This window comes from Salminus brasiliensis, chromosome 4, assembly GCF_030463535.1.
Source record: "Salminus brasiliensis chromosome 4, fSalBra1.hap2, whole genome shotgun sequence".
NCBI classification, from domain to species: Eukaryota; Metazoa; Chordata; class Actinopteri; order Characiformes; family Bryconidae; genus Salminus; species Salminus brasiliensis.
In genome coordinates, this window is record NC_132881.1 from 24,215,616 (window position 1) to 24,287,704 (window position 72,089).

The window sequence follows — 72,089 nt, forward strand, 5'->3', positions numbered from 1 at the left end:
TTTTAACAGAGCCCTAAACGCAAGGTAAGATAGGTGGAGAGCCATGTGGTTAATCTTTTATTCAGGTTCAGATGGAAACAGAGTCCAGTTTCTACCTTTACGCACCATAAACCTTATGGCTCTAGCCTTTTCCCCCTGAGAGGAACTCTGAAAACACAGCTGTGGGTGAAGACGTGCAGTGAAGCCAGACTCACTTTCTTTACACAGTTTTGAAGCTCTGCTTGAAGCATAGAGCTCGCTCTGAATACAGAAGTCCACTTCTCTTTTTTATCACAGAGCAGAAAACGGCGACCTTCCCCCACAGATGTGTTGTATGTATTTCTGTGTCTGTCTCAATTATTAATTTACTCAGGAAAAAACTAGTTGGGTTTCTGAAAACATCTCTTCCTAAATAGTAAATAAAAAGAAAACAACTGATAAAATTGGATACATAATCAGACTGATATCACACTGATCAACAATATTTAAAATGTTTTGGATTTGCATTTTTTAAAACATAGAATTTTCTGGATTTACATGGATAATAGAAAAGGTTTAAATGGTGAACTTGCATTTGTCTTTGAAATAAGCCTACCAAAGGTGAAAAACCTGGATTCAGTTGTGAGAATAAACAAATAAATGTAATAAAAGTTAATAAAAAAAGAGCCAGAAAACCTCACAGATTAAATGTTCTGAGTCGTAACATTCAAAACGTTCTACAGCTGCAGGAACATATCATAAATATCATAAATCAGACAGTCTAACAGTACTGTATTGTCTATGACCTCTCACAAGTTTTTAAATAATGTATGTACATATGTAATACATTGTTCTAGATAAACTGCTATACAATACTACACAGTCCTCTTCGCTCTCTCTCTCTCTCTCTCTCTCTCTCTATATATATATATATATATATATATATATATATATAATGTATCCGATCTGTCTGTCTCTCTACCTGTCTAGCTGAGTAAAGGTCTGATTTCTCTACCAGTTAAGATGATATTTACACTAAAATACATTTTTAAAAAATTATAAAGGTGCCTCCATTGGTTCTTGCCACACTGAAGCCATAGAAGAACCACATTTGGTTCCACATAGAACCATGTTTGTAGAAATGTGTGAGTCCTTTAAATTGGTAAAGAACATTACATCAGGTGAAGGTTCTTTAGATCTGTACAAGGTAGACTGTCTTATTTATGATATTTATGATATGTTCCTGCAGCTGTAGAACGTTCTGAACGTTATGACTCAGAACATTTAACACTTTTTTTTTTTTTTTTCATTTTATTACATTTATTTGTTTATTCTCACAACTGAATCCAGGCTTTTCACCTTTGGTAGGCTTATTTCAAAAACAAATGCAAGTTCACCATTTAAACCTGTTTTATTATCCATGTAAATCCAGAAAATGCTATGTTTAAAAAACATTTTAAATATTTTTTTTCAGTCTGATTATGTTTTTTATCATATTTTTATTTTTGGGAAAGTTCTTTTAGCTGTTTTTTATAATGTTAGTTTTCGTCTAATTGGGTGTAAGTTGTGTAAGAAACGTTCTAATAATGTTGTGCCGCAAACCATTACTACGTCACACGTTTTCAGAGCGTTCCTGGAACCTTTCAAAAAACATTGCCAGCTGGAAAACACCACTGTTCTCCAGCAATATTGGGAAACACAGAAACATGTAGTTGCCGGAGTCTGTCCTCTTTTTTTGGTTAAATCTCTAAACTGTGCAGAGACAAATGAACTGAACAATATGCAAAACCTTTTCCTGACAAACTTGCTGACATGATCAACAGATACCATGTAGATTTCACTATAAATGAGCTTCTATCAGAGGGTAGGGCTTGAATACTACTTAAAAGAACACCAAAGTGTCTAAAGTTACTTCTTTTGTCTTCTAAATAATTGCCCAAAAGCAGGTAAAGTTGACAGGTCTTCAAGTGCAGTGTTTTTTTGTTTGTTTGTTTGTTTGTTTGTTTTTTTAAGAACGGAGGTTTAGTGCAGACAAATCTTGAGTATGTTCAAATAGATGAGTGGAAACACGTTAGTGAGTATTAAAATAATTGGAGAAATTGGCACATAACTGGGTTAATCAATCTAAAAAAAAAAGGTTGGCGTGACTGGGAGGCCTGATTATTAATCACCTATAATTAAATGCAAAACCACTGGACCGTTTATTTGCTTATTAATAAACATTAATAGTGATGATTTTACTTCTCTTAATAAACACCACTACCCCTTCCTAACAGCATGGTCCCAACAGCCCATGGCCTGGCTACCTTTCCACCACCTGTGATTGACAGGTCCTTTATCAGTGCCTCTGGGTGAAATGCATTTCTTACAGTAATGAACAGACCCCCCCTGTGAGTTTAATGAATGCGGCTACCTACAGAGTATAATTAACGCCTACGGAGAAGAGAACAGAAAGGGATTAACCCCCCCCCCCCCACACACACACACACACACACACACATACACCCCCACCCCCAACATCACGCCAAGGTGGTTCGCAGACCCACAATCCTTCACTCCTCCGACTGAATTCACATGGTAACGTGGGCCTACATGTCAATGGCGACCCGAGGTTTAAGAACACAGAGGTTTCCATCATTGTCCGAGGCAGACCCCTCCTCCTCCCACAGCTAATGAACTTCTTTAAGAGGGATTAGCGGCGGCGTGGTCCCCCGAGGCGAGCCGGCTGCTGACCAGCCCCCCGAGGAAATATGAAAGAGCCCCCCGAGCAGCCACGAGGAGGGCGACGCTTCCTCGCACCCCGAGCTCTCCGGCTTTCCCTCGGAGCTCAGCTCGGAGCTGATGAAAACAGAGGTGAGTGGGAGAGACGGAGAGCTGAGCTCTTTCTCTCGCGGCGCTGGAAGGGGGTGTTTGTGAAGACCCCCGTGCTCACACCTCACACATCAGTTAAACGAGCTTTTCTAGCGCTGCTGATAACACACTGTCTGCCCCCCCTCGGTCCCATTCTCATGCATATCACCCCATTACCTAAACTAACACCACCACCACCACCACCAGCAGCAGACCCTCACAAGAGCGAGCAGAGCTCAGAGAACACCTCCACAAATACAATTCAGTATATTTAAAATAACATAATACTAAATAAATAAAAAATAATAATATTAGTATTGCTATAAATATAATAATAATAATAATAATAATAGGATGTAAGCAATTTACTCATGCTGTCTATCTGTAAATCATCCTTATTTTTATTTATTTTATTAATTTGATCGCGATCCAGTGGTGGTGGATTAACTTCAGCACTCGTGGCTTGAGGGTTTTGCTGAATGGCTTTTCGTGCCCCGGTCTGAGCTCTATATGCTCCAATATACATCTCCACAAAAGTGTAATAACCCTATTGTGTAGCTTAAAAAAAGATGACCTCACACGAAGCCGAGAAGACGTGTGCCCTTTTACACGAGTTAATGTAATATAATATAATATAATATAATATAATATAATATATGTAAACAAACGACACTGATCTATAATATCGAAATCAAAGGTTAAAATAATCAAATGGACTAGTGGGGTATATAATATTATATAATATAATTATAGAATATAAGAATAGCAAATGAAACCCATCATATATGTCATTTCCCCTGAATTAGCAGCCAGTTGTGTGTCTTTGCTCTTTGCTGTACTGTATGGCCTACAGTAATGAGTGTAATGAGGGTGAATGGGAGAAGAGGGAGGAGAGGGAGGAGAGGGCCGTGGGCCCTGCAGGCTGCACTGCTGCTGTTCACCCCCTCACCCCCGCCCCCTCCGGAGCCTCATTAGTCCCTCTAACAGCACTAATGTCTCTCTCTGCTATTACCGCCACACTTCACCACACAACAACCGCATTCGTTTATAGTCAGTTTATTTCTTTATTCACAATCAGATGATTGCACTGCCATCTTCAGAGACCTTTCATCATCCGCGTCGTGCTCACTTTACATCAGACCAGGCTCAGCCAGAAGGACGACCCCAGGCGCAGTAATACGTTAGCTAGCACTGTAGGTGTGGGGCTGAAAAAGGACATGCACTAGCTAGAGCTACTCTGAAGAATTAGATTGTTTTATTTATTTATTTATTTTTTAAAATAGTTTTATTACCTATGAATGTGTCTTTTATTTATATATGTCTTACAGCAGACATATACCGTTTTTTGGTGATTTAATATTTAGAGGTTTATTTTGATGACTTTATTCCAGCCTCGTCCCGTCCGAGGTAAACCCAGCATGAGCCCGTAATGCCATTATTTCATTATTTCGCCCCTCTCCCCGTGTCTGTTTTTAATTTGGGCTTTACTTCTCCGACCCCAGAGACATAATTATACACATTTTTCCTTCCAAAAGAGCTCGAAAATCTCCAGCGCGAATCGGAACAGACTGAGCTATCCGTCCAGAAGAACAGCGGAAGGTTTGATCCGCGACCCAAAAGCGCGGCCGCTCCAGGCCGCTCCAGGCGGCTCCAGGCGGCTCCAGGCCGCTCCAGTCCGCTCCAGGCGGCTCCAGGCCGCTCCAGGCCGCTCCAGTCCGCTCCAGGCCGCTCCAGGCCGCTCCAGTCCGCTCCAGGCCGCTCCAGTCCGCTCCAGGCGGCTCCAGGCGGCTCCAGGCCGCTCCAGGCGGCTCCAGGCCGCTCCAGGCCGCTCCAGGCGGCTCCAGGCGGCTGAGCTAATTTACCGTTTGCAGAATCGATTACAGCTCGGTCTGTTATCACCTAGCCTTCATTTAACCGAGTCATTTCGACTGACAGAATCGTCAAACGCCTGATTAAACCGAGGTGAAAATCTGCAGCGGTCCAGTAATTGGGGAATATCCCGGCTTTCATCTCTTATTTCACTCAAATCACAAAAGCACTGCCAAGTAAATGGAGGCCAGATGACAACGGCGGTTGTTTACGTTCAGAATGAAGAGAAATCGGTATCTAATAAACACAACCACCACATTTGACTTTCTGTCAAGCCTCAATGTTTATAATATAAGACACGGACTCGCACAAGCCATCTTTACTATTTTTATTCTGCCTCCGAAATGTAACCTCGTTAGCAGCGAACATCTGTAACCGCGTTTGCGTTTGCGTTGTCTCGGCAACACCTCTCGGCGACAGGCACGCCGGGAACTGTAGTTCAGCGGGTTCCTTAAGCTCCTTCCAGTACTTCCAGCACAGGCCAGTCAACCGTCACTCATCCTGACGTCATATTCTTTTTTTCCCCCACCCGTATTCCGCATTGCTTGGCTAGTAACGGGCCAGCGCCTCTGTTTATTTTCCCACCCGTATTCCAACAAAGTCCCGCCCACTTCTATGCTGCGATTGGACGACAGGAGGACTTCTTCTGAATATGACCTACCAGCCAATCAGAGCGCACGGAGGTGAGACTATCCCGGCGTATTGTAGCGCAGTAGGGCGGGGCTTGAATGAATACGGGTGGGGAAAAAAACACACACACACACACACACACACACACAGCGGCGCGGAGCCGTTACGAGTCAAGTGTCACCCGCAATCAGCCCTTCAAATGGGGTGGATCTCGAAATCCTCAACAGCGGCGATGAAGACGCGAGCAGAACCGGCGCCGTTACATTAGACCTCGCGTGCTGGAGAGGGAAACAGAGACCGTTCCTTTTCCTGCGGATCACAGCCATCACAACCACGGAGATGAAGCGGCGGAAGGTCGTCGTAGCGGCCGGTTTCTGCCTCTCCTTCTTCCTCGGCACGCTGCTCAATCTGCTCTCCGTGCCAGCTTTCGAGCAGCAGCAGCAGCAGCAGCAGACGCTCGGACAACAACAACAACAGCAGCAGCAGCTGCAGCTCGAGGCAAGTCTCGAGCCCACCGCCGCCACGGCCACCAGCGGCCACGCGCTGCTCCGCTCCCTGCGGCAGCAGATTCGCGCGCGGCTGCGCGAGGCTCTCCGCTACGGGCCGTTCCCCGAGCGCGGCGCGCGACCGCTCGAGCGCAGGCGTCTGATGGACCTGCAGCGCGCACACGACGAGGAGCAGGAGCGCGGGGGCGCACAGCGGCTCGGCTGCAGCAGCGTGGACACCGCGAGCGACGTCCGCTTCGTGGGCTCCGGATACACCAAGGCCGTGTACCGCGCCGCGCTGAACGGCAGCTTCGCCGTGGCGCTCAAATCCGTGGACTTCGGCGGACACGACATGGAGGAGTGCGTGAGGAAGTACGGCTCCGCGGGGGACTGTTACAGACTCGCTTCCGTCAAACTGGTGAAGGAGATGGCGCTGATGGAGAGACTGCGACACCCCAACATCCTCAAGGTACAGAGCACACGGGCTCTATCCAGAAACCAGTCAGACACAGCAGTGCAGTAACAGTGATAACGCCTCTGAAATACAGGGGTTAATCGATCAACACGCCAGACATAGCACTGTAATAAGACTGTAATAACGGCTGTCAAAATCCCGGGCATTATCAATAAATCCATCAACCGTAGTGCTGTTATAACGCCTGTTAAAGACACGGCCTTTAATAACCGGCTAATAACGCTAAAGGAATAGTACACATATACCAGCGTGTTTTATATATATATATAAAATACATTTATATATATATATATATATATATATTAATAAAGATGAATTAAATGAGCATTTTGTTAATTTTAGTAGACATATGTAAGCTTATAAATATGTAACATCATTGTAATATTTACATTATTGCATTAATGTATTACATAATATTACATAGTATTATATATAATATATATAAATTGGAGAGATTTTATTTACTATATTAGAGAGCTATTACTCATATTTATATATTATATTAGAGCTCTATTAGTCCCTTTATTTATTCATTACTATTTATTGTATTAGAGCTATGTTAGTTTCTTTCAAAATTTTATTAGAGATGTGATTCCTTTTATTTATTTTATTACATAAAAATAGCCCATTTGATTATTATATTAAAGGGTTAATTGTATTTTGTTATATTAAAATACATGAATACTTTTCTTTTTCTTAATAATAAAAATCCGTTAATTGATATATATATATATATATATATATATATATATATATATATATATATATATATCTTTATTATATTAAAAATATGTTAGTTATGATTTTGTTCTTCAAAAGAGCAAAAAACTAATTAAATCATTAGAATAATAGATCTCATTAAAGCAGCAGCAGCAGTTGTATGGAAACACTTGGTTTTGACCACAGCTTCATAAATCACTGTTTTTTTTTTAGCTGATTGCCAACTCAGCATCTGTAGTGTGAATGTTTACGCACTGCGTGTCAGATTTAGCACCTTTATTTAGTCACTTCACTCCAGCAGGGCAGGTAAAAGTGTGTATTCAGCGCTCGCTGTAACCTACAGCCTCTGTGCTGCCTTAACACAGCCTTATGGCTCTGATCATGGAGGCAGAATGGATTCTGTAGGGTCTACATTTCAACACGCAGTTTGCTGCAGTTCATTTCTGTTTTATGGCCGTTGTTCGGATTTTAAGGTGATCAGCGGAACACACACACACACACACACACACACACACAGTTGGACCCTGTTCTGTGGAGAGTACGTCTTGTGAATTTGATCATTAGAAAAACTGTAATCAGCAGGGAGACGGTTTCTGAGCTTGTTTCATGGGTTGTGTTGCTCATCAGAGCATGAGCTGCGGAGAAATCATGTCAAGTGTCTTTCAGTGCTTTCTGAGTGTGTTCTTTGCCCCTGCGTTGTGCCATGTGGCTGCTGGGTAGACCTAAATACAGAAAGGGGATGTGGCATTTCCATGTAGAATCAGGGATACTGTGGTAAAATTGATGTGATGAATGTCCAGGGTGAATGGCAGTGTCACGCTTGCCCGAACTCTCAGAGCAGTAAAGCTGTCTGAAGGTGATCAGTGTCTTCTGACCAGAGGCATCAGCACTAATAGTCACAGACATAATACCAGCATTTACGGTGCTCCGTATTGAGGCCTACGTTAGTTTGACCTAAATTCTGTACATTTGTTGGGTCATGTGAATGCCCTGAGCTGGTCAGTAGGCTCCCAGTGATTTGTTGGAGAACTGATTTGCTTATTTTAGGGTTGAGATGTCAGCATTGAAGGAGGGAAATCCCAGTAATGATTACACGGATGATGATGGCCTATATTGTACAAGTTCTGCTAGTAGCGTTCTGATCCTGTATTGGGCCAGTAATGATCCCTTGAATGTAGCACTATAAACCTCCTCTAAAACGCAGACACAGGGCCCACATTCAGTACTGGAAAGAGGAGGTTTTAGAAAGCAGCTCTCATTATGAATCAGAATGGCTGCGTCAATTAAAGAATAAATCTTTTCCACCCGTTTTCACCAAGATTGACTGCTTACTAAACAAATGTTTCCATTTCATTAAAAGCCTTTTCGGAGAAGGAGGAGCTCGTTTCATCTGTACTGACAGAACCTTGACGTTAACTCTTTCCACATAAATATTACCCAAACCATCCCTTATGCTACGGCGGGCTCAACATGGTCCCCAATTAAAATCCGCCCACAAAAGAAACTCTAACCACAATGTTGTGAGGCACAGAAAACACCCAAACTCAACCCATTAAACACACACACACACAGGCACATCTTCATAAGAAGCACAAAGCTAAGTTGGACGTATGTGTCAAAATCCGCCCTTAAATAGAACAGTAGCAATTTTATTGCTTAAAAAAATGACAAAACGTGAGGCTGTATTAAAAACACATGCTGTGTTGTTGGCAGCCGGGCTTGAATGATTGTATTTTATGCACTAGTGTGGTGGAAGGAGAAAAGGGTTGGTGAGCAGTGGCTTTAATGACAGATCGGCCAGTGTGAAGGTTATTTTTGGTGTCTAAATAAAAGTCATTAGTCTGGTGGGTTTTCCTTAATTAGGTTTTAGAGTGAGATTCGTTTGGGAAGTTGATCCTATAAAATATAATAATGTCCCAATAACATTTGAATTATGATTATGTTACTACTTAGAGGACATTTAATTTGTGATGGTGTTAGAACTTGGCGGACATCTGAATTGTGCTCATCCTGCAGCCTAGTGGACATTCAAATTGGGGTGGTCTTTTAGCTTAGTGATGATTGTAATGATTGTAAGTTAGTGGACATTTGAATTGCGATTGTCTTTTAACCTAATGGACATTTGAATTGCGATTGTCTTTTAACCTAATGGACATTTGAATTGCGATTGTCTTTTAACATAATGGACATTTGAATTGAGATTGTCTCATAACCTAATGGACATTTGAATTGAGATTGTCTCATAACCTAATGGACATTTGAATTGAGATTGTCTCATAACCTAATGGACATTTGAATTGCGATTGTCTTTTAATGCAGTGGACATTTGAATTGAGATTGTCTCATAACTTAGTGGACATTTGAAGCCTAGTGGACATTGGACTTGTGATTGTCTTATAGCTTTGTGAGCTGTGCTTGAAATAGCTTATAGACCATTTCACTTGTGAATGTCTTATAACTTGGTGGACATTTGAGTTATGATTGTTATAACTTATTAAACATTTGAAGTTTGAATGTCTTCTAGCTTAGAGGGACGATTGGTGATTTTTTTTTTAGCTATAACACTTGAATTGTGATAGGGTTGTGTGTGAATATGTGGATTTAAATAATGCAAAGCTTCTGTCTTTAACATCCTAAGTTTTCATTGAGTTGATTTGTAGAACTTTCATGTCTATTAGCGTAACATTCAAATACCACCTTTGACCCAATGCAGCGTTTACTGAGTCTTACTATTAGTCCTAGTCTTTAGGCAGACTATCAGCTTGCATTAAATACTTTAAATCTTTGTGCTTCCAAGCCTGCTATATTGGTAAAAAGCATACCTTCTTGTCTTTCTTCCTCTTTTTTTTAGTTATCAGGGACAGTGGTCTACAGATTATAGTCTTAACAGTGTCTTGGAGCCTAAAGGTTTGATTTTAATCAGAAATGATGTCAAGGATACAACACGTTCGGCCAGAAGGGGAAATTTCTTCGACTGTCAGCCAAACTCCCCCGGGGTTTTTCTTTCCTAGAGCTGGATATTCAAATTGGATTTAGTTCAGTTAAGCCAACTTTAACTCTACTTTGACGTTTCCCACCTGATGCTTGCTTTTTCCATAATGTCTCTTTAGTTGGTCTCGTTGGAGCACAACTAAGGTTATGAATCAATTTTAGATAAACCACATGACTTTACTCTTTATTTATTGTATTAGCCTTACTTCTCGCCATGCACAAAAACACAGTTTACATTGTCTTACTTATATATATGGGAAACCATAATCCATCTCTCCCTCACACGCTCACAAATGGCCAGGAATATTAATCACTGCCGACTAGCAAACAGGGCTTTATGTAAAGTACCAAATTCTTTGTTTATTAGATTTAACTTCAGTAAGTGCTTGGGCTGATTCCAGCGCCACGTCTCATTCCGAAGGCGCCGCAGCCGAGTCCTTCCAAGCAGGCCAGCCACTGTGGCTGAACGAGCCAGCGATACAATCCAACTAATGCTCTCTTTATAAACCCACTGTAAAAAGGCAAGCAATTACACATATAGTGAGCCGTTTCTCATACTCGAAAAAAAAAAGCATTAGTTGCGCAGACCCAGTGCTTCCTGAGCTAAAGCTTAACCTAACCAGTCAGGCCCTAACCTAAGTGTTGTTTTTCATTTGCTTTGGCAAATGCCTCGTTAGACAAAAATGTGTGGCACTTGTTTTATAAGTCCTGTGGGGTCAGAGGTGAGAAGATGTGATACGTTGGCTTGATTAAAGCCAGGTCCGGGTTCATCAGGAGTGCACGTTAGCGGAGTTCCGCACTGCTGGGCCTGCTCTCTGCGTCTGACTCAAGGAGGACTCAGAGCTTCTGGTTAGCCTCACAAACACATATCCAGAAATAATGTGTGCTTTAAAGGGGGAGCAGTAGCCCGGAGGTTTCCGCCTGTGATGGAAAGGTACACCTGCCGTTGAAAGAGGTGTGTGTGTGTGTGTAATGCCTCAGAAAATTGTGGCATTGTGTTTTATATATTTATATATGGTGCGTCTCAACTCCGTCCTTTTCGATTTATTTAGAGAAAGCAGCTGCAGTTGGTTAACCCAGAAACTGATTCTTCTTCCCAATGTTCAATCTACCCTTCTCCATGTGTAATGCTGTTTCTCAGTGATCTCAGTTGCATTTATTGTATGTAGAGAAAATGTAGAGGATTTTTGTTGAATGTCGGTAGATATTATATTATATGTCCATGTGAGAAGAAATTAACTATGATTAAAATATTGTGCTACAGCAATTACAGACAGCAGTTAGAAAAAAATAGCCTTTTTTATGTATTCGATTTTTTCATTAAAGTGTTAGGAAATGAATATATAATAACATGTTACATCAGCAACTTAACAAAAATAATTGTGCTGATGTAACATATTTGATTCATTTGCCACCAATTTTTTTTGCATTAAAATCATGTAATTTCTAAATATACGTTTTTAAATGTAATAAATACAATAGATAACAAAATTTAAAAAAAAATTCTGTTAGCTCACGTTTAATTTTTTTTGTGGACTGTAAAGCTGTTGTAAAAATATATGGCTTACTATGAACAGCTTTTTCTATTTAAGCTGTAAAGTGAATGATTATGGATGGATTTTTAATGCATCCAACAATAGAGGCAGCATAGGGTTGGAAAACATGGTAATAATACACAGAAAGTATAAGTTCTATATCCTCACTGTCATGCAAATTTGTAGTATCTACATTGTTTCCACTATTGACATAATTTAAATCTGGCTCTTCTATAAATTGTGTCAATTTTGTAATGATGAACTGACCAATTGAAATGCTCCAAAATAACTTGGAATGCAATCTTTTCACATTGACTTCCATTGAAAGTTAAGAAGGGTTTTCCTTCTCCTGTAAAAGTTGCACTTTTGGAGATACAAGTTTTTTTGTGTGACAGCAAAAACATGCTAATCCATTTTACTTTGCCCAGTGTGGTCATACATCGATCCCAATGTATTGTTTTAAATAATTTAACGCAAGCTGCTGTATATGGGTCCACACTTCACTTAGTTTCACTGTTACTGAATAATTCATACTGGTTACTGAGTACAAAGCTTAAGATTCATCACTGGTTTGTAAGCTTGGGATTTAAGTTATTGTGTCACAGCTCCTTTTTTGTGATAAACTAGATCTGACTCACTGAATATGTGAATATTCAATCATGTAAATCACAGGACAAACAGAAATGTTCTAGACACTTCAGAAAAAGCAAATCTGGCGTTTATGCTGGGTGCTGGTTTTCTCCTTTTGTGCACCTACTTCCTGTGGAAGTGGGGGGTTAAAGTGTTAACCCGTGTTTAATTACAGCGAGCGCTCGGCCCCTCTCCCTGCTCCATCCCATCTCCAAGAAAGACCCTGGGGGCCCTCTGTGTTCAGGACATGTAGCTTTCACATTAACACTAGCAGGTTACTGATTACCCGTCTGTCAGTGTTTGTGTGTGTGTGTGTGTGTGTGTGTGTGTGTGTCTGTGTGTTCATCAAGGATCTGAGGAACTACCAAACGATTTGCTAATGTAAATATAATCCCAGGCCAGATCCCTCATCAGCACCCCCACCCCACATCCCGAGTCGTGCACAAGAAATGCCTCACACACCATCTGATACGCCTCATACCCACACAATACCCTAACAACTAAGACTGATGTCCATTTATCACTGGCTCTCCAACAGAGAACCTCCCCAGCACAAACACGCCAGGGTTCTTGCAGGGCTCTCCGGCAGCCCCCGGCGTTATCTGCCCCTCTGATCTGCTCCAATCCGTCTTGTTCACACTGGCGCTAACATGGCAGAGGGCAGGGGAGTCAGGCAGGTCCGCCTGAGGCACATTCGCCCCCCGACTAACCCCACTCTCCCCCGTTGCCTTCTCCTCTACGCTCTTAAAAACAAAGGTGCCATAAAGAGTTCTTTGGAGAGATGCAGTAGAAGAATTTCTTCCCTGAAGAGTAGAGATGTCACCATAGCTGTGTTTCCTGTTCTAGTACTGATAAAGATACTAAAATCTTGAGTATCAGCTGGGGCCGATCTGATTTAAAAAGCAGCTGTTTTATAAGAAGCACTTCAGTTAAAGAAGCATTATGTGGCATTTATACCTTACAATAACAGCTTCACAATCATTGTGATTCTCCCCTGACTGCAATAGTGAGCGTAATGCCTCTGTCATAGCTACATGCTCAGCATGGCAATAGCTACACTATGTAACACTACCTACGGTCATATTTGTGTAAAGTCCTGTCCTTGACTGTTCTGTATCTCTCAGTTTGTAAAAATGAACATGTCCTTAGTTTTTTAGTCGCGTCACAAAGTGAGACTGTAGGGGGAGCCCAGGAGCAAGAAATACCAGTTCTAGCATAATACAGCTTTAAGATGAGCATCTATTTCGTAGACTTTCATACTCAAGCTGCTGCTTATCGTAAAGTTCTAGTTTGTTGGAACTTTTAATGGGAAGTGGTATTGGATTTGTAAATGTAAATATTATGTAAATCTTAAATGCTATGTAAATATTATTATTATTGTTATCTAAAACTGGATTTTTAGTTTCTGTCTCATGTTAAAGTGCTTCAATCTAGGAATAAAAAAAATCGCTTAATAGCACCTAGGGGGCGCCAGAGAGCACTCAGCTAGGATCAGAGCTGCCTGCACATGCCTGGGTTGGGCAATCCGTACTTTTTACCTTACGAGACACAGTGCAGTATTTTCGAATGCCCCTGATCTAATCTGATCCGAGATCCTTAATGCTGAATATCGGGCGATACCATTCCAATCTGATCTTTGTGTTTCTGTAAATAATACAGACAAGCTGTTTTGGTAAGAGGACTTTTTAAATTAATACTGATGTAAAATCGCGCATACTTTTAGTAAAAAAGTTTGAATGTAATGTGACATTCTGGGTTGAATTATTTTGTTTGTTAGCTGACTATTAAAATCATAAAAAATTATCATATTAAAGTGTATAATACAGTCTGATGACCGTGCGGTACTCCAGCTGGTAAAACTAAGCATTTCAGCTGTATTTTTGTGCCTAACAAGCCATAATTAAAGAGTAAAGACATGGTTGGAGTGTATTTCTCTACATGGATATAAAATACTAGAATATTTCATTTAATTTTATTAAGTCCAACGAACACAAGTTGGTTTGGTGTCATGGCCAGTGATGCCAGGAAAGAGACAAATGTCTAAAAAAACAAAAGCAGATCAGACCCAGTCAAATCACTTATGTTACATATATTACATTAAGCTTTCACGGTGCCCTGTAAAACAGTTTCACACTGCAGTCTAGGAACTTTTTTGTTGCCTTCTGAGTATGTTTCTCACTGCGGCAGGCTGTGAATAATGTCTAGGGTGCCAATAGTTTAGAACAGTGCTAGAACAATGTGCTAGAACATCAGTTTAAGCCATACAGTCTATTTAAAATGCCTGAATTACCCCTTACCCAAATCTATCCTTGATTTCTACTCTCTAAAATGCAATCCAGGATTTCCTGCTGATCTGATACCTCAGTACTCAACAGAAGAGCCTTTCAGGGCATGGTTAGAAATCTTTATTTCTATCAGGGCACACACACATAAACACACCCATGATTTTTATATATATATAAAGAAACGTAATTCATTAAAAGTTTACAAGCTAATCAAGCTGAAAACCTGTGTTTATTTTTCTACACCCTTCCCACCTAACGTACTGGGCTGTTGGCTATCAGTGATGTGTAAGATTTCCCTAAATGATAAACAGAGGCTCGGTGAATCCGGGCCGTGGTGTGTTCCAGTGATTAAACCTGATGGAATTCCTGAGTGAAAGTGCTTACTCTGTGCTCATCAGGGGTGCGGTGTGTGAATGTCTCGGGACAGCGGGTCCAGGGCTGCGGGAGGAAATGAGGGGAGCTCTCCTAAAGACAGGCTTACAGTGCTGCTCACTCTCTTAACCGGCTTATCCTGTTGTGGTCCTGTAGGTAGGCTAACAAGCTGAGAAGAGCTGAGGAGAGTGCTAATGTCTATCTTACTGTCTCACGCTCATCTGCATACTCTTTTATTCGGAGACATTGTTTTTATATGCATGTCTATAGCGTTGCCCTTGGCCAAGACTTTTCCTTGAGTCTATGCGTTTAAGTCATTGTGCCTCGGTCGCTTCTGTTAAGAACCTGTTCTTAAGAAGATCTCACAGTTATTCTTAAGTGTTGCTGAAAGTAAAGCATAGGTCATGGACAAGCATGGCGTGTTTATACTAATATTGCGTCAGTTTGGAAGCCCTCAATAAGGTTTAATGCCGTTTTAATTGCTCCATTAAAAGACAGCGAGGCTCAACGATAGGATTGATTCTCAGTTTAGAGGGAGAAATGACTCAGAAGCCTCATTCTCTCCAAACTCTGATGGAAATAAGGCCCTGAGTTACCCCAGTTACACCCAGTTCACACTCAAACCTCATCCCTCCACTCAGAAAATCACCACCCATACAGGTCATGAAATCAGGATTGCACTCCTCTCACTGAGCCCCTCTTGTTCTAGCGGACAGTTGCTCGTTCAGTGACCCTGAGCCATGAACACTTGGCTGCCACTGCCCTGTCCTGTTACGTCCCTGGACAAATACCACCATCTCCATGGCCGTTTTGATGCACTGCCAGGGCACGCTCATTAAAAGTGCGTGCATGCGTGTGTGTGTGTGTGTGTGTGTGCGTTGACGTGGTCCGGCGCTGTGTGTATTTACCAATTAATAACGCCTCACACAGAAATGTTTTTGTGCAGACGCTGGAACGTTGCTGTATGAGCTGGATTGGGGCTGGGCAGTTAAGTAGAGGGCTGAAGGTACACGAAGAGTAGCAGTTGGAGTTCGTCTCCAGAGGTTTCTCTCATTTATCGGGGCGTAACATGCATGAAATGAGCTTCTCATGCATTATGTACTACAGTCTGTAGGTTTATCATTAGAGCTTTATACCAGGACTGGGCAGTAGGACAACACGATATTGCTAGTGTGATCATTTATGCGATTAGACCAAGAATAGACAGCATATAAACAACAGCAGCTGGTGTATAGTGAATAATTAATGAGCAAGTAGCTATTTGTCATATCTTCTCATCTCATATATGCTATATATCTTCTCCTATTAATTAATTCGTAATAATTGTCAACTTTTTTTCTTGCAAAAACTATTTGTATTCATAGTTATACAGTGTTTTATATGTACTGGTACTGGTACACATTTTGATGATATATTTTTGCCATATCGTCCACTCTTACCTCTAACATTTGAGCTATGGACAGAAACTCGTAATGTGCTGTTTACACACATATATGGCATGAACGCACTAGCCACACTAGCCCTTTTCGGCCATTGCAGTGTGAGATATGCAGGACTGGAAAGCTCACATACTCGATTCTGGCTTCACTGCGGAAAGTGTCGTAACTCTTCCCCGCTCTGTTACTGTACGCGTGGGATGCCGAGATGCCTGCCGTGATTCATGGCTTTTTCTTCACTTTTAATGAAGAGACATCTCAGTGCATTGCGAGCCTGAAACCTCCACTTGAAGGCAACAAAATCACACAAATCCAGAAATAAGTAGGTATTAAGGCTCTCTGTGAGAGCGGCTTTCAAAAATGAAAAGGAAAACACAGCGGAATCTGCTGTACATGCTCACTTCTCCCCCATATTTCTCTGAAATGAGTGAACTCCTGGAGGAGGATCCTGCTTTCTTGCTATACCTCCTGAAATGGACTGGGGGGGGGGGGGGGGGGGGGTGTGGTATTAATAAAAAAAAAACCAAGTCATATAGAAAATGCAGGATTAGGAAAAATAGGAAATACCCATTCAAATGTGCAGCCCATTCTGGCATGATCTCACGACAGCTACCAGATACATGGAACAGAATTTCACTGACCATGACAAAAAAAGAAACAGTTCATTTACACTCAGGTTAGGGATATAAACCTTTAGGAATCTTCGGAAACGCCCGACAGCTCTTCAGCAGCTCAGCCACTCTGAGTGAACCAGTAAGTTTACTTTTAATGATAACCTAGGCTGCAGAAATATACGTTCACTGCTTGTCTCTGTGTCCAGTTTCAGATGGGAAATGAAGCCAGCTTTCCAAACTCAGCACTCTGTATCATTACACATACATGCAGCTGATTTAGTAACTGTAGAAAAGCATATTTTAGTTAGCTGGAATAAAATCCTTGTACAATGACTTCCATTGAAATTATCCTTCTCCTGTAAAGTTAACATTTTGGAGATGTAAGGTTTTTGACTGATCGTGGCAGTATTATAGTTATCTAGTGTAACACAGTATCGCTATTGGGGAGCACTGATATTAGAAAGCTTATTGACTCCCTACGTTTGTTTTTTGTTTTTTTGTTTTTTTTTTCATTAAAATTTTTTGTTTGCATATTTTGTCATGGAATCAAATATTCAAACAACCAGTAAAAGCCAATCATAAATATTTATCACTACACAGAATAAAGAGCTTAGCAAGATTATGCTTCCCTATTTGCATGTGTTCTGCACTGTGGCAGGTTTAATTGTTTCATGATTTTATTTGTTCAGTTACTCAACCAATAAATGTTGTTCTTTTAAGCTTATTGTATCTTGTTTGGAATAAGATATTAAAAAGTTTAACCTATAAAAATGTGGAACATCATAAATGTCAGCATTTATAGCCATATGTCCAGGATTTAAGTCAGAGTTGGTAAAGGTACTCTGTATCGGCAAATACTTAAAAATCTGGTATTGGTATCAGAAAGGAAAAAGTAATATTGGTACATCCCTACTGGGTAGTTTGGTTAACTGTAGTTTTTATGCTTTTAGAAAAGTATATTCTAGGTAGTTTGGCTAATGCAGCCAAACATTAGTGTCAGTCTCCTTAAGCACAGCATGACTGAATTTTATGAAAGTCATTCTCAAAAATATATAAAACCACATTTAAAAAGCAGGCACCTCAAACTTGGGGAAAATTCGAATGTATTTTTAGCCAAGCTTACAACCTGACCATGTAGCTTCTTTACATATTACCTTAACCTTCTAACATATTTCTAACTGCTTAGAGTTCAAGCATGTATTCCACAAAGATCTAAATAAGAAATAACTGTATTTTAAACGTTATTTACTTTTTCAGGCTTGAGATTTCCTTTTAACTGTATCTTGAGCTGATTAGTCCCTGACAGTCCCTGTGTTTATTTCTGTTAGGAATTTCTGAAGGGAAAAATGTAAATCAATTTATCCCATCACATGAAACCAAGACGTAGCTTGATGATTTTTTGGCAGCAGTTCGGTTTAGAGGGGGATTAATGTGGAGGAGTTATTCTGTGTGTTACACGCTTGCGATGGTTCCTCTGCCGTGCTGAGGCTACAAAATAATACAAACTCTGCCTTAGAAAAATATTGTCCTACATTCTCCTCAAAGTGCAGCTAAACTAACGCCAGCACTTTTCGAACGGTGGTCACGGAAAGCTCTTGTGCTTCGGTCCACTGCTGCTATACTCGAGCAGGTCAAGCAGGACTGGCGAGATGCACAGACTGTGGTAGTAAACGACCCTGGACAGGACAGGCAGGCTGACCTTTAACCCAGGTCAGACAAATAGGCACCGTGTGGCTGAGCAGACAAGCAACACAGCTCTGTGCAGAGCACTGTTATCTTCCTCACAGAACACTCGCTGCAGCCGGGGAGTCTACCACACACACACACACACACATACACACACGCATACACATGTACAGTCGCAGTATTGCTTGCATGGTATGAAGGCGAACAAATAAACATGCACACACACGTATACACACTCGTGCACTCTGCTTAGATGAAGCATGCTGATAAAAGTCATTACTGCGTCTAATCTCAGATCGGGTCATTTTGGCAAACCCTGGGAAAACTCCCCCTTTGCATAGGGATGAACTGATATGGGAACTGTGGAAAAATGCAGATATCCAGTATTTGCATATCTGCGAATGCTGACACCTATAAATAAAATGTAAAAAAGGGAAAAAATACAGATGACCTAAACCCTCAGCTCTTCTGGAGTGCAGTAAATACATCAGCACCCAGGAACTTACAAGCGGCATCTGCTTGGAGCTAGAAGGTCAGACCCCTTTGATTAGTGGGGTTAGGACTAAGATATGTAACAGGGTTAAAGGTAGGAAACACTTCCGTCATGGACATGGAAGGTAGAGAGCAGGGGTTTTAGGAATGTTCCTCCTCTCACAATTTCATTATTTTATCACATATCTAATCTGCCACCCATAGACACTGTAGTAATGTTGTGAGGGTGTTTTTTTTTTCTCGGATGGTTCACTCAAACCGTCCAAAAGTGTGGAAAGTGTGTGTCAGTCAGTTGCAAGGGCACTCCGTCAACATCTGCCCAAAGTTCCTCTTAACCCACAAGGCTGGCACTATGGCTCTATAACAGTGCCATCTATAACTTTGTCCCCTTGCTAAAAATGTCCCAGACGCACCCAAACTGTGGCTGCAGTGCTTTTCCAATTTGTGTAAGTGTGTGCATGTGTGTGTGTGTGTGTGTGCAGGCTTTGCTAAGCAACGCTAAGAAGCATGGCTTTGGCATTGGTCATTTTTAGCATTTGGCTATTGTATCCGCTGTGAGTGATTGGCATTGTTATGAAGCGTGAGCCGGCGATCCCCGTTTGGAGAGGAGTTACTTCTGAAATAGATGTTTGCATTCTGTTTGCAGGTGTCAGCACGTTCACAGGTGGACGATCATGGATTAGCTAGCCTTGTGGAAGAGGATAGTTTTACATACGCGTTCTCTCCTAAAATAAAGGCCAACACATGCACGCAAGAACACACTCACACTCGCACACACTTCATTAAGCATTCTAATGTAATAGAGAAGCCTGTGCTCTAATAGGCTTTGCAGGGTTCGATTGCATGCAGCTCAGGTGAACTTCGGCTCACGAACAAAGTAAAAACATCAAATAAAAGCACGGAAGAAAAATGTGCCTGATCCGCTACCACACGAGGTCGGTTTTCCCCCCTCTCTTGTTGCCGCAGACTCCAGCGGTGGTATGGGCCCGTCACGCTGCCATAGGTTGTTTTCCTTTCAGATGAAATTTCATGCTGTTTAATTTTAACTAGCTTCTCGGACTCAAATTAGCTTATGAAAATGTTGCTGTAAGCAAAGCGCCAAACGCAGCAGCGAGAACGACTCGACAGCACGCAGGGGAAACGCAGGAGTCTTAGTGAATCTGCATCCGAGAGATTTTTCAGAAATCTGCCTGCTCCGTTCACGCATAGGCGTGCAGTCAAATTTCCTCATTGGAATTCCACACGGCAGCTCAGCGGCTCGGTCTGTGCGGCGTCTTACACAACGCAAAGCGTTAAAGTGCTGGACGGGCTCTGAGTCTAAAGCGCAGCGCAGGATTTACTCTTATCTTTAACCTGATCCTGCACTTTCCCTGCCGGCCCTCTGCAATGACAGACAGACACACAAATCTGCCCCATCTGAGTCAAAACAGTGAAATTCTACACAGTGCTGTTATCTGCCCAGTCAGGGCTTAGTGATTGACGGTCTAATGTCTCTCTCTCTCTCTCTCTCTCTCTCTCTCTCTCTTTCTCTCTTTTTGTTCCTTCAGCTGTACGGGTACTGCTACCAGGACAGCAACGACATAAAGGACACTGTGACGGCCATCACGGAGCTGGGCAGCCCTCTGGAGATGATCCAGTTGCTGCAGACACCCTGGGAGGAGAGATTCAGGGTGAGTCAGCGACGGCAGCCGCCATATCACACATTCCATCAACCGTCTGTCTGCTGCTGAAGGAAGAGTGGGAGGGGTTTCAGGGAACTGCTTATACTGTACATAAGAACAGTTAGGACGGGGCGTTCAGTCAGACGTGAACACATCCACTGAAAACAGATTCAACTCTAACTTCCTGAAAAGGAGCTGGTCAAGTTGACTGAATTAATGAACGATTTGAATCAGCCCTTAAAAAACTGCGTGCAACCACTGGAGTGAGGAACGACCTGGCATTTAACATTTATCAAAAAATCATCTACAGACTCTCATAATAGTCAGAAAGTAAAAAAATAATATCTTAACATGGCCTAGCCTGAAGCAACTTGAGTAAGAGTGTAACAGGTCATGGAAACTACATTACTGACTTCACTATAGAACTGCAATGTATATCTAATCTATGTATATCCAGCGTCTGTCAGTATACAAACTAAAGTTTCTCGCCATTGTTCTCCTTTTCTGATCCCTTTTTGATCAAAAAAATAAATAGCCAAAGTCGAAAATGAGAGGAGCAGCAACGCAGTTCAGGTTCTCAACCAACAGAAAAAAAAAATCAGTTGAATGAGTAAATGAATGGGAATGGCTAAAGTGGAACTGAGGAAAGGGTAAATAACCTTCTGTGTGCACTCTCTGCCCAACTGGCCGGTTTTGAAGGAAGTTGGTAAAGGGCTTGGGTAGGCTGGGCACCATCCAGCTCTCAGCACTCTCTCTGCATCCTGTTTCCCCTGAGGGCCGGCATAACTCGTGCCCAGCTGACCCAACTAATCTTTATCACCACTGCCACCCATGATAATTATTTCCTATTGCTTCCTGTGGCAGCAGCAGGTCTTCCTTAGGGAGAAAGAAATCAGTCCAGTGTACAAAATCACAGCACAGGCCCTTTATAACACTCACTCAGTACACTGAGCAAATGGTGCTTTGAATGTACGCACTGAAAACAGTGGAATTTACCAGATTTAACCCTTTCACAAGTACAGTTCCAGTTCAACTTGCTGTTTCTCGTTATTATTTATTTATTATTCTGGTTATTATGGTCCCAACCGTGGGATTTGGACATTCGGCTGATTGTTTGATGGGGATGTTGTTGTTGTTTTTTTAAAACTTTTTTCTATCAGTTCAGCTATTAATTCAGACGAATACAAGAATCAGTCACCACAATATTAAAATGTGCAGAAACAGTTGTAAAAGCAATCAGCACAGGATCAATGATCTGATGATGTCTGCGTGTACTTATAGACTGCTGATTTCCCACAGTGTTTTGTAGATGATGTCTGATGTAGAGCTGGAGCTGTGTAAAGAGATGTGCACATTCTAAAAGAACTCTCTCTGAGTGGACCGTCACAGACCTTCAGAGCTCAAGAAAGGGATAAATGTTGCAAGTGGTTGCAAATGAATAAAAGGTGTTGCGTCAACACATTTCCTTTCTATACGTTCACTAGCCAGAACTGTGTTGATGCACCACATTTAAATCATGTAGACTTTTTAGTGCATGACTCAAATGTGTCAAAGGGTTACATGCGAATTTATGATGTTATGCTAACAGAATTGTTGTCTTTTAGTCTTTAGACTTTCACAAGAATTGTGTAACACATTTTATTTATGTGCTACCATTTAACACATGGGACTCATGTCAGTAGAGTCTTTCAGTGTATGATCTGCATTGATTTAGAGTTTATACAGTTTTATGATAACTTAAAATCATTCATATAGATAAAGACCCATACACTGAATAATAATAATAATAATAATAATAATAGTAATACTAATACTACTAATAATAATAACACAATGACTGACCCAACCAACAAAACCTATTTTAGATGTTTTATTGTATTGTCATGTTTCCTGGCTCTCCCCCTATACCTGTCAACCCAATGAACTACGCTACCAAGAATTCCACTATTCACTCGCACAAATTTCCACTCGCACTTCCACAAACTGCCTGTCAACTAATCATGGACAGTTCTCATGTTCTAATTCAGCTCCCCTGTTATTTCCTTGCTTTCGTTTTTTTTTTTTACCTCTTTGCGATGTGTTGTAAATTTTTTCGTAGCATATCAAGTGTTTTTCTCCTGTTTTAGTCTGTAGTGTTTGACCCCGTATTGTTGTTTAGCCTTCATTTGCCCTTTTGTTCTATTTGCCGATTCTCTTTTGATTGTTTGGTTTTGGACTCTCCCATTTTTTTACTGCAATTGTGACACATCCATGTATCTGGTTCTGCTCTGCACGTCCAGTTTTCGCATCGTCCGTTCAACATTAAACACAACCTTCACATGTACATATATATATATATATATAGTCCAGGACATGTATATAGTCCTGTTTAAAAACAATCAAAAGTTATTACATTAAATACATATATTCACTTTAAGTACCCTGATACTGAATTGTACAAAACATGTGCACATATCCATTCATCTGTAGCTGCAGATACCCACACATGTACATAAGAGCTTTCCCTTAAATATATGCCACCACACATACTCACACATGCGTGAGCACACACACACACATACAGGCCAGCATTGGTGGAAGCACATTTCCGTGCTCTGCTGTGGAGCACGCCACACTCATCTATGTGTCATCACAGCAGTGTACAACTCAACAGAGCAATTCATAACTGAACTCAGCGTGGACTCGTCATCCCTTCAACACTCTGATTGCTTTTCAAGTTCGAGAATGGCTTTGCATTACCAATTCTAATTTCCCTCAAATGAGGGCCTGGACCAGGACCTGTAGAGCTGCTTTGCCGCATGCTTCAGTATTCTGGGAAGCGTATTTGCAGAGTGAACTCCAGTTCGATTTCCTGATACCTCAGAAAAAGTGAATTAATTTTGAGCATGGAATAATGAAGGCTTTTAGAAGGGGTGAATAGAAAATAATAAATTCTTCATCTAACTTCAGTGGCTGTGGAAAACAAACTTTTTTAGTAAATTACTTTTTTCTATTAAATTATTTTTTATATATAACATATAAACAATTGATCTTGGCTTTAAATTCCTTATTTAGTTCTTCTGTTTTTAACAGACTTCACTACGTGATCCGTCCTCCATCGGAGGGATTTCTTTGTCTGACTCCTTCGCTCAGATCTTTCACTTCTTACGTGCATCTTTGAACTAGCCTTGCTTCTGTGTCCTGTACATTTTCCCTCCCTTTTACTCTGTAAAGTTCCGTCCAGCCATGTGCCATGCTGAACAAAAGAGACACCCGCCGCAGTGAACGCCTTAGCAGCATTTGAATTGCATATGAGGCACTAATAGGCTCTGGGGAAGCCAGAGAAACTGCTGACTACCAAACGGCTCATTTAGATCCAGAGCCATTTCCTGTGCACGATGACGAAGGCTTTCATAGTCAGGCCTGCTTGACCGCGTCCACCTACACACCAGCAGCCAGAGACGCACACACGTACACGAGGGTTCATTACCAAATTAAGGCAGACAGTTGAAGATGTGGATATGCACTATGCGGTTACATTAACCGCCTGTAAACACCACGTAGCGTCACTGTTATATCAAAACCGTAGCCTCTAAAATGTGTATGATGAACGAACCAACACAAATGATCCAAAATGACAATTTGAAAATTAAAAGGTGAGTGAAATGGCTTTTAGAGGACCTGAACAGCATTAGATAAATCATTTTAGAAATGTTTAGAAAGATTTTACTATAAAATGGGAATTAATTATCGTGCATTATAATACGCAACTCTCTCAACCTCCACTAAGTTATTCTTTTGAAAACAGGATTGATTTACTATCAGTTAGCAATGTCAGAGGATTAAAACATATTTATTTGTGTCTCCAAAAACTTCATCTTATAATAAGATGAAGAAACAGTTCTGTATGGTTTTAGGAACGTCAAACGTCCATTTCTAACCTAACCCCTAGGTTTCAGTTGGGTTTTCTTTCTCTCCAGTTGTCCTATTCTTCTGCTTGATTACAAAATAACAATGCTTGAATAAAACATAACCAGACTCACACACGACACACACACAGTCCACCGGGCAGCCCGACCTTACCCAGTGGCTCCTAATCCGGAGTACATTAAAAACAGCTTTTGTGTGGTGTGAAAGGCAGGCGCGGTGTTCCCTCCTCCCTTTCCTTCCCACCGCTTTTGTTCGTCCTGCTTTTCAGCGCTCCACTGGCAGTGGGGATTTGGCTAGGGCCTGAGTGCCAGGTCTCTTCTTCGACACCAGCGGCCTTCTGCTATCCCCAGACTGACCTCTAACACCCTCATACACAATAAGAGCACTAATTCCCAAGGCACGCACACACACACACACATTGAAGTGGTGCTTTGAGAGATTAAGTGGTGATTGTAGTGCTAAGGCAGTTGCTCCCAGACACCCACAATGATGCACATGCACATTGAGTGGCATGGTCCTTTAGGGAAGACGCTGACTTAAAATCTCTAGGGTTTAGCTTGTCCTGAAGTAACGTTTCTGAATGCGATTCTGGATTAGCGGGCTTTTCCTGAATCACAAAAAATCACAATGCTGGATGCAGTGCAAAGTAATGTGTTATTAGTTATTAGAGTCACATTACAGGTTCTGATGTAGTAAGGGTTCTCCTTTGCGTGCTTTACTCTTATGCCGGCAAGAGAACAATATTAATTATCAAATTAATTATCAAACATATTTCTTCTGAATATACTGTATTACCTTTGTCTGTGCTAGTATATACAGGTAATTCACACATGTATGTGCATCAACTTAATGCATGATTCTAATTGTGAATATGAGCAGCGCAGCTGAAAAGTAGGAAGTGCTACAAACTTACCAAGAAATCATTATAAAGTAATAAGTAAATTATGAAATAATTTATAATGAAATAAAGTAATAATAATAATAATAATCCCATTACTGTTAGAGTAATACATACCTGGGTAATGCCTAAAGTAATCCCATTACTGTTAGAGTAATAAATATCTGGGTAATGCCTAAAGTAATCCCATTACAGTTAGAGTAATAAATACCTGGGTAATGCCTAAAGTAGTCCCATTACAGTTAGAGTAATAAATATCTGGGTAATGACTAAAGTAGTCCCATTACAGTTAGAGTAATAAATATCTGAGTAAGTAACTAAAGTAATCCATTACAATTAGAGTAATAAGTACATTTACTATGTAAAGTAATCCCATTACAATAACTAATAACTACATAATTATTAATTTATTTAACTTAGTAAAAATAGTAATTCCATTACAATTACAATAAGTAATCACTGAGAAATAAGTAAAGTAATACCATTACAATTAGAGTAATAAATAAACATCTCAGTAAAAAGTAAAGTAATCCCATTACAATAACTAATAAATAAATAATTAGTCATTCATAAATGACTGAGTAAAATTAGTAATGCCATTACAATTAGAATAGTAATTACTGAGTAATAAGTAAAGTAATACCATTACAATTAGAGTAATAAATAAATATCTCAGTAAAAAGTAAAGTATGCAATTAGTTTGATACATAAATATTTCAGTAGTAAGTAAAGCAATCCTATTACAATCAAAGTAATAAATAAATGTCTCAATAATAAGTAAGTATTACTGAGTAATAAGTAAAGTAAGTAATTTGTAATGGATTACTTCTTTTTTTTTCTGTGTAGATCTGTCTGAGTCTGGTGCGCTTGCTGCATTATCTGGCCCATTCGCCACTGGGCTCTCTCACCCTGCTGGACTTTAGGCCCAGGCAGTTTGTGCTGGTGGATGGTGAGCTAAAGGTGACAGATCTGGACGATGCCAGTGTGGAGGAGACGCCCTGCTCCTCCTCTGCAGACTGCCTGCTGGAGTTCCCCGCCCGCAACTTCACCCTTCAGTGCAGCAGTGGGCGCTGCCAGGGCATCAACGAGAAGAGGAACCTCTACAACGCCTACAGGTGAGCCTGGGTCATGAACTGCAGATTACAGCTGTGGTTAAAGGAAGAGTATGAGTTTATCCTTATCAGCCAAGACATGTTTAATATCTGTAGCATATAAGGAGCAGTTAACATTGCAAATCAGAATCATTACAGATCAAGCCTCAAATAGGCTTGCTTTCTAATACTGTATGGAATACAGTTATCAATACAAAAAGGACGTAGCTGCAAAATCAGCTTTCCCATGTTCCAAATTACATGACACTAGATGTCTTAGGGGAGTTAGCTTAGCTGGATCATGCCCAAAGTGTTCCAAGGCCTTTTTCTCTTGTATGCAGATTCTTCTTTACCTACCTGCTGCCTCACAGTGCCCCCCCAGCCCTGAGGCCTCTTCTCGAAAAGATCGTCAACTCCACAGGTCAGTGTGCTTTCTATCACACAGCACATGAGTAAAACACTTCCACATATTCTCCTCTTCTGTAGTTATGTAGTCTGTAGTGTGTAGTGCGTATATATATGAACAGACATTTTAACCAAGTATGTAGCACTATATGAGCTAACGAGAAGCATAGAGAGTGACTTTGACTGGAAAAAGTCTCAAAGACGATGAGGACTGAAAACACTGAGAGGATCCACAACTCCAGAAGAGACATCATCGTCCTGTGATTAACTCTAGAAAGTGGAATTAGGATGTAGTAGAAGAATTCTCAGACGGAGGAGAGATCTGTTCAATAAGCCAAAGGCTAATGTTAGATATCTGTTCAAGAATGAACTCAACAGAAATCGATCTAGAGGACTACCTGTTGTGTTAAATACACAGTATAGAGACTAGTAGGGTGTAGCTGTAGCAGCTCTGCTCGGATCATTTTGGCGCTTTACCTGACCCAACTAAGCAGTTGAGTCTGATTATGTGTTACAGCAGGGAAAAAACACCGAAATGAACAGAGCAAGATTGGAAAGCCCTTTTGTAAGGCATGTGTGTGAATGTCCAGGAACAAACAAGGAGTTTATGCAGGCACTGGCAGTGATGACGTTAAATACAAACTATGACAGGATTTGGCCTGATCTTTAAGCTTCCTCGCTTCCTTGCGGCCCCTTTTTACAGCTTTTTTTTCCGTGCTCTGGTATGTCATCCAACGCCCGTTTAGTCTTTTTTTTGTCAGTGCTATCTATCAGCTTCTTCATCAAGGTGATGGTATGTCATATAGCCTTTGAAATCTGCTCTTCTTGGGCAAAACAGGCCGTGAAGCCGCGGGTAGCATGGGTGGGCTTTGGTGCTGATGCTATCACTCTCTCTCGCTTCCTCGCTCTCTCTCTCCTCGTAAAAAGCCCTCTCTGGAACGTGGCTTAGCACGGTTTTGGCATGCACAGTTACGCTACATGTCATTTGCCATAAACTGACTGGGTCGGGGTTAGCAGGCTGAATGTTGACCATGAACTGTCTGAGCTCAGCATGTAAGCAATGCGTTATGTGAATATGTGTGTTTCAGGGGAGCTTCTCTGGGGCACTGAGGAGACTCTGGCTCACCTTGAGAAGGCGCTGGACATATACAGGAATGGACAGTACCTCATGAACGACACACAGACACACAAAACAGGTACACACACTGACACAGGTTTTTGTTTGTTTGTTTTTGTTTATTTTAACAAACAGAAGAAAGACGGGCAGGCGCGACCCTGTCGAAGGCAATGCAGGATGCAAATGTAATATAACAGCTAGGGCTGTAACAACACGGTCTGTTGTATTGCGTCATTTGAGGCAAGTCCCTTGATTCCATACACACTGGCACCAAACAATACATTCTACAGTCTGAAGCAAATTAAGGTGCTTGCGGTTACCACTTGAGCCCAGGCTGGCATGTCAGCTCACATTTAGCTCAAGACTAAGGCCTTAGCTCGCAGATAAAGGCTCTAATATTTAATGACTGTAATACTGAATGCTGCAATAAACTGCATTGTTAACGCTAATGAAAAAAACTACAGTAACGCTAGGGTCATTTTCACAGGACTTGTATAAGAATCTTACTGTAAATTCGGACAGTTTTATTGACGGTTGGATACAGGATACTGCACTAGTAAACACTTCATAAGCAAGAGAATGGTTGGTGTAGCGCAGTGAGAAATAACATTGCCCTTTATGCAGTAGACTAAGGACCTTTTCACACAGAGTCATGGTTTCTTTTGCATATGTGAACATGTCAAACCACCTCAGACCCCTCTAAACGACCCCAAAAACGAACTGAACTGAGACCACCTCTGAAGAAGGTCTCAGTTTGGTTCATTTAATGTTTGTTTTGATTCGAGCATTGTGAAAAGGAAACGGCCCATGTTTTTTTTGTTTCATGAATAAAGTCCAGAGCCTGGCCTTAACCAGCTACAATTCTCACCGATTAAAAACAGCTAGACAAAAATCTCTGCACAAGGACTCGTGTGTCAGGAAGTGTCTTTCTTTGAAGAACTAGATGAAATTTGGGGAATTTGGGAAGTGCATGTGCAAACCCCGCATAGGTCCTTGTGTTACATAGCTGGGTCTGAGTTCCAAATGAGTTGCGGCGGTCTGAGATCTTATCAGCGCTAAAGAGGAGCAGAAAAAGAACTCAGTCCTCTTTAAAGTTCACTTACAGTGTGAACACAAAAAGCACTAAGGTCATTGCTGGTTTCCTTTCAGGTTCACTCTAGCAGAACTGAGTTCTGGGTTCATCTAAAAAGTGCTATATGAGAAAACGCCCTAGGGTTCAATTCCCCAGACGGGCAAGCACACCACACTACACCAATTAGAGTTCTTGAACAAGACTCCTAACGCTACATTTACGACTCAACGATTCAAATGTAGAGTATTTGCTATTTCAGACTATTTCGTGCAAGCATTTGATAATGTAAGAGATGGAGAGAATTCAGAACTTTGGACCCCCCGATAAGAGGAGCTAAGACTAAGAGGTATGAGTGACAGAGTGGCAGAGGCCGCTGACACGGAAGGTAGAGACGGAATTGATAGGACATTCGATTGAAAGGAGAAGGGGCTTCAGGGATGTCCGTCCTCCCATAAATACAATTAAACACTAAAGCAAGTGATATCTGTTCAGTTTCAGTTATTCTGCTACGTGGTATAGCTAAAGTAAGAGTGTGTACAACAGTACACCTGGTTGGTGTGGCACAACAGATAAAAGCACTAGCTGCCTGTGAGCTATTCCACTATTACACCATGTGGTAGACCAGGGTTCGATTCCCAGTCTGGGTGTGCTACACCAATAAGAGTTCTTGGGCAAGACTCCTAACACTACGTTGGCCCACCTCTGTAATACAAGTATCCTTGTAAGTCGCTCTGGATAAGAGCGTCAGCTAAATGCCATAAATGTAAATGTACAGGGATTTTACATAGCAATATTGCAGTATTGGAAAAACACATGAACATGATGGTATAGGAACCTGACAGTACTAAACATGCCTGACACATATGCAGAGTACAGTGAATTAAAGCTAAGAGAGTCCTCCTGCGCTGACTTTTGCACAACCCCTTCTCTCTCTGTCTCTCTCTGATCTCTGGTTTAAGTCACTTTCCTATCCTCACATTATCTGATACCATTTTAAAGTCATTACATGCAGCAGACATTCCTCTGCTTTGACTGATGAGCCTTCAAAAGTGGTTATATAATCCACTCCTCTTTCAACCCTACCTTGCTTTTCCTCAGTTTCTGCTGCACTTTATCAGGATGTTTTTGTGTCCAGTATGCACTGAAAGAATGTGTATCCGCTTTGGACAGCAGTGATATGAGGCGTATCACTATCACATTGGGAGAGAAATACATACATATGGTCACTATCGCGCAAAGACCTAAAATCTCCAAAATAGCAGAAAAAACTGTCAATGAATGTAAAAAGATTATATATAATTATAATATATATATATATAATATATAATATATATTATATATGACCCCACACATGTTTGTATATGTAAAACAAGGCAAACACTGACAGACACTGAAAAAAATTTACTATAAATTTGCTGATTTATTTAGTTTTTAAGTGTTTTTTTGTGGAAGAATTGTGTTGATTTAACACATTTTGTTAATTTGTACCACTTTTAAACCATATACCACATTTAAATCCACATGTAAACCTAAGTAAAGCAGCATTTTATTCAGCGCACTCAGGACAAATGAAACGTGATTAAAAAGATTAGAGTTTATGTAACCGCTGGAAAAGGAGGCCAGAGTGAGTTTTGACTGGCAGTTCTTTTTAATTCTTTCCTTTCAGTGTCTCCAGAGGAACAAAGGGGAGCACAGCCGTCTCTCTTCTTCCGTCTTTCACTTGCTCATTTGCTTCTCTGTTTTGACCCTTTTCTGTTTGTTCACCCGCTCACTTTCACTTTTTCCTCTTCAGGCCACTCTGTCTGCTCTTGTTCTCCCTGTTTTGCCCTCACAATCTAGAGCCCTCGCTCAGCTCTTTCTCTCTCTGTCTCCTCTCCTCGCTCCATTGGCTGCGTAAAGCAGAACGCAGATGCTTGTTGACTGACGAGGGCGTTAAGAAAGAATTGGGAATCAGGCTTGTTAACTCTTTCGAGTCACACCCCTTTCTTCCTCACTCAAAATGGCCATTAACGTGAGTTTACGTGAGTGAGTAAAGCTTTGGTGTTTGGTAGACGTCTACTGTTTTTCAGCAATTAAAACCATTAGTCGAAAAGTCAAAGTTGTTGTGTTATTATCAGGCTTCAGGAGTTCAGGTTTATGCAGGAGTACAGGCTTTATGCAGACGTACGGACTATATGTAGGAGTATGGGCTTTATTTAGGAGTAAAGACTTTATGTGGGCATACAGGCCTTATGTATGAGGACAGGCTTTATGTAGACGTACAGGCTTAATCTAGGTGTATAGACTTTATACAGAAGGCATATAAAGGCTTTATGTAAGAGTACACACAGTACAGTACCAGTCAAACGTTTAGACACACCTGATTGAATGTAAATTTAATGTTAAAGGAGCCACATCCTGAATTTTTCCTTATTTCTTACTTATTTTCATTTTATATTTGAAAACGTTTTTTTTTTGTCTGAAAATCTGTCCATTCACACAAAGAAACGTAAACATGCCGGTGCCAGAAGCCCTAATGCCTTACAAGTTTAATTGGAAAATCCTCAGAAGCAAGTAACGGCCCAAACAGACCTAAATACAGTGCAAGGCTGAAGCACATTTTGTAACAACAAAGACTTTGGTGGCTCAGTGGTCAAAGCACTGGGTTATTGATGACAGGGTGTATTGATTGTGGGTTCGAAACCCTGATTCGCTAAGCTTGCCACTGTTCGGGTCCTTGAGTAAAACCCTTAACCCTCTGCCCCCTGGGAGGTGCGGCGATAGCTGCCCATAGTTTCGAACACCTGTGCTCACTGTCACTGTGTGTGTGTATTTGCTCACTAGTTAAAGGCGGAGGCCAAATTCCATCTGTGTCTGACACAAACGGTGAATATGGTTGTCTTTGTCTTTGTCAGTTCTCAGAAATCTCCACCCCGGAGAACGGTTTCAAAAACCTTCCTTCAGTTGCCTAAAAAGCTGTGTCCTTGTGGATATAATTCCATATGTGTTATTTATTTGTGTTCATTCCTTTCTAAAGTGTGGGGGGAAAAACAAGCAAAGCACATCTGTGAGCAGGTGTGTCTGAACCTTAGACGGATGCTGTATATGTAGGATTACTCAGCGCTCCGTCTCCGCTCCGTCTCCGCTGTTAAAGAGTCTTGTAAATCGGTCCGGCTCTCGTAAAATACAGCTCAGTATCAGCGCCCGGGCTTTTCACAGACCCGGACAGAGCAGCATGTCTCTTCTCTCTCTCTCCTCCCTGCCATCCCTTCTGCCTGTAACTCTGCCGTTTAGCGAAAGCGAGAGCTCCGTAAAGCATTCATTAGACCCATAAAGTAACTAATAGTCTGCATTATTTACTGCTGACTGGCTCTTCCCTGGTATTCAAGACCAAAAGAGGGGGCGTGTGTCCCGCCCTCTCGTCCATAACACCACCGAGACACACTCCACACACTAAATTCAGCACAGACAGACGGCCCTGAGACCCCCATTCAAAAGCCATCCCTCTCTTTAACAGGACGAGGAGAGCAGAGTAGTAAATCAGTCGGCCTCTCGCCACCCTTCATACCATGTCCCCTAGAGAGAGAGAGAGAGAGAGAGAGAGAGAGAGAGAGAGAGAGAGAGAGAGAGAGAGAGAGAGAGAGAGAGAGAGAGAGAGAGAGAGAGAGAGAGAGAGAGACTCAGTGATTCATGGTTGAGCAGTTGCGAGGTTTGCAGTAATAGGGGATGTGGATGCTTTGAAGAAGCCGTTCTCCTCTCATCAAGCCTCTTGTCACAGTGTTGTGAAGCTGAACTTATAGACTAGACTTGGGCGGCACTTCATTGCACACACCCGAGTTACGTCCAGCCCGCATGCACACACATTTTGAGTGCACAGCCTCAAAGCAGAATCAGTCAAACCTATTTTTGTTAGCCACAGAGGCTTGGAATGAAAATGTTATGACCCATTATTCAGTAACTACAAGTTATTCAGTATGCAGTAAATGACTCAGTGCCTGCTATAAATCTAATATGTAGCTAATGTTGTTTGACGGCAAGGAATCAAAGTATGGGTCCACAAACAGGCCTTTAGAGTTTAACCGGTTAATCCATACATGGCATTTTCACATAAACAGTTGTGTGTTCTCAAAGTCTTTGGGTTTTCTGAGCACAAATCTAAAACATTCAAATCAATTAATCAGTTTTAATTAAAATGGGAGTTTTTCTCACTAGTGTACCAGTGTATTATCAACCAGTCTTTTGGCCACAAGGAGATCTACTGTAAAAATGATTTGTTTTCTTAAAATTTAACAGGCTGCTCAACAGGTCATAGTCCTGTTAACTTACTATTCAAAGTTCAGGGAACTCTACATTTGAAGGCACCTAGGTTACTCACGTTAAGGTAAAACATCACATTCTTTTTTATTTTGAACTGATTTTTTAACAAGACAACAGGAATTTCAGATTTGATTGGGTGTAAAAGTGTGAAACGTACAAAATCAAACAAAACCAATTGGCTTAGGTTGATATTCACCCATAACTGTAAAACAAACAATTCATAATTACTTGATTATATGAATTATAATTACCTTTTAGTAATTGTAATCACCAATTGTGTAAATATTTTCATTTTAAATGTCGTTACTGAACATTTACATCACACACACACATATACACACACACTGCTACATCACTACATAGTGCATTTATGTAATTGCATCATCACACCATCACACTTACAACCATTGCTTTCAAATTTCATTGATTTATCTACATTCTTCATTTACATATACAATATCAAAAACTGTCAAAAATAGGACAAAGAACAGAGCGTTTTCCCACTGAAACATATACAGCTTACATTTCTGGCATTTGTTTCATTGGGCAACACACATTACAGAAAATATATTTCACCCCACTGTAAACGTATCGGTCACATGAAACGACTTATGGCTGTTTGCACTGTTGTAGAATAGCACCGAGGATGTGTTCTGTATAATGAGTCCTTAATGTCTTGCATGGATGAGATCAGATCTGAGATCAGAAGAGCTCTAAAATCCACAGCAGCTCTCTGATTGAACCCACAGTTTGTGCTCTTAATGAGAAAACTGAAGAAATTCTTCTGCATCTATAGGATAGGTATGGAATGCTTTACCAGGAGAAATACAGGGATGGGTAACATATGAGTTTTAAGCAAGGAACTGATAGGGTTTGTCTGTAAAACTCCATGGTTTCAAATTGCGTACATCTGATCTCATTTTTGTCATATTGCTTTACTGACTGTTGGAATGTAGATTGAAGTTTTTTTCAGTGCATTGTGTATTTCTTGGGGTTTAATGACATTTTAACATTAGGTCGGTTCTGAATCCCTCAGCGTAAATAAGATAGTTGTCCTAGTTCTATTCCCCGTCACCATGAGAAGAAACAGACAGCCTCCTCTATTATTTCAGGAAAAAAACAATGATTTAATACAGCGTCCAGCCATTAAGAGTTGGCCCGCGAGGCCAGTTTGATGTGAGTTTTGGCCGAGTTACAGAGGCCTGTTTCTCCGCCATCCATCCTCGTTTGATTCACTCTCTCGGTTTATGTTTCCGAATACACTGAATATTTTCCTCTGGTCAAGAACAGAACAGCAAATGATTATACTTAAGACCACTGGCTAAGCTTTCTTCACTTTATTGCTTTGACAAATGTGACCGCTCGCCCATAGTGTATTCATCATTGGCTGCAGCCTGGAGATAAATTCTCCACGTCTCTTGGACGTGAGAGATGAGACTACAGCACGATTGGGTTCAGATAAATAATTTATTATTTATTTACGTTGTAAAAGCAACCAGTGGAATCATGGTTCTGAAAGAGACATACACACATTTTTTTATTCATCCACGATTACCTTAAAATTAAAAACCACAGATCTTATCGTTAGGTGAAACATTAAAAAACTCTGGCTGTCCCCGGAATACTGGCAATGTGGGCGTGTGCTTTCACTGTATACAGTCATGTGAAAAAGTTAGGACACCGTATGAACATTTTCTTTTGTCTTATATATTTAAATTAACATTTAAAGAAGTTACATACTCAGTAACTACAGGGACGTCTGTACAAACTTGTGGAGCTACTTTATGGTAATAGAAGTTTGTATAAACACTTCTAGCACCCCAGCGGTCCATAGGCTGTTTATAGGGGTTAAGCAATATTAAGAGATGGAGGTAATACTGAAGAAATGCCTTTTAAAAATCATGTGTAAAAAATATAATTAAAAGAAATGCTGTTTTGTGAGGAAAACGTTAGGACAACCTATGCCCCAATAGCTCATATTTCCTCCCCTGGCTGAAATAACTTTTTCTATACAACGTTTCCTATAATGATCTACCAGTCTCTGACATCAACTGATGTAGATCCCATGGTTGTTGGAGACGTCTTTACACTTTTTGTGCTCTGCCCTTGGGTTGAACTTGCTAGGACGTTCTGACTCTTTGGATCTCACCATGGTCATTCCACTTACTTTACCAATCAAGAGTATGACTTGTTGTACTGAATTGTTCGTCACATTACAGCACTGAATGTTCAGTGTTGGGTAGATGGGCAGAGAAAGCAGGCAGATGGAGGGAGTGTTAAGGACATTGAGAGGGTGGTTGTTAGTTTAGTTTTCTTTAGTCTCCTTGTCCTCCCATCTCTTTGTCTGTCCCTCTTTCTCCTCCTCTCTGTTTCTCTTTATCTTCTTCTCTTCTGTTCTCGAGCTGTGGTTGCCTGGTGACGCATTGTGGCTGGGGTCACGACGAGCGCCGTTTACAATGTCTGTATGAGTGTGTGTAAGTGGACACAAGTCCAGCACAGACCAACAGCAGTCTATAGACACTCCTTCTGTGCTCACACAATGAGAGAGTTCAACCTGTGCGTTAGCAAGCAATCATTGATGCACACACACACACACACACACACATACACAAAAACATACTATGCAAAATACTAATCCTACTAATTATTAAATGTAGCTACTTTAAGGTGCACCCATCGTTGACATGGGTGCTCTGTTGCTCACACACAGCTTATATAATCCTCATAGGGACGCTTTGCTAATCGAATAAACTGTCTGGGCAGACTGAGATCCAGAGCCCAATCCCCTGCGTTTACTATAGGGACCCTATGTATACTATAACTATACTATATATACTTATACACTGCTCTGAGCTTTATCCAGTACCTTTGAGATGAGTTGAAGTGGAGTTTGTGATGCAGAACTGATCTTCCAGCATCCGTCTCAGGTCACTTCATGTGACTGGGATTTGGATTTTAATAAGACTTAAATCCCATTGCTGTCTGGGATGGAATATGTAAATTTGCTCATTGCGCTGTAATTGTTACTGGTGTTTTTGTTGTACTGTAAATAAAGTCCATGTTTCCATTCTTCTCATATGCTGTTTCTTCTCTTGCAGAATATAAACGGGTGGTGGAAGCCTCTATAACTGGAGACAACTACCGCTGCTGGCCATCGTACCAGCACGACGGGTGCATGCTGGCTGTGTATGACGTCCGCGAGGCCATCGGGGTGTGCGAGAGCCACGCCCAATGCAGAGCTTTTGTCCTGACAAATCAGAGCACCTGGACAGGTAAGGAGCTCAAGTGGAGTGTAAGCGCTCATTTCTCTTCAGGACAGGTCTGCAGCTGGGACTGTAAGCCACGTGAGTTTTGTGGCAAATGCTGTGTTCAGCGTATTCAGCGAGGACTAGAGTAGTCGTGTACAGGAACGCAAGTGTATCAGTGAAGGCCGCGTGCTGACAGACAGCCTCCTGATCAAACAGCGCTGTGGCTGCCGTTGCCGCCTCCTCTCCTCAGTCATCTTTCATCACTTGCTCCCTCCCTCCGCTGCGCTCCTCCTCTCCTCCCCCTCTCAGCAGCACACAGCCACTTCATTAAAGCGGGGCCTGAAAGCAGCACATCAGCACAGCGATCGCTAATCTTTATTGAAACAGCCTTGAGCAGACTGGTCCTGCATTCCTCCTCTCCCCTCCCCCTCTTTCCATCCCTCTGACTCTTTTCCTCTACCTCTTCTTTTTCTCTTCTTCTGACAGACTCATCCTGTACATTTTCCCATCTGTCTTTCCAAGCATGCATGAACGTTTCTTTATTAACCCCTTCAACTAGCATGTTCCATTTTATTAAGCCTGATCTAGTTCTATTACTTAAAAGCCATTGCACCAATCCTGCTTTTTTTTTTTAAACCAAGGAGCAGTTTGAGACTGTGTTATAAACACAGGTTAACATTTGGTGGTTGGCGAGGGGAATGGATAACAATGCTGCTTTTCCCTGTAGCAGCTAGGGTTTGGTTCCCTGGGTCATGCCAATAAGAGTGCAAGATTCCTAATGCATGAATAAAATGCAGGTCACTTTGAAAAAGAGCATCTGCCAAATGCTATAATTAATAACCTGAGTGTATCCTAAATCTAACTTCAATACTAGAGATGGAAAAATTGATTTATGTGTCTGCATTGGCTGACATTTCTCTAATGAGCCGATCAGATCATATTCGCAATCAAGATTACAGCAGCTCTGCGTGAGACTTTTCAGTGACAGGGCGCTACAGTTCCTTGTTAAACCGCTAGATGAAACCATGGAGCCGGCGCACAACTGCAGAACCCCATTAAAGCCAACCTTGCACTCCGCTCCATGTGGTGGCTCCACTCTGTGATGTGTAAAACGAACGTGCTTCATGGAGGAAGCAGAGTGAAAATCTGGTTAAAACATCACTAACCAGATACACCCATCCTGAGAGTACATCACTTAGCCAAGTACAGCGAGTATCTGAACACAGCAGAGCTAACAAACACTGTCAACCACACAAAACCGCAACCAGCACAGACCACATTTAACCACCACCACCACCAAAAGCACAGCAGCAACAGTCGGAAAGCTAAGCTAATTTTCTGTTGACAGAGTAACTCTCATAGTTTCTCTAGTGCAGTGGTTTACCGGCCAAGCACGTCACAGTCCTTGGGAAAGACTACTAAGTGCATGCTTTTTCTAATTCATGTTTGCTTAATAATAACCAATAGATCTAGATCAGAAGACTGAGTAATCCAGTCCAGAGGGTAAGGTGTTAACACGCTCCTCTTAGCTTTCCCGTCTTCCCCCTTTTGCTCAACACTTGCGCTTATATCTCACTCCCACACTGCGTTCATTCTCCTTTCTCTGATGTCTCATTTGTACGGAATGTTCCCGGGCAGTGAGCGCTCCTCTCTGACAGTCTGCCTCTTGTTCTGCTCCTTCTTTGCAGGACACCAGCTTGTGCTCTTCAAGACGGGCTCAACCAGCTTGTCGTCGGCTAAAGGCAAGCTAGCCTACATCAGACTGGGCAGCTGAGACTGAGTGAGAGAGAGAGAAAGAAAGAGAGCATGTGGTGCCACACCACTGTCTCTCTAAATCCATCCTTTGCCAGAGGATGCAGGAGTTGAAGGTGCGGTCAAGTCATTGTCGTGATCCTCCATCCGTCCGTCAGTCAATCAGTTTCTCTGAATGATTCGCTGAAGGGGAAGGTGATCACACTGAGCTTCACCAGAGTGCAATATCAGTTTCAACGGTCTGCAGCTTGGCTTCCTGATCTGAGCTTCTGAACGGGGAGGTGGACGTGTTAGGCTTGCTGAATGCTCGAGCTGGACTCCTGCCTGTTTTTGCGTGTGCAGGTACTGTGTAGAGCTGCACAATAGAATGGTTGTTATTTAATTTACTTCTGTAAGTCTGCAAAATCTCACAAAATATTTGTTGTATGGACTTTGAGACACCAAAATTACACCATTCTGAGGATGTGCGGATGAATCCTGAATCATTTTTTGAGCAGGCATCAGCTAATTCCCATCCGATTCCGGGTATCATTGTGCATATATAGAAAAACTGTGTAAACTTGACTCCTTTAAGGATACACTATGTTTTTAAGATGTTTCAAGGGTGATGTGTAGAAGTACAGTCTCAGTAGGGTATTTCTGTCCATGTTGTGCAGCCCTAATAATGCACCTTCAGCAGACGGTCCGCATTTAACCACAGTCAGCAACCATCCAAGTCTTCTCCTTTCTCCCTCCCTATTTCCCTATTGCACCCCCACCCCCCACCCCGCCCATTCTACTCTCTTAGGTCATCAGCACTTTTTTCCACGTCTAACAGGGTCTTTATTCTCGTGCTGGGCTTTAAAAAAGCTTCCACTTTGATTCCAAATCGTTGAAAGGGTTTGTTTGTTTGTGCAGAACAAAGTTATGGTACAATTTAGGGACCTGATTAAGGACTTAAGAACAGAGCAGCGGCAACTATGAAAGTTGAGTGAAGAGACAAAGCTGAAATGCATTTTGCTGAAAATGCCACTTTTTTTTTGGACCAAATGTAACAAACAGTGTAAAATGTGGCCTGAGCCCGTTACGCTGAGTGGAGATCCAAGCTCTCTCCTGCAGTGTCCCTGACCCCTTGTAACACGGTGAACAAGGTGAATTTCTCTGTTTATGAATTTCCCAAGGAAATGTGAAGCTTTTACTTGACAGGTGAAGGATTAAATGATTGTCTGCTTTCAGGGAAAGCAATGAAATGAAACCGAAGTGGAAATGTACGTGGGTTTTGGGTTTTATGATGATATAGTGTGTGTATATAATGGCAATGCTGGTAAAAAGCAATATTTTTGTATGAAAATATAAAAGTTTTATGACTTTAACATGTTGTCTGTCATTTCTTTCATAACCAATTGTTTAACTCCTTATACCCTGTATGTAAGCCCAAAGTTCTTCACTTTCGCAGTTCTGTCATAATTAACAGTAATAATCATCAGTTTCATTGGCCCTAGAATTTAATCCAGTGGGACTCCACAAGCTATGCTTAACCAAATGCTTACCACATCACTCACTACAGTTTCAGCATTAGGATAATAACTGAATCATAGATCTATGGTTCCCCTAAACCCTAAAGAACTTTCCATTCCAAGTTTTTTCAAGAAGCAAAAGTGTTGTTTTTTTTTCGACAACTCTCCAAAGAGTATGTTTACATACAAGCCGCATGACTTATGTCACTTAAGTGACTGCTGATTCTTATATGTAAGTGTTGATTTTTAAACAGCCCTTCACTAAAGAAATCTGGGCAAGGAAAATTGTGTGTAAGAGAGTGAGAGTAGAACAAACACAATTTTACAATCATGGAAGTATTTGGACTGTGAAGCAGCGGGGCTGGAGGATTGGCACAAGCCTTCACTGCATCTGGCCTGGCACTGGGTCACTGCCTAAAACAGCCTCATAAAGCTGTGGGCCAGCAGCGAGCCGATCCAGGCCGGACCAGCGCCAGGTGGGGGACGGCGGCAGCAGCAGCATCAGCACCCAGAAAAAATACACAGGAGAGCAGGTAAGCATGTGCGTAGATGTGAATGTCACATGTTTGGCTGGCCAATGTGTGTGTGTCTGTGTGTGCAGGTACACTACAGTTCAAAAGCTAGTTTTTACAGCTTTCCTATGAACTGATATAATATATATATATATATATATATATATATATATATATATATATAATGTTAATTACATGTAGACATGAAGTTTCATGAATCTAATTACCCTACCAATTTGCATTTTTACTGCATTTTTAAACCCAAATATTTAACTAATTCTGGAGATCCTACTGGCTCAAAGTCAAACTGACACTTTCTGATCAGTTCAGAGATTTTTATTTTTAAGTTTAACCCCTCAAAGAAGCTTTAGTCAAGCTTAAAAAAAATAAGTACCTTTATCGATTAACAGGCGGTAACCACAACCATGAAAGATCTGCCTTTAAACCTCTAAAACCTCTTTTTTAGAGAGAATTGAAATCCTACCAACTCCTATATCGAAGGGCCATGTTGGTGTTTGCATTTTACCCTGATTTGTGATGTGCGATGTTGCCCACTACAACATTTAGCTTCTGGATAGTGAAATTCTAAACCTATGAATACTTTTTATTATTTACATAGTATAGTTTTTACTTAGTCTAGTAAATACCTTTATAGAAATACTAATTCAGCTCATAATAATGAGCTGCTGTGAGAGTAGGCGAGGGAATTCGCTGTTCGAATTTACTGCAGTTCGGTCACTGCGTGTTTTCAGTGCATTGCACAGATTTACAGCATTCAACTTGGCAAATATTAACAACTATCTCAGTTTTGGAACAAAAGTACTTCCAGTGTTCACTCTTGCTTTAGCTTGTTTCCGTTTCTAATCGTGAAGTTTTTGGACTGCAAAACTAAAAATTGTAATTATTAATTATGTTCTACATATTTCACAGTTTTGAATTAGTATAAAAAAGGGGGAGAAAATTAACTAATGCTGATGATAATACATAAGTATTTCATGTTTCAAACATGCTGATTACATCTTTTAACATGTTAATAACCATTATAATAAGTCTATATTCTATAATGTCATCTTCCATCGTAGTGTAAGTATATGTTATACTGATTAGCAGTTATCGTTCATAAAAAGGCAAAAATGATTAACTGAATTGCAGACTTTTGAACAACTCTTGTGTGTGTGTGTGTGTGTGTGTGTGTGTGTGTGTGTGTGTGTGTGTGTGTGTGCGTCAGAGAAAACAAGGGTAAGTGAGGCCCTGCCTCCTCCTGTCTGCCTGTTTTAGACTAACATTAAGTAGCATGGCCTCTGACCCCACAGCCTTGTGACCCTCAAGAGAAGGAAGGCTGTTAAACCATGAGGTTTTGTGTGTGTGTGTGTGTGTGTGTGTGTGTGTGTGTGTGTGTGTATGTGTGTGAGTGCTTGTTTTCTGTTGGATGACCTGACATCACTCATTCAGCAGAATAAAAGGTGATAAGAGCTGGCTCTAAAATGTGATTGGCAGAACAGGCCATTGTGCTCTCTCTCTCTCCATGGCATAGTCTTTCACTTTTTGTCGCTCAGCAGCCTTAGCCTACTGTTCAGGAACAACATACTTGGTGTTCTTATTGCTTCATTAATACTAATGTTAAATTAGTAATCATATTAAAACTTACATATTAATGCTACTAATAAATCATTTTTATTATTATATGAAAGAGCATGCCTGACATTACCATATTAAACAATGTGGGTGTTTCATCATTTTGTATTTTGCTGTGTTTTTTTATTAGTGCAATAAGCATTCACTTGAGGCTCTGCTTTACGTTCAGGTGTGCTTTAACCGTGGAAAAACCACTACACCCCTCATAGCTTTTTGCTATAGAGCCAGTGCAGCAGAAGGGCCTTTCGCACCCAGCATCCCAGGAGGAGACTGAAGCCTTCAGCAGCAGTTCAGCCTATTTACAGAGCAAAAAAGAGGAGAAAGCTCAGTCTATAGTGAGAAGCTTTCACTCAAAAGGCAGAGAGAGAGAGAGAGAGAGAGAGAGAGAGACTTTCAGTCCATGAGATCCAGCTGAGCTACACGAGGCGACTCCACAAACAGGTAAAGCTTCTCTACATGCTGGGCCCTAGCAAAGGCCTTTGTCCTGCCTGTACTAACAGCTGTGCTCCATATGCTCCCTTTCTATTTCTCCCTTTCACACACATACACACACACACGCGCACACACATACAGAGAGAGAGAGACCAAGGCACACTATTGTGTGTATGTGTAGTAGCGCATGTGTAAGTCTGAGTCTGAGTCTGAATGAAAGATTTATGAGAGAGAGCAAGAGAGAGAGAATGTGCACGCGAGAGGGCGCGAGAGCGAGAGAGAGCGGGAGAGAGAGAGAAGGCAGCATCTGTGTTTTATTGTCCTGAGGGATTAGGTCTTTTTCCTGAGGTGCAGCCCCAGGCAGGGGGAGAGAGCGAACGAGAGGGAGAGAAAAGAGAGAGAGAGAAAGCGAGCGCGAGCGAGAGTGAGAGAGGAAGAGGAAGAAAGGCAGAGGGGGTTGTGGGCCAGCCATAAGGGGATCTAATGAGAGACAGACACACTCCTAAACACTCACCTCGGCCCACTAATGAATCCCCCTCACAGCCCCGCCCACTATCCACCTGCTCACCTCTGCCCTGCGCTCTGCTCAGACACTCAGGGAGCAGCAGAGGGAATACAGCATTCAGTGACTGATGTTTACATGTCTGCAGTCAGACCAACACAGCTGACTGTCTCCTGGTGTAAGGATGCCGATACACACACACACACACACACACACACTGAAAGATTGCCTCTAGGCACTTAAGTACATGATACTTATGTGAAACTCAAGCCTAACAATCACACTAGTTTACACAGGCACACAGTAAAAGACCAACAGTGACAAACATACAGTATATTATTATTAGTAGTAGTAGTAATGGTAGTATTATTATTATATACAAAAAATATGATTTAGCCCGATACCACTGAGATTATTTATTATATATATTTATTGTATATTTATTGTATATCGTTGATGTCCACTGAAAAACTTGTATCTCCAAAATGGGGATTCTAAAAGGAAGTCAAAGTAAAATAAGAGTTTAGTCCAAGTAATTTAGAGCATTGCTATTGGTCTATTCATCCAGAACTATGTACACAGTGTACAGAGACGCTACTGGGTTCCTATGCAATTGTCTGCAGAAGGAGAGCTAATACTCGGCATGTGATGAAGCAAATGGAGATCCATGCTAGGCTAAAAGCTAACATTAGCTAATGTTATCTTTTTCCACTTCTTCTCTCCATAGGGCGAGAATAGGAAATAGGGCGAGGCTAACTGCTAACTAGCAGCTATTTCGTCTGCTTGCTGACAGCACACTGAGAGGACACAACAAGAGGACAGCATCACAATCCGGTGAGATTCTAATAAGTTACATTACAATAAGTGTTACATTACATTACATTTACATTTATGGCATTTAGCAGACGCTCTTATCCAGAGCGACTTACAAGGTGACTCGTATTACAGAGGTGGGCCAATGTAGTGTTAGGAGTCTTGCCCAAGGAATCTTATTGGTGTAGCGCAGCATAGTCACCCAGACCGGGAATCGAACCCCAGTCTCCAACATGATGTGGTAGCTCACTGGCAGGTAGTGGTGTTATCTGTTGCGCCACACCAACACCAACTGTTACTGTTGCAATGTTAAAACTATGCTATAGTGCCGATAAATAAAAACAGGGCATTTTTTCCTATGTAAAAGCAAAATCACTGTTTCATTCTGAAGCAAAATAACAGGCTTGTAAATGGGCTTTAATTAGTGTTTTTAATGTAACCAAAGTCAATCATTAAGTCTATAAGGCCTTCAAGGAGCACATACCCCCCTTCTGCTTTTGCAGGGTTTTATTCAAATAATTTTTTGAGTTGAATAAAATGAATGAAATTGCTTTTAACCACATGAACTACATTCCATATACAGTGTAGAGATTTACACACACACACAAGCACATTAACATCGCAACACTCTTGTGCCAGTCTCTGCTGGCTTTCAACAGCAGCTCCACACAGGCCTCGCTTATCTCCACCATTAGAACACAGTCTGACTGCTTGACCATGTTGGCACCTCCAGCTGCATTCCAGCCAGTCCTCTTCTCCAGTGAGCGCAGGGCATGTGAGAGCAATCCACTGCTGCACTGGTGTAAGTTACAACTGCGGACATCTGTGTTTGTGGACAGCGTGCATTAACGTACGTTAGCTATGGTGTTTCCAGCCAATTTGAACAAGTGACCAATCCATGCTGCAATCATAAATGCATTCTTTTGTAGCTACCGTTGTGGGACTGGGACAAGCTTTTCAGAAAACTGTCTAAAATGTTGTTAACCTTTTCGCAAGTGAGTTCTGGCTACCTGTAATGGTACGCCCAGAGTGAGTTCTGCAGTGCAGTTGAGGTAGAATGGAAAATGCCTGCATTTTAGGGATGCGCTGTGTGTTGTGGGAAGACTGATTTCATGAATCAGTAGAATTAAAGCTGGTTGTTGCAGCATGTTCGAAGCTTAATATTCAGATCCCACGGGTCGGACCATACTTGTAAAAGGGTTCATTTACATTTACATTTAAGGCATTTAGCAAACGCTCTTATCTAGAGCGACTTACAAAAGTGCTTTGCTATTTACTACACCTGAATCAGCCCCTCAATCAACTAATGAGCACCAAGCTTCTATGTTAACCCTAAGACAAGAGTATTAGCAGAATCTAGTTAAAAGTATATTTAAAAATCAGCCTACCTTACAAGCTAAAGATGACCCCAAGTAAAAAAGCAAGCAAAAATCTATTACACATATAACTTAGTCAGTTTGCACTGTAGTCAATATAGATATATAAAAAAGCATTAGAATGTAATCTGCTTGGGATTTTCAGAGGTTTTAGTTTTGTATGATATTTATTTTTTGTTCATTTATGAGGTCACTGTTACAAAAGATTGAAAATGTGGAAAATCTTGGTACAACAACATATTCTGGCTAGTTCAGTTAGTACATTGTGTAAAGACTCTGGACCCTATCTTACACCCTGCGCGAGGCGTGTCGCGATGCTCATTCCTATCTTACATCCCACCAACAGTCTATTTTCACGGCTTCTGCCTGCGCTGTTTAAATAGCAACTGTGCTTGTGAATATATCTATGCCCATGGGCGTTGTGGTCTCAAAATGAGGTGTGTTCAGTTTTCAATTTCTGGTGTATCGTTGTCTTGGCAACGGAAAACACAGGTGCGCCACTGACTGAAAACAACCTAAGCAGACATCAGTAGTCAGATGTTCATTGCTATCTTGGCAGTGAATTGTCAACACAGACGTGTGCCCAACGCGAGTACACCGCCGCTTTGCGCCATGGCAATCCGCCAAAGTCAGACCACACCTGGCTCTTAAAGGGAATGGCAAGTGACATGCTGATTGGTTTATTGCACGTTACGGCCAAAACATACCCATGAATAATTAAGAAACTAAGGACATGCCTTTTGCGTGTTTTGAGTGAAGCAAGGCACACTTTTCCCGCCGTTGCGAAAGCAAAGACACACTGACACGCCCTAAATCAAGCTGTGCACTAAAATAGGGCCCTCTAAATATACACTTAAAGCAGCAGTATGCAGGAATTGCTATTTCTTGCTCTTGGGCTCCACCTACAGTCACCCTTTAAAGAAGGACACACTGTAAACATGCATTTCTGAGCAAGCTGAGAGATACACAACCACCACCACTACAAGTGAAAGAAGCATGTGCACTAATACAGTATAGCCTGAGTATGACTCACCTTTATCCAGCATTATGCTGCTTTTACAAGCGTTGTCCTGCCGGCTTCTCCAAGGTTACACAGTGCAGTAACTGGCGTGCTGAGCCAAGAGTATTAAAGATAGAGGTGCTATTCTCTCTCATACTGGTCAGTGGAGCATCAATGTTGTTGGCCCTGTTATTTTTTACGTAGAAATGATACATATTGTTGTTTTGTTGTTGCTATGTTTGTATGCGCTTGTGTTGACAACCACAATTCCTTATTATATTGAATGGAATTTTTGCCAAGGCTTTGTAAAATCTGCCGAGTCTGGCAACAGTTCCTACAATAAGAATGCATTGTGGGAACAGCATGGCGAGATCAATTGTCAGTGATGTCAGTACTTCAAGATACAAGCAGGTCAGACTGATGGGATTAGGAATTTGAATGGAATTCTGTCCTAATAGGCAACACAGCACTGGACAGCGAAGGGGGGGAGTGGGTGGTGTTGGGGGGCAAAAGAGAGCGAGAGACAAAGCGCTGTTCAGGCAGACTGAGCTCCTGTTGGCTGAAGACAGATACAGAAGATTGCAAAATGAGGCCTCACCAGATGGGAACAGCTCCAGAGTTACACACACACACACTCACTAAAAGGGAAAGTGTTGGAGGGTAAAAGTCTTTGCCCTTTGATCCTGTAATGTCCGTGCCCAGAAGGCGCCAGGCTGAAAAGGCAACAGGAGTGTGTAGCAGCGCGAGTGTGAAGCTGAGAAGAATGGTGGCTCTGATCCATCTCGCTCCTTCTCTCTCTTTCTCTTTCACTCCTTCTCTCTCTCTCTTTCTCTCTCTCTCACGCACACACACACTCACACACTGAGGTTGTTCAGAGGTCAGCTGGCTTGCTACCAGGTCCTCGTGACTCTTTCTCTCCAGAGAAGAGCGAGAGAAGGAGACAGGCCGAATAAAAGAGAGGGAGAGAGGGGGACGGAGAGGCAGACAGGGAGGCAGACAGACGGACGCTGCGTGAACTTCATTGTAAATTTCTAAATGAGCTTCTTGAATACTTCCTTGAAACTGCTGATTATGAATAGGGTCACTGCAGTAATCGGGTCTTTCGCGGTGCAGTTCTTCTGTTAATTCGGCCCCCGCTCTGTTTAGTGGAGCATGAAAGCAGATTACGCTTCCTCTGGAACTGGTTTTGTTCAAGGTCTGGTAATCAGATTGTTTGTAAACATGCACATTTACAAACATGCTGATTTCCAGGTGGATGATTCACATCCAGTGAGCAGCGGAAGTCATTCATTGTAAGTAGCAGTAAATACAGGCACAGCAGACTGAACCGAGTCATTGGGGGTAATGGGCTTGTTTATGTTCATAGCATTTGGCAGATGCTCTCATCCAAAAGCTACTTACAGTTACTGAGGTAGGTGAACGTATAGATAGGAGCCTTGGCCGAGGAACACTGATCAAGAAGATTGCTAACAGTCTGCAAGCTGCTGTATCTTCTGCTTGCAGCTTGAAGCCTCTCTCTCTCTCTCTCTCTCTCTCTCTCTCTCTCTCTCTCTAATGTGGTGTGCTTTCCTAATTGATTAATTCAATACCAGTCAGTCACATGAGGGGTAGATGAAAAATGTCCATTTGGCTAAATCCCACATATTTATGCCATGAAATAATGATGCTGTCACGGTTTGTCACAAGACAGAGGCGGACATACTCGCAGGATGATATTTTAATGCTAGACAAGAAAACAGAAACCAAACAAGCAAAGCTTACCAAATAAACACCAAAATCCCATCTACAAACTGTGAACTGGCATGAACACAAACGCAGGCCCAGGAACATTTGCGCACACACCAGACAAGGGAAGACTGAAACAAAGGGGTACTTATACAGATGCTAACAAGGGAACCACGAGGAACACCTGGGACTAACAAGGGGTGTGGCTAAAGAGGAGACACTGGTGGAAGCACTAATAGACAGGCGTGGCTAGGGTAGACAAGACACAAACAGAGCCAAGTGCTTGGGAGCACATGGCAACACAAAACAAAGGCAGAAGTACATATAACTACTAGCCCATTAACCACCAGCAAGGTGTTAGGACTGGTAAGATATGTAAAACCTGCTCATACTAATAGTGATTAATTGTCTATTTTTGCCAATTATGCCTATTTTTGCCAGAGATCAGCCTCCATCCTCCTCCTCTGATAAGCTGCTAGTCTTTTATTGGCCTTCTAGATGTCATTTCAGCTTCCACTGTTCCTCTGAGCTACCATTTCTCAATAAGGGCCTTCCCTTGCCTTGTGGGCATTGATTACTTTCAGACAGTTGATTTGAGGAGCCAGTGGTTGCTGAGTGTAAGCACAAGAAATGAAAGGGAATGCAGAATGTGCTTCAGTACATATAAGATTTATATTTATATTTGTGTTGTTACAATACAACTTAACAGCAAACTGGTTGGAGTCTCTTTTGAGCAAGCCAACAGTGCTCAACAGTCAACAGTGATGAGAACTACCTCAGAGCAAGAGAAAGAACCTTGAGAGAAACCAAGACTGAAAAGGAAGTCTATCTTAAAGTCAACCCATTCAAGACAATGTCAACAGCAACAAGGAGAACTCCCTCAGAGCAAGAACCATGAGAAGGTCCAAGGCTCAAAAGGGCAGCCCATCCTAAAGTCAGCCCAATCAAGCCAACGTCAACAGTGACATGGAGAACTGCCTAAGAGCAGGAGGAAGAATCATAAGAGGAACCAAGACTCCAAATAGGAATCCACTGTAAAGTCAACCCACTCAAGCCAGAGTCAACAGCAACAAGGAGAACTCCCTCAGAGCAAGAACCCTGAGAAGGTCCAAGGTATTTAGCCAGTCACCAATTGTGCAAGTTCTTCCACTTAAAAAAATGAGAGAGGCCTGTAATTGACATCATAGGTAGACCTCAACTATGAGAGACAAAATGAGAAAAAAAAAAACGCATCAAAGAAAATCACATTGTCTGATTTTTAAAAAATTTATTTGCAAATAATGGTGGTAAATAAGTATTTGGTCACCTACAAACAAGCAAGATTTCTGGCTGTCACAGACCTGTAACTTCTTCTTTAAGAGGCTTCTCTGTCCTCCACTCATTACCTGTATTAATGACACCTGTTTGAACTCGTTAACAGTATAAAAGACACCTGCCCCCAACCTCAAACAGTCACACTCCAAACTCCACTATGGTGAAGACCAAAGAGCTGTCGAAGGACACCAGAAACAAAACTGTAGACCTGCACCAGGCTGGAAAGACTGAATCTGCAATAGGCAAGCAGCTTGGTGTGAAAACATCTACTGAGGGAGCAATAATCAGAAAATGGAAGACCTATAAGACCACTGCTAATCTCCCTCGATCAGGGGCTCCACATAAGATCTCAGCCCGTGGGGTCAAAATGATCACAAGAACGGTGAGCAAAAATCCCAGAACCACACGGGGGGACCTAGTGAATGACCTGCAGAAAGCTGGGACCAGTGTTACAAAGGCTACAGTCAGTACGCACTATGCCACCAGGGACTCAGATCTTGCAGTGCCAGACGTGTTCCCCTGCTTAAGCCAGTACATATCCGGGCGCGTCTGAAGTTTGCTAGAGAGCGTTTGAATGTTCTGGAAGAGTATTGGGAGAATGTCTTATGGTCAGATGAAAACAAAGTAGAACTGTTTGGTACAAACACAACTCGTTGTGTTTGGAGGAGAGTGAATGCTGAGTTGCATCCAAAGAACACCATACCAACTGTGAAGCATGGGGGTGGCAACATCATGCTTTGGGGCTGTTTCTCTGCAAAGGGACTAGGACGACTGGTCCGTGTACATGAAAGAATGAATGGGGCCATGTATTGTGTGATTTTGAGTGCAAACCTCCTTCCATCAGCAAGGGCATTAAAGATGAAACGTGGCTGGGTCTTTCAGCATGACCATGATCCCAAGCACACTGCCAGGGCAACAAAGGAGTGGCTTCGTAAGAAGCATTTCAAGGTCCTGGAGTGGCCTAGCCAGTCTCCAGATCTCAACCCCATAGAAAACCTTTGGAGGGAGTTGAAAGTCTGTGTTGCTCGTCGACAGCCCCAAAACATCACTGCTCTAGAGGAGATCTGCATGGAGGAATGGGCCAAAATACCAGCAACGGTGTGTGCCAACCTTGCGAAGACCTACAGAAAACATTTGACCTCTGTCATTGCCAACAAAGGATATATAACAAAGTATTGAGATGAACTTTTGTTATTGACCAAATACTTATTTTCCACCATTATTTGCAAATAAATTATTTAAAAAACAAACAATGTGATTTTCTGATTTTTTTTTCTCATTTTGTCTCTCATAGTTGAGGTCTACCTATGATGTCAATTATAGGCCTCTCATTTTTTTAAGTGGGAGAACATTGGTGACTGACTAAATACTTTTTTTCCCCACTGTATTTGGAATGATCGTGGCTCAGTAGTTAGAGCAATGGCTAACTAAGCTGTCACTGTTGGGCCATTGAGCAAGACCCTTAACCCTCCCTGCTGCCCGCTACTCAGGGCAGATGTGTGCACTTTCTTACTGTGTGTGTTCTGGCTACTGTGTATGTGTGTGTTCACTGCCCGGATGGGCTAAAGGCAGAGGTCAAATTCCATCTGTCTAAAACGCAAATGGTGGTTGTCTTTGTCTTTGGATACTTAGAATTACAGTCAATCAGACCAGCAGTCAGTAACAGAGCACCTAATATGATTGAAAAAAGTGATTAGCACGTGTTTACCCAAAAGACTGTACAACACTCAATTGGCACGGCAGCAGAAGACAGTGGGCTGAGGGAGGAATGTACCTCTACAAAAGAAGCCACCATTGCGCAGAGCAAAGCCACGGTCGTCCGTAACAAAGGGCAGCTTGTTTGTGGAACGCCAGCACGGATGTGTGGCAGGCAATGCCCAAAACAACCTGAAAAGACCTTTTCTTTCCTTTCTCTGTTTCATCTCTGTCTGCCTGTTCCTTTTTTCCACGCAGAGGAGGAATGCTTTAGTGCTGCATGCAGATGGAAAGCCCCAGCTCCTATCTGATGCTGAGGAAGGCACTGACTGGGACATGGGTGAGTGCATCTTCACAAGAACCAATCCGAGCGGGCCGGGGGCAGGAGGGGCAAGCACTATACCCAGCGCCGGTGGCCATGCCACCCAGAGAGAGGTTAACTGAGGCAAGGCGGCTGTGCTGTGTCAGTGCCATTATGGGAAGTGTGTGTGTGTGTGTTTTGGATGCTTGTGAAATGGTATGACGTTGGGGTTGAAAAAGGAGCTGGTCTGGAGTTCTGAAAATCTGGTTCCAGTGCAAATATTATCTTGGTAACAATGCTGACCCTCGATAGCTTTGCTGCAGTCTGTTTCACACACCTTTTTATATTCTGTCAATGGGTGCAGTCATATATATGGCCATAGATATACTGTCTTGGCCTAATGACACACTTTGGCTATGTCCCAACACACCAATACTATAAGGTATAGACCATATACCAGTCGCAATAGTGCAGGTTTGGCGGGTTAGTATTCCGAATGTTAATTTACTAACCCATTTTCTATTAACAGGAAGTGATGAAGCGTTGCAGTGCAATCATATGCCATCGCTGCAAGTTCTCCAGCCGCCGTACCAGCTGCACTTGTGTTGTTATCCACCGCTTTCCGACAACTCCAGTTCCAGACGTGAGTAGCTCCTCCCTTCCATCATAACCAAATGACTGTATCTTGGATATTTGGGTACACTCAACTTTGACACTTTTATCTATACTACATACTCAAAAACTAGCTAGTATTAGTAATTAGTACAATAATTACTCATTTTTAATAATTACGCAATTGGGACACATATAGATAGATACTCGCAAGCAGCGCTGATTTATATATATTTTTTGGACTTGTATGTTTTGCCTTAGATTCAGAACTACTGCCTGTTTCTGTGACTACGAGTTTGCCTTGACCATTTGGATGTGTTCCTTTCCTCTGCTTATTATATTCCGGAAGTGATCCTTGCCTGTTTTATGACTACGAATCTGGACTACGATAACTTAATTTCCACTGTGCAAGTGTTGGATTCTGACGACACATTACAAACGTCATCTAAGCACCTCAAATACAGACATCCAGATCTGTAGAGAGAATTCAGAGTGAGCGAGTTGCGCCAAAACCTTCAGTCTAGCACAAATACCTGTTTATTTTTTTGAGTTTGCTTTCTTTTCTTGCTGAGTTTGAGCTACTCTTCGGTCGACACTGGCACCGGGAAAATCCAGAAGTATCTAGAGGAGTCTGGAGGTGAAGCATTGCAGGACTCATGCATTTTCTCCTGAAGTGGTCATTGTGTTTTACCGTATCACAGCTTTACATGTTGAAAGGCTTTGCTAGTGGGCTGGGTGTTTGTAAATTGTGGGGGTGTAAATATAATAAGACTGTTATGTAATAGTTTTAGGGTTTCAAAGTTTACTCGTTTTAAAGTTGTGTTTTACGTGGTATTTGCTTTTGAACGAAAAGACAACAGTGTTTAAGGTTCATGGTATTTCACTCCCATGTACCCATGAACTATGCCCGGATAAATCACACTGTATTCTGATGGTAATTTCTTATCACATTAGCTAGTGAAACTCAGAAATAGGCTCAAACCTGTGAGTGCATCAACCTCTGTGTTTTTTCTAAAGGTTGTATGCCAGGACTTGCTGGACTTGATACTAGGAACCTGGTCAGTGGACTTGTTTGGTGTTAATGTCCAGGCAGGGCACCACTGCTGATATGCTGCGCTATAATAGGTTGAGTGAGTGTACAGGACACAATATTGCTTGTTTGAAAGACTTGATGGCTACATGCCACTGTTTTTGTAATATCCATGTGTTGTCTGGTTATTTATTACACCTAGGCTGTTTGCATTATTTTTTTCCCATATTTCAGACAGCTGGGCAATTCAGTAGAAATGCTATGCCACCGTGAAGTTGTACTTTGTTTTGGCACAATATTGTTTTGCTTTAAATAACAGTTACGTCTTTTTTATTATTTAAAGATAATATAACATTCATTGAAGATTGTTTGTGTGGGCAGTGCTGCACAATGAAGACCCTCTTGACTCATGTGGGGTTTAATTTACCTTTTCTTATCAGCTTACATGCAGTTGTCTCCAAGAATTCTTGGGGTCTTCCATGTCACATCCTGATCTCAGTAGTTCCCCAAAACTGTTCCACTGAATTACTTACTAAAATGCCATCCAATAGAAACCACAAGCTGAAAACACTTGGCGTTTGGTCTTCTTACAGCATTCCACTGCCTTGTGGGCACCAATACTTTTGTTTTCAGATCTTCTGACAGTTGTGTAAGGATGGGCTCATTGCTCGTTGCTGAGTGTTAGCACAAGGTATGAAGAGTCACATTATTTATGGGAAATTTGGGAATTTGAGACAGCAGTCTGAGACAGCATAGATTTTCTGATTAGGGGCTTAACAAAAAAAAAAACACTAGCAAGTTCCAGGTTGTTTCCTGCTAATTAAACTGGACCCTGAAATGGAAAAATAAATAAAATAAAAAAATAAAAAATATTATTCATATCTGTATTAGTATTTGTTAGAAATGATTTGTTAATGTAGTTATATTCAGTCAAATCTCTAGTTCTGATATAGTAGATTACTCCTACTATCTCTGGTTTTCCTACAAAGCTTTTCCTACAAAGTTGCCTTTCTTTATCCAGAAAAACCAAGAAAACAAACACCACAGCAGCTACAGTCCAGAACGCAGTCATCAGTCACAGACACAGCTTTGGAATGTTTAGGAGCTTAGACTTTCTCCTTTTCTCCTTCACTCTCTATGGAAGGAGGAACCCTTACGAAGCCTCACAAAAAAATGACATTTAATCTACTCAGGACATGCAGCTCTTCAGAGATTACTGCTGTGAGCTGCTGGATATAACTGGAGAATTGCCTTTGGTCTTCAACACTGTAGTACTATGGCCTGAAATGACCTGTGTGTGTGTTGTGTTGTAAAGGAGATTCATGCACACAGCTTATCTGAGCTCCTATCATTGCAGGTACCAACATGTGCTACATGTGTTCGTCTTGTTGTTCTGAGACAACCAGAGAACGTCCTTGAATCTTCGTTGACAGCACTCACTGATAACCCTGCTTTTGTTAAGTTCACCTAGACATCACTCTCTCTCTATTCCTCTCTTTCTCTCGCTCTTTCTCTCTCTCCCTCCCTCCCTCCCTCCCCTGTCCACGCGACCTCCTGACTTTCTTATCTCCTCATCTTTATCAGGGGAATGTGAGCCGGATGGATAGGGCAGTCAGAGGTCAGAGGTTGTGAAGCTGTACGACTGTCTGCTCTGGTCTAATTGACCCCTCTCGGACCTGCTCTTATCAGTCTTAAGAGTGAGAGCGCTGACTCACAGCGAGGTCACTTCCTTCTCAAGGAGCCAATGCTTAGAACAACATTACACTGACAGGAACTCATTTGCATGCTTAAATGGTTCTCTGCCTGGTTAAATGGCTCTTCATATACAAAGACAACCTCTACACAGTGTGTATGTGTTTGTACATAAACATGTACAAACATGTTATATGTATGTATGTATGTATGTATGTGTGTATATATATATATATATATATATATATATATATACACATAAAACGTAAAGTTTCTATTTCTTGCGGCCCATGTGTGACAGTCCACACTATGAGGTCAGGTACTGATGTTTGATGACTAGTTCTGGATCACAAATGCCACTCCAAGGGCTGAGCACAGCGCCATCACTCCAGAAAACCCCATTAGTCGAAACTTGTCTTGGGCATGGTGACCTTAGGCTCATGTGCAGCTGCCCCAAACCATCCCATTCTGTTGGCAATTCTTTTCTATGGAGATTATACAAGCTGTATGTGCGTGCAGTCGTACACCTGTGTCAACAGGGGTGCACCTTAAAATAACTGGGTTAGCTCTAAGATGTGTCTGAATACTTTTGGACACATAGTGTACCTTAGATGTGCTCAGTCATTCCATAGCTTATTTAGTAAGAAAATATATGAAGAAACACGTGGCTAGATGACTGGATCAGAGCATCTTCAAAACAGCAGGTCTTGTGAGGTGTTCCTGGTATGCAGTGGTCAGTACCTACCAAAAGTGCTCCTTTTGAAGAAAGAACAACCAGTGAACCGGTGACAGGGTCATGGGCACCCGAGGCACAGTAATGCGACCCATGGAGGCTAATGTAGTGTGTGTATCGCTCTCTAGTGTGATCGCTCTGACTGTTGTCTGACCTGTGGCAGTGTGTGGGCCCTCAGCTGGAAAGCGGCTAGTATTGCATAATCACCACTCCTGCGGGTCTGGACATAAGCCGTGGCTCCCCACACGCTCAGCAATCACCATGGTGACAAGTCCAAACGCATCTCTCAGCAAGCTGGTGCAGCCAGGTGCTCCGTCCACAAAGCTCATCTGCTGCTTTGTGGTGGCCTGTCATGCCTCAGCTTTGGGCTGTGGAGTTTCCCGGTCTCCAGCTGACTCACAGCTGGTATGAACGCCTGGTATGAACACAGACAAGCATCCGATGTTTCACCACCCAGAATGCCTTATGTAGTGATAGGCTAAAGACCTTTTGCAGGGTCTTTCACATCTAGTAAGGCTATGTAGAGGAGAGCAAGGCAGCTAACGAGCAAAATGTAACATGGCTTTTTATGGGAATGTGATGTGTGTTTTGGTTATTTTCATGTGTTATAATAGCAACATAGTCTGCAAATATGCAGATCTCGCTTTGGATTTTGTACCATAAAAAAGAACAGTGCCTGAGCCTTGTCAGGGTTTACATGGATCTCCTATCAGTCATTATTCAATCCCATCTCCTCATCACCCTATTACTCCACTCCTATCTCTGAAAAAACATGGAGGAATCCCGTAAGCACCCTGTATTGTCAGGTACTTGTACTTTGGGCAAAAACGCAGATTGAGCAACGTTACAGGTTTGCAAACACTGTAAGACTGTCTAATTTTCCGAAGGACAGTCTTTACTTGAATCGACACTGAATCTTCATCACTGAGAGAGCTGAGTAAAGTATAACTTTGGGTGAACCCAATGTAGAATTGTCACAGCTAACACAGGTAGTGACTGATAAACTTAAGGCAGCTCATTGCAAAGGTCTATTAGACAGTGGATACACTTGACTTTTCTCACAGCAGCTTATAGTTATGAGTGAAATAGTTGGTGTTTATATGTTTAGAACACAATCTACAATGTAAATAATAGCCTAATGTCAATATATTTTTAAGTTTATAATATAAAACAAAATAATACAATTATATTTAGCTATCAAGCCATTACATTTGGTAGTGGGCTACACTACATATCAAGATGAAATGCTATCATCATGCCCTGCCCCCCATACATGGGAGTTTAAAGTCCACTCTGGCCGAACACCACTGCTTTCTCAAGTAGAATTGGTTGAGTATGTGGGTAGCATGATTAGCCTTATTGGACCCAAATTTTTTAGCAGACAAAACTGGACTTTCCTCTAATCCCAGCAGTCAGACTTTGAAGAGCTCCTCAGGATCCTCCACCTGCGAGAGCAGCCGTTTCCCATGGCTTGCTGCAGTTGAGTTTATCTGTGCTCTGTCATCTGAATGGAGCTGGAGGGGTTGTGTTTGTATAAGACAGGAAGACAAAGGGGGTCAGAATGCTCGGGCAGGTCACCATTTGATCATCCGTCACGCCTCCTCACGCATGAGGGGCCTGCTCTGCCACCAGAAAAGCCGCCCCACCAGTTTTTCAGTGCGTTGGAGCCTGGAACAAGTACCCTGCAAAGCCTGAGAGCAATCAGAGAAAAAGCTCTGCAATAACAAAGTGTGCAACACACAGAGGAGTTCAGACCTCAAAACAAAGGTACTGAACAGCCCACAGCTGCACACTGACCCTCACACACACTCTGCATGAGTCCGGGTCTGGGTTAAGACTTTTAAGCTTTGAATTAAAGCTTTTCACTTACTTCAATGATTTTCCGACGCTCAGCATCTGTTTGGGTGCAGAAATGGACGGAAAATCTCAGGACTGGAGCCACAGATTCTGATTAAAGAAGCAGAAAAACACAGCAACAAATAAGCAATAGAAAAAATAAGTAAACTATTTGTCAGTGGTGTGATATTAAGCATAATTTGGCAATAAGTTACATTCACAATTATGGTATTTATTTGATTGCATTACAAGGTTACTGGTTGTGCAGTGGTGGTCCGATGTATTGTTAGGAGTCTTGCCCAAGAACTATTATTGGTGTAGCACAGCATAGTCACCAAGTCTCCTACATGGTGTGGTAGCTCACTGGCAGGTAGTTTTACCTTGCAACATTGGGACTCACAGATCCTGCCGAACTACCCCCAGGCAGCCATCAGGACCAAACTGGTGGTGGTGTGAAATACTTAACAAAGATGGAATCTGGTGATTGGCTGAAGAAAGCTGACGTTGCATTAGAGTCTCCAGGTAGTACTTTCACTAGAGCTTTCATCTGGGTTAGCTGTTGCACCACACCAACAACCAAGTTCTATTCACTGCAGCAAAGTGAAAAGCAAAATGTGAAGGTAAGAGCAGTTTCAACAGGTCAGTGTTCAACAGGCCAGTGAGAGAATGTGTTAATCAATGGAATTTCCTCTGTACTTCACTGTCAATCGAGCATTACATTTTACTAATCTGGTCTAATGTAAATACGAGAATACTTGGGTGAATTGAATTATTAGTCTATTCAAACTAGCTGAGGTTATTATTGAGTAAATAGCAAAGCACTTTTGTAAGTTGCTCTGGATAAGAGCATCTTCTAAATGTTGTAAATGTAAATGTAATGTGTCACATTTTTTTCAATATTTTGTGGATCTTACTTAATTGCAAATAACCAAGAACACTGACCAATTGCATGTTTAATTATAAAGAGATCTTAAGTCTAGTTTAATTTTTAATTTTTTTATTTTAGTGAAGTTATGAATTAGTTTTTGGTAGGTGTTTTTTTTTTTAATAATTTGTCCATTTAATGTAAAAAGAAAGCATATAGTGTATATTGTGATTACATTTATGTCCATAGCATTCACCCCTGACAAGATCTAGACAAGATAAACCACTTAATATGTGAACATATAAGAAACTTACAAAGATCCCCCCAAAAAACAACTGTAAACTGTCTCCCACATTTTAACAGGCAGTGTCCCCGTCCCATTAAGCATTTTAACTGGACAAGACGAAACAGGAATTTGCTACTTTCTTTAAAGTTAATCACACTGTTTAAGAAGGGGTTGCTAAAAGCCTGTTGCTGGTAAGACAAAAACAAACACAAACTTATTTGAGTCTAGTCTCGAGTTCTTCGGGGCTTGTGATTTTTCTTAATTACTGTCATGTTAAGTCAACAAACAGTTCCAACGCAGACTGCCTGGTAACTAAGACAGTTGCTCCAGCCCACCACTACCACATTCCACGCAGTCATGAAGTGTGGAGCTGCAGATATGTCCCAGCAACGCAGCGGCCTGCGAGCATGCATTCACCAGCCCTTCACAGGCCACTGCCAGAAAAAACTGCGTTCACTTCATGACAAGTAAATTTGATGGATGAAAGTACATGCATTTGTTTCAGAAGAAAAAAAAAACTCCATCGGTTGTCTCTAACACTTGTACGCTCCATCAATAGACAACTCGCTTATACATCCCTTCCAACAAGCAGAAAATTCCGCCCTTGCAAAGTCAGAAAATAAATCGAACGTGACACGACTACAACAACTCACCCCTCCAGCGAGGGCAACAATAACCAGCAATTTAAGTATGTGGTCGCTCCACTGAAACAAGTGACAGAAGAGGGATGTGGACAGCACTAACAGCTGCGGGTGCTATTGCCGCCTGTGTGTAATGATGATGTAACCTCTTGTGTCTCTTGTGCTGCGACAATAGTGGCCCCCCAAGTGGCTAGTGTTGCTCAGCCGGCCCAGACCTTTCAGTGACCCAGAGCCTGCAGCAGCCGTGAAATTCCCCATTACACCGCCACTTTCACTGGCCACAGCACTGTCTGCTTCAGAGTGCCAGAGTGCTCTCTGCACAAGCGTCCTCATTGTACTCAGAATGAGGTATTCTCCCCAGGAACGTAACATGCGCCTACAGAGAGAATGGTTACAGGGTTGGCAGAGGAAGCTGGTTTCTCCTCATTTACAGGATTTATACTCATATGCTTGTTCAATGCTTTTCAAACGTTTAGGGATACCTAGAATATTTTAAAAGGTTTCTAAAGGGAACCCTGACTCCATCCGGGGGGACACCAGTATCCCTAGCATTTACAGAGCTGAGTCCCGCTCCAACGACATCTCTGTCATGCTAATTCCAGCATACAGACTGCTCATCAGACGTGCCAAATCAGATCCGAAGCAAGTGGAAACCTGGCCCCTAGGCGATATCCCTGTTTCTCCAGATTGTTGAGCACACTGACTGGGGCTGTTTAGGGAAGCTGCGACTCTTCCAACCTGGAGGAATATGCAGCATCAGTGACTGCTGACTACGTCTGCATGTGCACCAATGACATCACTATCTACAAGTTTATCATCACACACCCCAACGATAAACCATTGGAAGACTGTAGAGATGCATGCGCTGCTGAGAGCCTGAGATGCCAAGCTAGACATGAGGACAGCCTTCTTCGAAGCCATCAGAGGGGCAAAGCGTGGATGTCTGACCTCCATGTCCATGAGTTAGTGCATAAAGGCCATCGCCATTTACAAGACATCTTTAACTGCTTAAGACAGTGATGTCTTTCTTCCAGATGCCCTGAAAATAATCAGTGGTTGGTTTGAAGCACAGCATGGGGAGAAATACCACCTGCTCTCCCAATGGCTGGGCATGAAGAACACAGTGACAACCCACAGAAGGCTGCTGGAGCGGAAACCACGCCTGGCCAAGTGCCCTGAGAATCCCCTGAGTAGTTGGTGGATGTACTAACTGATGTCTTCAACGTTTCTCTGAAAGATCACCCCATCATCCCTGTGCTGGAGCAATCCTCTGTGTCCTGCACCATTGATTATCATCTAATTGTTATGTCACTCACACCCGTTATTGTGAACTACTTTGAGGTGCTCATCGTAAGGCACATCAAGCACCATCCTAACTAGTTATCTGCACCACACTCTACACGGCTGGCCCTCACCCACCTTTTGACAAATCCTTCATAGACTTTAGTTTTGCATTTAACACCATTATCCCTCAACATCTTGTAGAAAAGCTGCGCCTGCTGGGCCTGAACATCTCTCTCAGCTCCCTCTGGATTCTAGACTTTCTGAATGAAAGATATGAGTCAGGATCAGAAACAACATTTACCATAATGAGCAACGGTGCCCCCCAGGGCTGAGTGCTCAGTCCACTGCTGTTCACTCTGCTGACTCACCTCATCTTATCATCACGTTTCTTGATGATTTGGCCATGGTGCATCTCATCAGCAGGAATGATGAGTGGCTAACTGACTGGTGACTATGTTCTAGAGAGGGACTGTAGAGAGCATCCTGAGCAACTGCACCCCTGCCTGGTTTGAAAATTGCAAAATCTTAGGCCACTAGACCCTACAGAGAATATATAGGACAGCTAAGAGGACACCACACACTGCATCTAAAAAGCCATGAGCACTGCAGACAAGCCCACCATATACCTCACACAAAAAACCCAGGCTATCACTACCAGGCTGTGCAACAGGTTCTTCCCCCATGCCATTAGACTAGACAAATAAAGTTCATAGGGGCTCTTGTTGCTCAATGGGCCCTACTCAAACGCTTATGCTGATTATATTAAGAAACAACGTCTACAATCTGAATAACCTTCTAAAATCTGAAATCCCTCACTGCTGCTTTAAATGCCACTGCTTACAACACCATTACTGAAGCTGTGTGCCCCAGTCGAGTGATTTCCTATTGAGCCCCCTGACACAGCTCTATGCTGAGGCCTCTCTGTCTGCACTCACTGGTGGGAGCACTGGAACAGTGCAGTGGCAGTTGAGTGTGTGAGTTGAGGGATTGTTTCCAATAGCACAGAGTGGTATGTGGCTGTGTTTCTGGCGGCTGTGGCAGGGCCCGTGGCATGATGGATGAGGCTCTGAAAGCTCTCGCCTCGCTGCGCGTCAGGGCCCGTTAGCTACATGCTGCCCCCTCTCATGCATACACACACACACACACACTCATACACAGCTGGGCCTGGTACTGCCTCTCTTACAGGCCTGTTATTTGTAGAGTGACCGCAAGAGCCTAGCATGTACAGAGTTCCATTAACAGAGTGAAAGGTTAAAAGCGTGTGTGTGAGTATGCATTGTATAAAAATGTGTAAAGCAGTATTACATGATAAATGTAAATGAGCTGTTCTGAGGGAACATGGCTATAAAGGGAGTTGTTTTACTCTGTACTGCGCAACTGTCTGTCACTGCATAATTGCTCAGCACACGCAAAGGCATCTGCTAGGCCTCTGTGTAAAGTGAATATTGAATATTTATACAGAAGTACTTAAATATAGATATCTGCATAGGACTGGGGTGTGTTTATGGGTCTGAGGTAATTACTTAAATACACATTTTTAAAAGACTACACCGCCTTGTTGGTGTAGTCGATTGCTCATAGTATGCTCGTTACATGGTAACGGGTAATGAACCACATTTCTGACAGGCAGTGTGTTGATGTATAGCTATGCCCTAACCTACCTAAGCTTATGTGTGTTGACCACACTCTGAGCAAAAGGGCTGTATATAGTTCAAATAAATGGGTCCTTGACTCGTAACAGTAGTAGAAACCATTTTTAAATGTTTTTTTTTTTTTAGGCGCAGTAAGAGAGCAGTGGGTGCATCTGATAGTTCCCTCCAACATGGTTTCTGAACAAACCAGTCTAAAAAATGTGACCCGTCACAAAAGGCTTAGCATGGAAACAGGTGGCGGCCCCAACTGGTCTTCCAGGTTTGTAGTTACCAGCATTGAATCTAGCTAAGAAGAGAGGGCCTCTGAAATGAGCTTGTAAGCTAATATGCTGTCTGTTAGCTTCACTACACCTTTTGCAGCCAACCGACAAGCACTGTGCATACTGCATGTGGTGTGGGCATTAGCTTGTATGGATGTGAGCGGGCCCAGCTCATACCAAGTGTAAAAACAGCATGATGAATATTGGTTTCTCTTATATACTGATAGATGATTTACCACAGCTAACAGTATTACAGAGAGCATTTCCTCACAGTTGGAATAGTCCTTATGCATATTTCGATGGAGTTATTATGGAAATGTTCCTCGAAACCATTCATGGTCAACCATGGCATTACTGTAATCCTCCTTTCCTACGATGTTTGAATGCAGGTTTGTTATTTTTCTGAAGGTAGCTGGCTACACGTTTCCAAAAATGACATTGAACCTCTGTTGTTGTCCACTCATGACTATATTAAGTTCTCCTACACCATGATTATTATATTATAATTAAGAATATATTACACACCTGAGCAGTACAACAGTTCAGGTGGTTTAGTGACTTATCAATAATGTATGGTTCCCCATGTGAGTTATGGTTCCTCCCAAGGTTCCTCCCAAGAGTTTTTCCTTGCCACTGTTGCCTTTGGCTGCTCACTGGGGGTCTTTTCTTGTCTTCTTATGTTGTTGATTTCTTGTCTTTTAATTAAACTAATTACTGATTCTCTTAAGCTGCTTTTGACTCCAGTTGTTTTTTACAATATAATATAATATATATAATTTATTTATATAAATTATATATATATATTATATAAAAAGACTTCATAAGATTTGACTAATTGCCACCCCTTGTTTTTATTCCAGGAAGTCAGGATGGCATGTGTCCTTCAAGATTTCTAATAGTCATGGTTTCTAACAATGCTTTTCTTTTACCACGTGAAAGGACAGCAGAAAGTAAGCTGTGAGGACAGAGCGGTGGGCAGTCTACACTGTGGCATCCTTGGAGCAGGGAGGGTTAAGGGCCTTACTCAAGGGCCTATTAGTGGCAGCTTGGCAAACCCAGGTACCATCATTCTGACTCCAGGTTTGTTCTCAAACGGTTTGTCAGAGCCTTTTTTTCACTTGATGGAGAATAAATCCCTACAGGCGACGAACAGCTCAATAAGACTGAAGCTGAATCCTTGGTTAATCTCGGAACTGTTGCTCCTCTGATATTCACATGTAAAGGACGTCCCTTTTCTATCTATGTAACATATGTAACAAATGGCTTTCCAAAGTACATGTCCTTACATTTATCATTCCTTTATTTGCATACAGCACTGTGTGTTTGTGTGGATAGAGGCTGTTGTGTGTCTTTATAAGGCTGATTTCTCCACTACAGCATAAGCCGTGGGCAACAGTGCGATGCCAGTGGATGCTAATGGAAAGGCGTAGGGTGTTGAGGCGTGACTTGGCTGCTCTACTCCACTTGCCGCCACGCTCCCTTTCACGTCTTGCCTTTGCTTAGCACCGATGGTGAAAGCAGCCGTTTCCAAAAAAACACCCCTGACCCTTCACTCACTCATTCTTTCCTCCTCATCACACACTCCCTCCCTTCCTCCCTCCCTCCCTCCCGCTCTCATTTAATTACTCGCCAAGCTGGGTGACTTCTCCCCACTCCTCGCTCCTTGCAATGAGCGCAATGAGGTGTTGTTGGCATGCTATTGCTAGGAGATGAGGGCTTGCTGAGGGAATGTTTTGGAGCCTGGCCACAAGGTTTTCAAAGGATTACTGTGGATTGGCCCCAAGCTTCAAACCCTCCATCCCCGGTTAATCTCGGCTTTTTCATGTCTTCACGCTGAGCGGGGTCAGAGCACAGTCGGGGAGAAGGGGGGGTTTAAAGGGTTGAAACAGTATGGTTCTGTGCCACAAAGACAATTTAAAAGATGCCATAATTAAATCAGAGTGAGTGAGTCTGAAGCTGTGCGGAGAGAACAGAAATTCTCACGGAAAGATTGCAACACACTCTAATAAAGGTGCCAAAAAGGGCACCTTTAAAAAGGGTTCTTGGGAGTGATGCCATTGAAGAACTCCTTTGGTTTCCTAGAAAACCCTCCAATAAATGGTTCCTTAAAAACTATTTTTGTTTATGAACTTTGTTTTTAAAGTTTAAGCTCCTAAACTTTATAGAACCACCAGACTTTCCTCAGGCATTCCTTATTCTCAACTAGACTTAGAATCCATAAGGTTCTGCTCTTGTTAATAACCAAACAACTTTTAATACTATATAGATGTCACTGAGTAACAAAACTGAGTAACCAGAATCATATTTCTGTTAAAAATCTGTAATATTAGTCTACTGTGTCAGTCCACATGATTATTTCAGGGTTTTGTATTCTTCAGCTTATTCATAAATGCATGCGTAGAGTGGGCTCTCACAATGTGATTTGTATTTACAACAGTGGTGTGAATTACACTGTTGTGTAATGGTGCTTCAGAGAAATGGTTCTTTAACTTGTTTAGCCCAAGGCCCAATTTGTGGACAGAAACTCATTTTCCCTTTTGTAGTTGTGATTGGCCAGCACTCAGAGAATGTTAAGGACTTTTACTAATTAAAGGTTGTTTTCTTGAACTGTGTGTCCGTTTCATTTTGAGAGTATAGATTTCCCCCAGGGTGAAAATGGTTCATGAGAATCATCATCTTTGTCGACACATCATGTAAAAAGAGTGTTAGTTGACAAGTCATCTCCTTGCCCTCAACTTCAGACCTCACCAGGCCTGCTTTAGGAACTGCTGCTGAATTCATGTCCAAATATTTGCTCAGCTCTGCCAAGACGTACATGTGGTGATTTATGGCTAAAGCTGGGACATGCAAGAGTACACAGACCTGAGCCTCCAAAAAAAGAAGCACAAGCATCACAGAAGAATGGCAAAATGAGAATCGCCCTCTAAATCAACCTTTTTATTCCCTAAAAGATTTATTCATTGTTCATTTTAGATGTTGTTTTGAAAAAAAAAGATCTGCACGTGTGGAGAACATTTGTAAGTTTTAAAGATATCAGGGGTGTAGCTACACTTCAGATGGTTCTTTGAGAAATGCCATAAAAAACATGCTTGTAATAGAGATGTGTGAGTGTGAAGATCATTTTTAAGGTGTAAAGAACCTTCACTTGATGTAAAGCTTCATTAGCAACTGAAAAATGGTTCTTCTGTGCCATTGCTCAAAGAACCATTTGACCATTTGCACCTTCATTTTTAAGAGTAGGCTGGGGTTTCTGACTCGATTTCTCAGGGGAAAATAAACAATGGCAATGAAAAATTTACAAAATGTACTTGTCATGTCTTGTTTTCTTATACCCCAGGAGAAACTTGTTGATGAACTTGAGTTTTTGCATCATTGTGCTTTTTACAACGTAAAAAAATGTTAATGTAAAAAAAAAGTAAAAAAAAAAAAAGTTTAAAGTTACTATTAAAGCAGCATTATGTGAGAATTGTTTTGTTTTTTTTTTTGCTCCCAGGCCCCTCCTACAGGTGGAGAGTGTAATTCCCTGCAGTGAAGTAAATACTGCTTTGAGCCCCTTCCCCCTCATGGTTGTTACAAGCTGAGAGATACAGAACCATCACCGACATTTAAAGAATAATGTGGACTGATTAAGTAGATTCATGTTACAGAATTTTACCCAATCATGACTTATGCATGATGCAGCGTCATGCAGTTCTTGTGAGTGTTGTCCTGCCCGCTTCACCAAAGTTACTTATTGCAGTTTTGGGAGGTCAGTGAAACATCAACTTTCTTGTGATTTTGAAGCTGTTATTTTAAAGTAAAAATGCTACATAATGCTGCTTTAAAGCTGTCATTTGATCTGCACATACATCCATTCATAAAAGAAAAAACTAATATCTGTTCAAAAACAATGTTGCAGAAAGCACACTGTGAAAGATTACAGGAAAGGGCAGAAAAGCCCCTAAAATGTGAAACATTTACCATAACCATAGATTGGTCTACCGAAACAAGACTTTGGGAACATTTTGCTCATGAAGACAATTAAAGGCCAGAGGCCAGAGAAGGAATGGGGATGGAAAGAGTGAGGAAGATGGTGGTCTGCTTCAAAAGGATGATTCCAATTAAGCAAGGAAAACAGTGTGAAACATTATGAATGATGAATGAGCTGGAGACACGATTCCCTTCATCAGTTCTCAGGAGGGGCTCCCCACTACCAGGGACAGAGACGCCACAGCTGCGCTAGTCATTTATCCATGACCTCTCATTCCAAGCACTGAATCCTTTTATGACATTTGATAAAACATTTGGTGGCACTTATAGAGGATTTGTACAGAAGCTATTTATTTCAGAGATACACAAGGTGATCTTTTAATTATTGGACACTTTACAGAAAAAAAATGCAAAACACCACACAGCTCAGATTCATTGATTCCAAATGCTTCACACATACATACTGTAGCTACCAATGAAGTCCTCAGATTAAGAATGGCAGGATATTTTCATGGAAGAAAATACATTATCAAAGTTTGTTCCCTTCTTCGGTTTGATTAGTGATTAGCCATTGTTTTATTGTGTCCAAGCTAAGCGTAACCACAGCACTACAACAACAACAAGCTAGACGTGGTTACTCCTGATATACATATCCACCAATATGAAGAGCTCTTTAACCAGGCAATGAGCCAATTAAAGCAACATTACATAGCATCTGTACCTTAAAATAACAGCTTCAAAATCTTGCTGATGATCATTAATACTCTGGGCTCAGCACTCTGCAAACTGTACTCTGCAACTTTGGCAAAGAGCCAGGAAACCGTTTGCAAAAACTGTGTAGCGCTGTGTAACCCGAGTCATATTTATGCAAAACCCTGTCAGTTACTCTACTGCATCAGACCACATGCTTCCTTCACTTCAGACGCTGGTTCTGTATTTCTCAGCTTGTCCAGAAATTTGTTTCCTTTGAGCACGTATTTCACCTGCCAACTGTAGGGGGAGCCCATGAGCAAGAAATGCCAGTTCACACATAATGCTGCTTTAAACACTTAACTGTTTCTTTGTAGCCCTATTGCCTTTACTAACAAACCCTTGACGAACATATTGAGCTCATCTTTACCTAGGGTGTCTGTAATTCTGGAACTCAACCCTATGGCTTTCAGATAAAATAGGAGACAGTGTAAACTGATGGATATTGGTCAAAGACCATGAATTACTAATCTTTTATTAGATTTGGTTTAATTAGCACAACTTTATTAAGGCCATTTAGAACACATGCATTAAAATAGGAATACACATTCAATTATTGTTTAATAAGTGGTGGAGCATTGTAGTAACAGCCCGGCCTTCCTGATAATTTCCTCAAACGGGCAAGCAACACCATGCTACACCAATGGACTCATTGGGCAAATTTCCCAATGCTATATTCACAGACTTAGGTGTAACAGAGCAACTATAAATTGCTCTGGATAAGAGCAAAAGGAAGAACGACATTTGTGTGTTTTAACCCTTTAATCAGCCTATGGACTGCTGGTGGACCGAAAGTGTCATTACAAACTCCTATTACCAAAGAATAGCCCCACCAGTAGTTACTGAATAAAACACCTTAGTGTGTAATGAGCCTTTCTGTGGTAAGGGGTTAATAAACAGGAAGTTCTAAAGTGTGCAATATTACCTAAATCTGTCTTCATTAAATTATATTATGACTACCTACCTAAAAGACCCTTAGCTCGGATGACAAGGTGTTTGTTGTAGAGATTTTCTTGTCCACAGAGAAAATGAGAAAAGAAGAGGAGAAATAAGCCAAAGAAGAGTGAGAGCTGCTGCTATGTCCTCTTTTAGGAGTACAATAGTATAATACATGCAATGAATCAGCTTTTTACATTCATACATTCATACAATCAACATTTACATTTGTAAGCCTATGTTGCCATGTAGCTTCATAATATTCCATTTTTGCTTAACATTGGAAATAATTTCACACACTAAAACCATTACAACCTAACAAGCACATCATTTATTTGGTTTCAAGTTTCGTCACATTCGTCCAAACACTTCATTTTCAAATACCAGGGTTCGCCCAGGGTGCCGTACAAGCTAGAACCAGCTCTGGCTCTGGTTTTTAGAGGGGGTCTTAGACAGGGCATTGTTTCAGTTCTGGACCTCTGCTTGCACAGATAAGCAGTAGGAACCCAGAAAGTGGAGGACAGGATGCATCCTCTGGAGAAGGAAATAAGGTTAGGTGGGGTAGCTGCCCTCCTGCAGCACACACATCTGGCGTTCTCCCATGTGTCCAGTGACTGCTGGGTAATGCGGTCTCTAATCTGCACAATGATAGAATGATCCCACTCATCCTGCAGAGCACTCACTCTGTCAAAACGTCAAGACTTCCTGTCTCCAACTACTGCTGAGCTATTACAATACAGTGAGAAGCTGCTCTGTGGCAATATGGTGTGCGTGTGTGTGTGTGTGTGTGGATGCACGCGTTTGCTTTCGTCATCCCTTTTCTCAGACAGGCATCTGTTTCATTTCATCTGCCTTCATGTCCCGCTAAGCTCCCGGGCAATGTGAGAGGGTGTGACACCCAGTGTGATGACACAGGCATGTGTGAGGGTCTCTGTACCAGGGTTTGGTCAGGCTGGAAGCCAATGCATCTAGGCATTTCTCTCCAGGGCCAGCTTGTATTGTTACACGCACACACACACGCATGCACACACACACACACACACTGTCTATTCATTGCAACTCGAGTATTGTATCTGCTGTTTATTCCACTGGGCTGCCTTTTTTTCAGACTTTATGTAACATCCAGCCCAGCAGCGCCCTCGTTTCACAGTGTTTACCTGTGTAAACACACTGTCTGGCCATTCATTGTTTTTGTTTTGGCTTCCTGCTCCACACTTATCATTCTCCTCACCTGTGTCTTGTCTTTCGCCATGCCTTCTGACTTCCCTCCTGTTTCCGGCTGTTCCTTGTTCTCCGCCTGTGTATTTTTTAATGTGTTCTTTTCAGTTTTGCTTTGTTTATGTTAGTGTACTGTTGGTTCATCAAAGCGAGCTAACTCAAGCCGTTTTTGCAACAAGCCTGGTTCATTTTGTTAAGTTTCGCTTCGATGACTAAGGGACTAAACTTAAACTCAGCGCAGTTACTATAACATATAATATATATATATATATATATATATATATATATATATATATATATATATATTTCTTACTTTATTTATTTAAATTTTTTTTTTTTTTACTTGTGTATAACATAAGTCATCTGTAACTATTTCAAATAGTTAACATTTGGGGCTCTTTTCAGTGATTTGTATGGTGGGCATATCTCTGTATCTGCACTCCACTGTCTGGGCCTCTTAAAATATCACATGCATGCACATGAGCCTCATTTCCAGGCTCATTGAGTTTCACTATTTTTGCTTGAAAGGCAATGAGCCTAGAATGAAATGTTTGGCTAACTTAAGCGAGACTAACTCATTAGGAACCCTGAAATGGTAGTCTCAGATATCAGATATTGTGCGTTAAAAGGGAACACGACTGATGTTTCAACATTTCTGCATAATTAGATCATTACGATATAGGCAATGTTATTCAGAGTGATTTGATGTGAAAAGCTCTGTTCCAAAGACACTTCAGCCAGAGTTTTCAACAGTGGTGTTGATAGGAATTAGATGCCTGAAGAGTTTAATGGCCCTACATGAAGTGGTTCTGAATGCACTGCCTGGTGTCTGATATACAGTTTTTTTCAGTGGCAGAGTTCAAAACTCATTCGTGGTGATTTTGAAGTAAAATAGTCCACAAAGAAAGATTTCTATCCAATTTACAATGATCAACATTACATATGGAATGATTCCTTTTGAATACTAAATAAAATGTATGTATGTTGTAGACTTTGTGACCCCTATCACGCCACTGTAAAGCCCAATTATTAACCCTGTTACCACCATTAACCATCATTACTTTCATTACTCTTATCATCACTATTATGATTATATTAAGTTATACTACATTATGATAATATGATTATTATGTTATTCACACCTGAGCAGTAGAACAGTCTTAGTAGTACAGCGACTTTTTTCTGACCAGAGGAGGATGGATCCCTCTTGTGAGTCTTCATTCCTCCCGAAGTTTCTTCCTCCAGCTCTGAGGGAGTTTTTCCTTGCCACTGGTGGTCTTCAGTTTTCATGTTATTGAGCTCTTGACCTCTTACTGATTTTGTAAAGCTGCTTTGTGACAATGGCAGTTGTAAAAAAAAAAGTGCTGAGCAAATAATTTTGTTTTTATTTAAATAAATAAGACGCAGTATTGTTTTTCCGGCAAAATTCTGGTCAGCAATGCTGAATAGCACTGAACATTGTATTGAAAAATTGCAAGATATATCTATGGGATTTTTCACAGTTCTTTGCCAAAACAACAGTCTTTGATTGGTCATTTTACTTGTCATTGCTTATCCTGTGAAATTCCATGAACTGAGCTTGGAGAGGAGTGGGTCTGGGTTGCCAGACTTCACTGTTAAAGCCATCTGGAGGTGTTGTGGGCTTAATTCATCAAAACACTGGTGAAGTGAGGTGCCTACCTGATGTCTCCTGTAAAGAGCTCTGTTGTGTAGATGGTGATTAGTTAAAGGTTAAGGATAGTTAAGTGTAGAATCTTGTAATCCTTCGAGCCCCAGTAAAAGTGTTTGTGTATTAGTTTAATGCTAAAAGATGACAGCAGTTGAGTTTTGCTATGTTGTTTCATGTTTAAAATGTTTGTACTGGTCTGTTATCTATGAAATGCTAACACAGTCTAAAGGGCAGCTGGTAAAAATACTGAGAAATCGAGAAAGGGAATGGGAAGGAAAGCTGGCATTGGAACTGAGCTTCAGCCAGACGAGCAGTGGACACACTGAGTCACTGACTGGCGCTTATGTGCAGCCAATTTTTTGCTGGGATTCACACAGTTTTGCTTATCTGAAAGGGGCTCCTTCACTCTAGAGAGTGCAGTTCCACTGCTCCACTGCTCAATGCTATGTTTGGCATTGGGCATAGTGACCCTCGTGCGGCTGCCCCGGAGCATCCTGTTCTGATTATACAAGCAGTGTTGTACTGTACAAGTCATTGTCATGCTGGTGTCCAAATACTTTTGGACATATACTTTATATCCAATTACTGAATAATAAACAAATCTTTGTGGTGGTTGTGTGAGAATGTGAGAGAGTTGTGTAGCTCTCAGTGACAAGGAGGAGGACTTTGGACGGGGCAGAGATAGTGAGGGGGGAGTGGGATGAGCCGGGGTGTGTGATTTACTGCACTTGAGAACTGCAGCTCATCCAGTTTCCTCTCCAGCCGGACAGGAACAGCTCTAAATCGGCCTGCGATCTGCAACATGTGGGCATAAATCACCCTCTTAACAGGCAGCAGCTGTCGTCACATACAGCCCACGTCCTACTACCAAATCCTAAGGTTACTGACCGACATCACACCCACTAATATACGCCCCCAGACCAGCTCCTGGCGGCTCTAGGGTTGGAGAGTATTGGCCGTAATGTTCAACTGCGAACTGCACAGCCGTAGTCGACACACAGTAGAAGAAGGCAGGAAAAAGAGATTCACGCATTTCTACTTTAAATAAATTGGGCCTAATGTCCAGGAATCCCAGTGTTGACATTCCCGGATTAAATGGCGGATTTCTAGATTAAATCTAGTTAAACTCTTCCTTGTGTTTTTAGTAGTCATCTGCAAATAAAGCACTTAGCCTTACTGAGTAAATGAAAAATACAGATCTCCGCACAGGCTCCTGCTCTGTCCACAGACAGACAAGTTAGCACACAGACGTCAGTGTTTATGGGCTTCTGTGGGGAAAAACAGGGGACTTGTTGGACAATAAATGTCAGTAAAGGGAACCGTCTGGGAGAGGAGCACAATAGGAATTCAAGGGCGCTTAAATAACAGCTAGAATCGA

The 72,089-nt window shown here is 41.8% G+C and overlaps 1 protein-coding gene across 1 annotated transcript; it reads left to right on the forward strand.

Annotated features, from left to right (window-relative positions):
• Positions 1 to 5,441: 5,441 nt before the first annotated feature.
• On the forward strand, positions 5,442 to 39,829 carry pkdcca (protein kinase domain containing, cytoplasmic a). Its single transcript, XM_072677691.1, has 7 exons — positions 5,442 to 6,261; positions 20,576 to 20,698; positions 26,343 to 26,611; positions 26,929 to 27,008; positions 28,081 to 28,188; positions 36,576 to 36,749; positions 38,414 to 39,829. The coding sequence occupies exons 1-7, from the start codon at positions 5,647 to 5,649 to the stop codon at positions 38,497 to 38,499; spliced, it is 1,455 nt and encodes a 484-aa protein (XP_072533792.1). The 5' UTR covers positions 5,442 to 5,646; the 3' UTR covers positions 38,500 to 39,829.
• The last annotated feature ends 32,260 nt before the right edge of the window (positions 39,830 to 72,089 follow it).

Bases quoted from the DNA above. Each gene is read 5' to 3' on its own strand.
- pkdcca (XM_072677691.1), top strand. From the start codon at position 5,647: ATGAAGCGGCGGAAGGTCGTCGTAGCGGCCGGTTTCTGCCTCTCCTTC. The intron at 20,699-26,342 runs GTGAGTCAGCGA...TTTTCTGTGTAG, and splicing joins CCTGGGAGGAGAGATTCAGG to ATCTGTCTGAGTCTGGTGCG. The intron at 28,189-36,575 runs GTACACACACTG...CTTCTCTTGCAG, and splicing joins CACACAGACACACAAAACAG to AATATAAACGGGTGGTGGAA.